Source organism: Ricinus communis, chromosome 7, assembly GCF_019578655.1.
Source record: "Ricinus communis isolate WT05 ecotype wild-type chromosome 7, ASM1957865v1, whole genome shotgun sequence".
NCBI classification, from domain to species: Eukaryota; Viridiplantae; Streptophyta; class Magnoliopsida; order Malpighiales; family Euphorbiaceae; genus Ricinus; species Ricinus communis.
The window spans coordinates 8,022,086-8,087,889 of NC_063262.1; the positions used below are offsets into that span (position 1 = coordinate 8,022,086).

A 65,804-nucleotide genomic window follows, 5' to 3' on the forward strand; every position below is an offset into this window, starting at 1 on the left:
TGTACAATAATTTTTCTTTTTCATGACCATTAAAAAAGGGTCTACATATTGAAAAAAGTTTAGATTGTTCATTTTAAAAATACAAGTTATTAATGTTTAGAGTGAGCTTAATTACTATCGAGAGTCTTTTTTACTTCGGCTACAAAAGGTGATGGAGCTTCCAATTTTAAGAAAACTTTATCAATCAATTGTCCTTTGTTATTTTGCACACCACTGTTATTCTAATTGTTCCACATGCATAGTTATACCACCATGTCACTATCGAACTTCAAGAAAACCTATGCTCGGGTGAAGCAATTTTCTAGGTCCTCCGTTACTAGGTTTAGATCTAATTACCACTTAGGGTGGTAGCCTAGTGGTAAGATGTGCTTTCATCAAATTAAAGGACTTAGATTCAATTTATGGGGAAGATGGTTCTTGAGGCATTTGTTTCACCTATAAGACCACTCACGTCTCGTTTTAGTTGGATCTCTTTCATTTAGCCTTTGAGGTCAGTCCTACAGTGACGGACTTGGATTCCATCTCAAATTAGATATAACTCTACAAATATTTCATAATGAAGAAGAGCATGTATAGTTGTAATATCCTAAATTTTAATTTTAATTAAAATTATCTTTTATGAATATTTTAATAATTTAATATTTTTCGAACTACTAAATATTTCGAGGTATTGTTTAGACGTAATAATTTATTCATCATTAATCATATTTGAATTTTCATATTTTCTTAAATTATTTTATTTTATTGTATTTCTATTTTAAATTTAATTTTGATGTAAATTAATTTAATTTTTAAATATATTATTTTATAACTATTTCAAAGTTAAAAATATATATTTTTAATGGCCTAAGTATTGAAAGTTAATAATTTTTTGTTTAATTAAATAAAATTATGAATTACCATTTTAACTCCCAATCAATAAATTATATGTATATATATATATATAAGAAATAAGGTTACTTTAGCCTGTTTTTCTTATAAGGAAAGACCAAACTGACATTTGAAAAAAGAAAAACTTTCGGTTTGACCCCTCCCCCTACCTCACTCCTTCTCTCTCGTCATACACCATTGCCACCGCCCATTTCTTCACCCATTCACCACCAATCAGCCCCCTTTCACCATCTAATACCTATTTCAGTCCGTCATTGCCTCACTCCACCCTTCGTCGGCGCCAAGCAATATCAAGAGTCACCATTTCGCATGCTTGGAAGAGAGAGAAAATGTCTCTCACCGCTGCCATTGTTGGTTCAACATCTTGCCGACCTCTTTTGGCCGATCACACCTCGGGAATGAGTTCCTCATGTCGAAAAACTTTAGGACAGTGAAGCTCAAACCCAATCTCCTCCATTTCACTGTTGATCAAGCTCGCCGGCATTAAAATTTTAAATGACCATCTAGAATTTTTCGGCCACTTTTTGGAAAAAATATTTATACATCTGGACTCCTCAGATTTTGGCTGCTCAGATCAAATTTTCGTCACTGTTAAAAAAAAATTAGCGACCGATCCGTTAACCTTGGGACGCATGCCTGTATCCGAATGTCTGTATCACTATTCCGTCTAATTTTCTTTAGCTTGGTTAGTAAATTTCAACCTCCAACTTATTTATTTAATTATTTGCATTTCAAATAGTTTTTATAGTTAAATAGTAATTAAAAACTGTTATGTATTTGAGATAAATCGTGAATAATTAGTGATAAATTGATAAATTAAGGTCGATTAAGAATTAATTACAAAAATTAGATTTATTAATTTAATTATTATAGTTAGAAAATTTTATTATCTAGTTTATTTATTTCAAAAGTATTAATTTAATTATCATTATCATCATTAGGAATAATTATAATAATAGTGTATAAACTTATTAAGATTTGACAATTAAGTGTCTAAATTTTTTAAAAGTTACAATCTAGTGTATGAAACTGGAAATATTAACATTTAAGTGTATGGAACCGACAACCTATATAAAAGAAGATAGATAATTACAAAAATAGCATGTAAATTTATTGAAATTTATCAATTAAGTATTTAAACTCTTAAAAGTTACAATTTAATATGTGAACTTAGTAAGTATTTACAATTGAGTATATTTAGCATATCAATAGCAATTACGCACTTGAATTTCAAAATAAGTATTATTAGCTTAATTAGATTAAAAAAAAAATATGATGAGAAAATCTTTAAAAGGTATTTATTCTTAATAGATTAATACGTCGCTCTCATTATCACCATCATTACACTATTATATTTCATCAATTTTTCTAAAGAAATCTCTATTCAATATTGAGCAATACATTGTCTGCTTCCACTCATCATTACAAACATCTAAAACAAATTTGGTTATTATTAAAGATGATAACCTTAACTATATTGTTAATTATTAATACATCTCATTATGAAATTTATAGTATTTTTTTATATATTTTTATTTATCTTTGTAATTTTTATTGTTTACATTAAAAAAATTTCCTTCTTCATATAAATATTATCTTTAGTTATGAAAATATAATAGTTTGATTTGTCTATTTTGAATTTTTCTTTATATATATAATGATTGGTTTTATATACTCAAATATTACTAATTTTTAATTTAACACACTAAATTGTTATTTTTAAAAGCTTAAACACTTCATTATTAAATTTTAAAAAGTTGGCACATTCTCTTGTAAAAATTTAATATGGATAAGATATAACTTGTTATTGACTTGTTATATACACTCAATCATAAATATTTACTAGATTCATACACCAAATTGTAACTTTTAAAAGTTTAAACATTTAATTGTCAAATCTTAACAAGTTCAAATACTTTTTTTGTATTATTCCTTATTATCATTATTATTATTATTATATACAAAAGAAGAAAATTGATGATACTAATATGGGAATAATAATTTAAGATATTAATTGATAATTATGGTATTATGTTAGAGGGTCCTGCCTCATAATTATGGTAAAATTCTGCTAACACCAATGAAGCTATTAAGCAGAATCCCCGTAGGAATAACCCGTAATTTTTTAGAAGTTTAGAATTAGGTTGACTATTTTATATAGTATGAATATAAATATTAAGGCTACACCTATTTCCACGACCATTTTTGCTTGAGCCACGATTAAATTTGAAACGAATCTCAAAGTGACTCAAATACCTTTCAATTAATTCTTTTCTTAAAAAATTAAAATATAAATATATCTCCTTTTAGAATTCTTTCAAACTTTTAGCCTACTTTTTCTCTATATTTCCTATTTTATCACCCTATTGGTTTAAAAGAAAAAATTTACATAATTAATACAAAAAATGTATAGCTCATAATTTTACTGTATTATTTTAGTTCATGATTTAAATATTAGTCCTATTGCTGCCTAGGTGTTGGATAATCCCACATTTGCTATATAAAAAATAAAGAAATAATCTCCATAATTAATACAAAAATATTTACAATTAATAAATAAAAAAGAAAAATAAATCTCCATCATATTTTCTTATTCATTAAAAGAAATTCTCTTTGAAAAATCTTATTTTTTATCATATTATTGTTGAGGAAAATAAAGTCAATATCATATGCTTATAAAAAGTACATACATGAACATATATTCATGATAATACTCATGAGATTGAATGAAAAATTGATTAAGTTCTCTTCATTTGTTTAGGTCTGTAGTTATAGAGGTTTTTTGTTAAACTATGGATTTGCTATAATCAAACTTTGTTGATAAAAGAATCATTTTTTCTTTGGACGCATGCAAATTTGATACGAACTCGAACCGGATACGTTCAAACACCAAGATAAGTAATGGTGAGAAAATCAAACTGATAAACACTCTCCCTATTTAAGAGGAAGCACCCTTACCAATAAGTTCGAATTTGTCGCTCCAAAATCTAACTTGAAAGTTTGCAATTGATTATGGAGCTAACAAACTTAGCAATAGAACTACTAAGCCCTTTAGTTATAAATAGATGAAGAATGTTCAAACAACTCAAGAAACTAATAAAAAGTTAATTGATTGATCAAACATGTAGATGTGAAACTAAATCAAACAAGTTAATTTAATCTCAAGAAATTCAATAAGGAACACCTTAAGGAATAAGAGTTAACAACTCAAATAAAACTTCATTCAGAAATGTATATTGATCTTAAGTCCTTTAGCCAAAATACATAGCTCTATTTATAGAGTCTTGAAATGATTCTAACCCTAAAAAGGACTAAGAGATAAGCAATAAAGAATCAAACCCTAAAAGACTTCTAATGCGTACGCCTCCTTCTCTAAGCATAAGTGGTGTGAGACCTCCAATGCTTCTAGAAACCCTAATGTACGGCCCGATGCTTGGTGCGCCCAATGCTTCTAGAAACCCTAGGAAAGCCTGTTGACTTTGATCCCCGATCTTTGACCTTGACCTTGTTCCATGACCGGAAGTTTAAGCTTCATTAATAGCAATTAATGTCACTATCTTCAAGGCGTTGTTATCTTCATTAAAAGCACCATCATTAGCCATCTTCAAAACAGGGCTCCAAGTAAGAATTTAAGGCTTGCTTGAACTTTTTACTCCCTTGCTCGTGTCATTGGTCCTCCATAGGCCGTTGGATCCATGCTAGTTGACTTAGATGCATCCTTAGTTGCATCATTCCCCCCTCTTTGAAAGGATTCGACCTCGAATCAACGCCTTCATCAAAATCAAAAGGAGACAAATCAGCAACATTAAAAGTAGCACTAACATGTACTCACTGTAAGTCAACTTTGTATGCATTATCGTTGATGCTTCTATTACTTCAAATGGACCATCACCACGTGGCATCGACTTTGATTTTCTTTGATTGGGAAACCTATCCTTCCTGAAGTGCACCCAAACCCAATCACCAACTTCAAATACCATCCTTTTACTTATTGTGTTGTTTGGTGATTTGTTCATTGCGTCTTTCCAAATTTGCACGCACTTGCTCATGCAACTTCAACGCTTCTTTGCACCATCTAAATTCACTTGTTCACTCAAAGGTAAAGCAATCAAATTTAAAGGACTCAAAGGAATAAAGCCATAAACAATCTCAAATGGGCAAAATTGAGTAGAAGAATGCACACTACGATTATATGCAAATTCAACATGCGGCAAACAATCTTCCCATGTTCTCAAGTTTCGTTTAACCATGGCCCTAAGTAATTATGACAAAGTTCTATTTACTACCTCAGTTTGACCATCGGTTTGGGGATGACATGTAGTAGAAAAAAGTAATTTAGTTCCCAATTTACCCCATAAAGTCTTCCAAAATAGCTCAAAACTTGGTGTCCCTATCAACGACAATAGTTCTAGGCATACCATGTAAACGTACAATTTCTCTAAAGAACAATTCAGCAACATGTTGTGCATCATCGGTTTTCCTACATGCAATAAAGTGTGACATCTTTGAAAACCTATCCACCACAACAAAAATACTATCATGCTCATGCTTAGACCTAGGTAATCCAAGCACAAAATCCATAGATATGTCAATCCAAGGAGAATTAGGTATGGGCAAAGGCATGTATAACCCATTAGGTTGTGATTTAGACTTAGCTTGCTTGCATACAATCTGATTAGCACATAATCTATTCACATCGGATTTCATTTTAGGCCAATAGAAATGATCATGCAAAACATCTAAAGTCTTTTGAACACCAAAGTGTCCCATCAAACCACCTTCATGTGATTCTCTCACAAGCAATTCACGCATAGAACACATAGGAATGCATAGACGTTTTTCTTTGAACAAAAATCCATCATGTCTATAAAATTTATCAATAGCACCATGTTCACAAGCATAGAAAATAGAACCAAAATCGTGGTCATCAACATACAAGTCTTTGATATACTCAAAACCAAGCAATTTTGTTTCTAGAGAAGCAAGTAAAGCATACCTTCTAGATAGTGCATCGGCAACTATATTTTCTTTACCTTGCTTGTACTTAATGACATATGAATTAAATGCTTCAATGAATTCACTCCATTTAGCATGGCGCTTATTCAACTTGTTCTGTCCCTTCAAGTGCTTTAATGCTTCATGATCCGTGTGAATCACAAACTCCTTAGGTAGCAAATAATGTTGCCAAACATTGAGTGCACGCACAAGAGCATACAATTCCTTGTCATAAGTTGGATATTTCAAGCTAGCTCCATTCAATTTTTCACTAAAATAGGCTATTGGCTTCCCATCTTGCATTAAAACAGCTCCAATACCTACACCAGAAGCATCACAATCAATTTCAAAAGTTTTGGAAAAATCCGGAAGTGAAAGAATGGGAGATGAAGTAAGTTTGTCCTTTAGCATATTAAATGCGTTTTCTTGCTGTTCTCCCAAATGAAACTTCACGTTCTTCTTTACAAGCTCGTTAAGTGGTGCGGCAGAATCAAGTCCTTGACAAACCTCCTATAGAAGCTTGCAAGCCCATGAAAGCTCCTCACATCACTAACATTCTTTGGTGTTGGCCACTCCTTAATTGCTTTTACCTTATCTTTATCGACCTGAATTCCATTTTCACTAACAACAAAACCAAGAAACACAAGTTTGTTTGTGCAAAAATCACGCTTAGCAAGGTTAGCATATAAAGAATTCTCACGCAAAACCATCAACACCATCCGAACATGTTCAACATGCTCACTAAAGCTCTTACTATAAATCAAAATATCATCAAAGTATACTACCACAAATTTACCAATATACGCACGCAAAACATGGTTCATTAGTCTTATAAAAGTACTTGGTGCGTTAGTTAAGCCAAAAGGCATGACCAACCACTCATACAAACCAAATTTAGTTTTGAATGTTGTTTTCCACTCATCACCTATATTCATTCTAATTTGGTGATAGCCACTTCTCAAATCAATTTTAGTAAAGATAACACTTCCATGCAATTCATCTAACATATCATCTAACCTAGGAATAGGATGACGATATTTAATGGTAATCTTGTTAATTGCAAGACAATCAACACACATACGCCAAGACCCATCTTTCTTAGGGACTAACAAAACAGGAACAACACATGGGCTAAGACTTTCCCTAACATAACCTTTACTTAGTAGTTCCTCAACTTGGCGTTGCACCTCTTTGGTCTCCTCGGGATTGACTCTATAGGCTGGTCTATTTGGAATGGATGACCCCGGCACAAAGTCAATTTGGTGCTCTATTCCCCCTTAGTGGTGGTAACCCACTAGGTAACTCCTCGGGAAACACATCGTCATATTCTTGCAAAACACTTACAAACACACTTGGAAGAGAAGAGTTAAGATTATTAGTGTTAAATAAAGTCTCCTTGTACATAAGTACAAGTACTTGCCTATTTTCACTCAAAGCCTTTCTCATGTCTCCCTCTCTAACTAAGAAACTCACTTTTTTCTCGCTTGCCTCCCCTTTTTCTTGCGCCTTACTTGTTCTTTTGCTCGCATTCTTACGCAAACCCTCGCTAAACTCTCCTTTTACCACTCGTTGCTCTCGCCCCTCATTATTTTCCACACAACTCCCCTTTTGCTTGTGCACCTTTTCTTTTTCATATGCACTCTCACACTTTCTTTTTTCTTTCTCATATGCTTCCATTCGGTCCTTTACAACTTTTTGTAATTCACAAACTTCTTTAGGACTTAATGGTGCCAAAACATACGGTTTTCCATCCATTACAAGAGAATATGCATTGGTTCGACCATTATGAATTACAGATCTATCATATAACCATGGTCTACCTAGCAACATATGACATGCTTGCATGGGAACAACATCACATAATACCTCATCATTATACTTCTTTACACTAAATGCAATCCGTACTTGCTTAGTAACTCTAATCCCACTTTGATCATTAAGCCATTGCAAGGTGTATGGCTTAGGATGCTTAATAGTTGGAAATCTAAGTTTATCAACCATCATAGCACTGGCCACATTAGTACAACTACCCCCATCAATGATTAAACCACAATTAGCATCATGGTTTTATACTTTACATGTAGTATGGAATATGTTTTCCCTTTGAGCGTCATCATCAATAGGTTGTAAATTAAGAGCTCTAAAAGTTATAAGTACATTACTAACCTCACCCAATTGCACATCATCACATTCTTCCAACTCAGGCATGTATAGGTAATCCTCCTCACCTGGTTCAGATTCTTCATCACTCTTAAAGACCACTTCACCACCTCGAATTGCCATGGTTCGCTTGTTTGGACATTGGGAAGATATATGTCCATACCCCAAACACTTGAAGCATTGCACTTTCTTTGATTTGAGGTCACTTTGCGTCGTTGGTTTAGTGTTAACATCAAATTTAGGGGCTGGCTTGATGTCCTTTGATGCCTCACGACCCTTGTTAGGTTGCTCCCTTTCCATGCGTTACTCCATTTTGAGCTAGGGGCATCACTTCTGCTCTTGGTTTTTAATTGCTTTTCTACCTTTATGGCCATGTGCAACATATCCTCCATCTCTAGATAATGCTGCAATTCAATTATGTTAGCAATATCACGATTCAAACCATGCAAAAATCTTGCCATTGTGGCTTCCCTATCCTCATCTATATTGGCTCTAATCATAGCTATCTCCATAGATTGCCAATACTCCTCAACACTCTTACTACCTTGTACTAGATTTTGTAACTTGTTGTACAAATCACTTTGGTAGTGCGATGGCACAAACCTTTTACGCATAATGCGTTTAACCTCATCCCATGAACCAACTTCGTGTTCCCCATGACGCCTACGACCACTCACCAATTGATCCCACCAAATGGCAGCATAATCACAAAATTCAACAACAGCAAGTTTAACCTTTTTAGACTCGCTATAGTTATGACATTCAAAAACCCTTTCAACCTTCTTTTCCCACTCCAAATAAACTTCAGGGTTACTCTTACCATGAAAAGATGGTATTTTCATCTGAATGCTACCCAAATTAGTGTCAATTTTGGGTTGGAGATTATGTCTAGACTCTTTAGACTCACTTTCTTGGTCATTATCAGAACCATCCCCTTTAGACGTTTTAGGCATATCTTTCAATAACCTAGTTAATTTGTCATCTTATTTTTGAAATTGTTTTGTCATATGTTCTACTACGTCTCTCAATGTATAAGCTAAATTTTCCAAAGTCAATGATGGTTCAGATGACATGGTTAAACCAAAAGACTAGGAAAGAAAACAAAAAAAAAAGGACGTGATCAAGTGTTATACTTTGGAGGCTTCTTATAGTTAAAGGCAAAACAAGAAAAGATCACTCCCTCACGTGTTTCACTCACAAAGAATTGAATTCCTTAAAGAAATTAAATCAAATTGTTCTAGTAATCACAAGAACAAGTTTTTCACAACCTCTTAACGTTTTACTAATTCTGAAGTTCAATAGAACACTCGTGAATCAATAAAACGAATTATAAGCGTGTGAACAAAACAAGCTTACAACTAATCGAACAAGACTCAATTAACCCAAAAGAAAAGCTTTTTAAGAGAAAACAAAAAAAATTACCCAAATCAGAATTATAAGAATGAAGAACAACTCCAATTAATTAAAAGGAATTGCGGAATGAATCAATCAAGAGTCAATTCTTTGAGAACTACCCAACACATTTGTTAGGGTTAGTTTTCCGTTCCTTCCTTTTTTTTTTTTTGGAAATCTGCCTTGGTATGCGGTCAGCAATGAAAATAGTATACTTTCTTTTTTATTTATAATGATGCGAACAGAAATTGAGATGAAATAGAAGACAGACTCTTTAATTGAAAAAAATGAACCAACTAACAAGTTTGGCTCGATATCAGATAATCTGAACTCGTAGGATACGTTCAAATACCAAGATAAGTAATGGTGAGAAAATCAAACTGATAAACGTTCTCCCTATTTAAGAGGAAGCACCCTTACCAATAAGTTCGAATTTGTCGCCCCAAAATCTAACTTGAAAGTTTGCAATTGATTATGGAACTAACAAACTTAGCAATAGAACTACTAAGCCCTTTAGTTATAAATAGATGAAGAATGTTCAAACAACTCAAGAAACTAATAAAAAGTTAATTGATTGATCAAACATGTAGATATGAAACTAAATCAAACAAGTTAATTTAATCTCAAGAAATTCAATAAGGAACACCTTAAGGAATAAGAGTTAACAACTCAAATAAAACTTCATTCGGGAAATGTATATTGATCTTATGTCCTTTAAATGAAATACATAGCTCTATTTATAGAGTCTTGAAATGATTCTAACCCTAAAAAGGACTAAGAGATAAGCAATAAAGAATCAAACCCTAAAAGACTTCTAATGTGCCTCATACTGTAAGCATAAGTGGTGGCTGTCCTAGGGTTAGGTAAGACCTCCAATGCTTCTAGAAACCCTAATGTGCAGCCCAATGCTTAGGGTGCGGCCCAATGCTTCAAGAAACCCTAATGTGCAGCCCAATGCTTAGGGTGCGGCCCAATGCTTCAAGAAACCCTAATGTGCGGCCCAATGCTTCTAGAAACCCTAGGAAAGCCTGTTGACTTTGATCCCTGATCTTTGACCTTGACCTTGTTCCATGACCAGAAGTTTAAGCTTCATTAATAGCAATTAATGTCACTATCTTCAAGGCGTTGTTATCTTCATTAAAAGCACCATCATTAGCCATCTTCAAAACATGCTCCAAGTAAGAATTTAAGGCTTGCTTGAACTTTTTACTCCTTGCTCATGTCATTGGTCCTCCATAGGCTAGTGGATCCATGCTAGTTGACTTAGATGCATCCTTGGTTACATCAAAATTGTACTAGACTTCTCCATTGGGCTTCTTTTATATTAATAATTTTGCATGTATAATCAAACATATTATTGTTACTCAGGTTCTATTATTAACATTATCTTGTGACATGGGGCCTTTCTTTAGTTATTTAAGTTGTCTATCTTTTTTATAGTTATTGCTATGGAAACTTATGTTACTAAGAACATACGTAAAGAAAATATTTCATGTAATCCTGAATTACAAGTTTTTAGTCCTAAAGAACAAGAGGAATCCATTGTAGTATATAGTTCAATCGAATCTCTACAAACTACTTTTTAAAAGAAAAGTGATGGTTTATGGTCACTTTTAGTGTTCAATACTTCATATAATCATGAGCCTTATAGATATATGTCTGGTCATCCTTCTCGTTGTTGTCTTTCAGATTAAAAAAATAATACGTGTAAAAGAAATAACACAAGCCAAGATAAATCTCGAAAAATTCTTTCCTCTCTAAAAAAAGTAATCCTAATATGCTGGCTATTTCTAAAAAAGTTTACAATATGAAAGCTAAGATTTGGTGAGAATATTTAGCTGGTCGTACTATGATTCAAGCTTTATTGGAAGAACTTGGTAAGTGTGGATTTACATATAATGTGAACACATAATTCAAATGGTCATATGACACATTTATTTTTTGCTCATCCTAAATCTATATTGTTGACAAAGAACTATTCAACTGCTTTTATGATGGATTGCACATATAAAATGAATAGATACAAAATGCCATTACTTGACATTGTGGGGGTTTCTTGTTTCAACACTTCTTTTAATTCATGTTTTGCTTTTTTGCAAAAGGAGGAAGAAGAATATTATATTTAGACTTTGACAATGTCTGGTAATATCCTGGGTGTTGATTTTCATCCTTCAATTATTGTATCTGATAGAGAATTAGCACTCATGAATGTAATTGGAGTTGTGTTTCCAAGAACTGCCAATCTCTTATGTATATGTCACATCGAAAATAATATTTTGACTAAATGCAAATCTCAATTCAAAGAAGATAAAGAGTGAGATGTTTTTTTGTCTAATTGGTCTATGTTATCAAATTCCATTACTCAAATAGAGTTCGAAAAAGATTTATAAAATTTAAAGATCAATATAAGGAGAAGATGTGAAATCTTAATTATTTAAGAACAACATGGCTTCCTTTCAAAGAACGCTTTGTCATTGCATGGACAAATAAATATTTGCATTTTGAAAATTCTGTTACTTCAAGAGTTGAAGGTGCACACTCGACTTCTAAAAAGTACTTGCAAGTTTCAACATGTAATTTGGTAAAGGTAAAGAATAAGATATGTCTTGTTACTGAGAATCAATTTCAAGAAATCAAGGCTCAATTGTCAAGTGAAAAGATGAGAGTTCCTCATCATTTTTACATTCTATTTTTTGGGATCTTGTCACACACATTTCTGTGTTTGCATTGGGTGAACTTTTCAAGAAATATGATATAGCAAGAACAAGCATGGGGTTGCCAGCTTATAAACGACATCTTATGTCAAGTGTGCGTCTTCCATGTGCACGTGAGATGAAAAGAATAAATTATGTGGTGTTAAGACTTGAAGTGATTCATCCACAATGAAGACTTGATATAAGGTCATTTTTAGATAATGATATTATTCAAAGTAATGATGAAGAACAATTCAAAGGAATACTTCTTCGGTTGCAGCAAAACTACTTTGATTGGCTTATTTCAAAAAGAAAAGTTGTCTATATGCAAATCTCTCAACTTGTGAATATACACGATTCATTCTTGTATGAGCCAATAATTGCACCTCATAAAGATCGTCCATCAGGTTTGTTATAATTTTTTTGTTATTTGTTAAATAAGAAATTATTATTGTTTGGTTTGACGAGAATGTATGATGAAAATTGTATCATCGGGTTCAAGAATAAAAAAGAGAATAAATTCTACAAGACGAGATTCCTGAGCATATGAGATTGTTGAGAAGATAAGAAAATATAGTACGTGTAACAGCTTTGTTCACAATAGTTATACATGCCAACATAAAGTTGATATCCATGGATCAAATTCTCAATGAACTACTAGTGTGCATGAAATGAGAACATAATAACAAATTTGAATAAATCCTTTTATGATTGACAACTTTTAAGGTTAGATTTTCCTTTTCTATGTTTTTAATATTTCTTTTCACATATAATTAAATTGAAAAAGGTAAAAGATATCTTATAAACTTTTATTTAAGTTTTTGTACTTTTCTTAGTTATCTTTTTTTTTAGAGGATTTTTTTTATTATCTCTTGAGTTGAAGTAACGTGATCTTCTCAATTTACCTACATCAAGTAATAGGATTAATTTTTATTTTATTTTGTAAGTTGTTGATATTTTTCATTAATTGTCTTAATTTTTTTTAAATTCGGTAGAGTGATGAAATAGAAAATATAAAAAAAAAGTATGCTAAAAATTGGAAGAATTCTAAAATGAGATATATTGATATTTCAATTCTTTAAGAAAAGAATTAATTGAAGGGTACTTGAGTTACTTTTAAATTCGTTTCTAATTTAATTCTGGCCCTAGAAAAAATGGTTATGGAAATAGGGATAGTCAAATATTAATTATTATTTGTGAATTTTAGATTCCTCATCCCATCAACCAACTACACTGGACGCGTGGGCAGCACATAGGAGAACGTTATATTTGTAAATTAAATTTCATATAATTAATCAATTTCACGTCATGTCAATTATTTAATTTAATTATTATTATTATTATTATTATTATTATTATTATTATTATTATTATTATTATTATTATTATTATTATTATTATTATTATTATTATTATTGTTGTTGTTGTTGTTATTGCTATTGTTTTTAATATTATCTATATATATTATGGGATGAGGACGACAATACAACATGTCACCTGATGGGTTGCATCAGAATCGTGTGCGCACCTGTAATAATTAGAGACAAATAACAAATGAATGATTATGTGATGTGTCTTAGTCGAGCATAGCTCTCTACACTTACGAAATTGTAATTTGCTAGAGAAAAGGATCCTGGTCGAGCATTGCTTTCTAGGCACCGACTTTATTAATAATTAAATAACTAGATTGGTTATAAGGATATTGGTCGAACTTTGATCTTTTTAAGATCCAGTTTTATTGTAATAAGAAAGCCTATTAGATAGTAGATTTAAAGCCTAGAATCATACTAATGTTCTCGTCATGTTTTTAAATATTAAATTAAATAAATTTTCTACATTAATGACATAACGAGTGGATATTTATTTCCATAATTCATTTCATAGTAATATAATTGTATTTATGTGTATTTATATTTATTTTGATTATATGATTTTACCTTATTTTCGAGACTAACAGTTTCAAGTTATTTTTACCAAGTGGCAGATGTGATTTCCAATTACCCTCTTTTGTCAGCAATTTTTCCTTCATTGTGGGGCTTAAATGTAAAAAATTTATTTTATATTTGCAATCTAGATACTTTGTATCTAGCATCGGGTGTCTAGCAAACAATTTAAATTATATATGTATTAAGATGATATTGAATATTAATATTTGTGGTATGACACTGTTATAAATTATTATGAATTTAGTATGCATGACTGGGATACTATTAAGGCTAGACTTGTTATGGATTTTGGTGGCCTTACGCGTACCTATTCCCTAACATTAGTCATAGGCTCACAGGTCGGGTCATTGATCATAGTCACCCAATAGGGTTGCTACCACTGATCGCTCTTTCTACAATTAAGTGATAACTTGGATTTCTAAATTGCCTTTCACAATATATATATATATATATACACAAGTATTATTCATCATGTGCGTTGCATGCACAAATTAATATTAATAAAAATATTTGATAAATTAGTATATAAAATAATATTTATAAACATATTTAGCTATTTTATAAATATTTTTATTGCATAATAGAAACTAATGTATTATTATGTACACTACAAACTCAATAAATAATTAAACTTTAAATAAATTTATATAAAATTTATAAAATATTCTTTGTTTTGATTTAATGACTCATTATGGATCTAAATCACCATTTATAAAAAATTATTTATTTTAGTTAAATAATTATTTGTTATCTTCTTAAAATAGTTTAATTATATTATTTTAATATTATTTAATAAAATATATTAAATAAAATCTCCATGTTAATAAATAAAGAAATATGATAAAAATTCAACATTTTGGTTTAATATTTTTTTTAATTGTTAATTTTATAATATCATACTTTCAATAGTAATATTATTATAGTTAAAAGATATAATTTTTATTTTTAAAGAAAAGATAGTAAGAAAAAACATAAAAAGAGATGAATAATAATTTTTCTTCATAAAAATAAGCAAAACATTAATGGGTAAATATTAAATAGTAAATAAATATTAAAAATATGAATGATATTTTCTTTTATAGTGCTTGATATGTTGCAATGGATTCACAAACAATAAAGGAAGATTGAGTTATTTGAATTCAAACTATCTCAAAACTTTTGTTTACATTATATAAAAACTTAAATTTACAATACGTTAAAACAATAAAACTCAATTTCATAAGTTAAAACAATAAAAATTTATTGACTACATGAAATAATTCACTTGCAATAATCCTACTAATAAAGTATATTAATAATAATAATAATGAACATATGAATAAATATATTAATAAAATAAAATTAAAAGTATCATACCTTTTCTTTCTGAGTTATCTTCAATATTGGCAAAAAATTTATATTGAATCATCCAAAATCCACCATAGGTATATTTTATATGATATAATAATTCATAAATTTTTTATAGGATTAGAAGTGTATATGAAATTATGATAAAATTATATGATTGAATTAGACTAATCACTAACTAACTCTATTAAAATTAAAAAATTAAATTAATTATATATAAAATTAGAATAAAATTAGTTATTACTGATTAACACTAAAGATATCTTACTCATTTTCCCTTTTTCGTGCTTTCATATACACACATATATATCTATACACACTCTAAGTCGAACACTGTGGTGAATTATGCTTTTATATTAGTCATATTAGTCACTATAAAGAATTATTTTTATTTATTTTTAATCAGAGTGATCTAGAAGTCAAATATTATTTAATCTACTAAAAAATAATATATTCTTTAATAACTATTTATTTTAAATAATTTATCGTCTCAATTTTAAAATTATTATAATTATAAATTTAATATTTTTTATTTTAATATAAAATAATAACGAGTTTATTCATTATAATTCATGTAATATTATATATGCCTAGCAAATAACTTAAACCATTATTATTAATAATATTATATGATGTGATTTAACTTCTGACCTGTTTAGTTCAAGGACAGCAATAGAATCGTGAATGAGAATGAAAATAGAAATGAATGAGAATAGGAATGATTATCTTTTATATATCATTTGATTTGTATAGTGTAAGAATAAAATTATAGTTATTGTAAACACTAGTAATAATATTTAATTATTATAAAATAATATTATTTAATTTATTAATATAGCATGTAACAAATTTATCTAATTTTAAATAATAAGCTATTATTTGATTTATTTAACCATTTATAATTAGTTTGTCTTAATTCTCATAAAAATGAAAAATTTATTCCTTAAGGATGAGAAAGGAATGGGTGATTCTCGTTATTAAGTGAATCCATTCCAATTCTAAATTAATTTTTTACTAACAAAATACGTTTATTCTCATTCTCTTTCATACTCTATTTTTTCATCAACCAAAAGACCCTTTTATATCTAATAGGAATACAAAGAATAAAATAATAACTTGTAATATTTCTTAGATCTTCTATTTTAAAAAATTGCCTAAGCCATTATTATTAATAGTATTATATGATATTGTTGAACCTTGAGGATTCCAAGCCTAGTTTGATGGTTATAAACAATCATTCAATGTATTTAATAACTTGCCTCAAACTGTATTTTACAAGGTTTAAGCAAAAACTCTTAAAATCTTAAGTAATAGCAAAACATGACAACTTCATGTCTGTGAAGAATTCTTCATGCCCATGAAGAATAAAAATTCACACTTATGATTTTTTTGTTCCCACCCGTGAAACAATAAATACCAAAAAAAGCAAGAAAGAGATATAAAAACTTCACCTAGTTGTCCCAACCATGAAGATCAAGCTTTACGCTCGTGACAAAGAGTTCACGCTCGTGAAAAGCAAGATTCTCATCCATGTATAATTTCGTGCCAAGACTTCATGCTTGTGGAAGGAATGCTCGTAAAACTACATTTATTATAGTGGTTGAACTACTATTTACTCTCTTTATAAGCCATGACGATTCTTTTCTCCCATACGTATATAAAATTTATTTTTATTTATTCTAGAGATTCCAAGAATATTTATTTTGAGCTTCATAATGTATCAACTTTCAACAACCATAAAAAATCTTTCTAATTCCATCTTGTAAACAAGTTTTAAGTTTACGCTTGATTCTTAGGTAGTTGAGTGATCCAATTGTTGTATTCAAAACTCAAAAGTGAGTTTGAGTGAGTGGGTAAAAAATTAATTGTAGTTGCAACTAAAATTGAGTGTCTTTGGTTATAGGTTCGAGTATTAATCAATTAGGAAAAACACTTGGATATAAGTTTCTGTGTGAACTTGTAAAATATAAAAGTTTCATCTACACATAAAATAGATTGTTACTAAATTCAAACTCTCAATTGCAATTGAGAGGGCGCAGACTATAAGAGTCGAATCTCTATAAATCAAGTGTCTCTCCAGTCTCTCACTATCTTTAAATACTTAATTTTCATTTCTTGCAATTTCAACATTTTTGATTTTCCATCTTTTCTTTAAACCCACAATTCACACTCCTTTTATGTGCTTTTAGTATCTTAGACATGAATTAACTTACATACGGTAGAAATAAAAAAGAAAATATACTAAAATATAATTTATTTTTTATATACAATAAAAAATGTAGAAACATGAGTACCAAATATCGATTACTAGAAAAAATTGTAACCATAATATTTTTTTGAAAGATGATTATTTTAACTAAATATTAATCCACACCTAGTATAGCTTATAATAAATTATAAAATTTTAAGAAATTAAAAAATTGAAAATATGAGATTGTAAGGAAAGATAAAATTTAGATGAACCACTTATAATTTAAATCTTATATAATTTTTCTAAGACTAAAAATGTATTTCTTAAAATTTAGTAATTACCTTATCTTTTATTATGTGAAATAAATACAATTATTTCTATACAAACTTTCAAAAATAAATTGTTATATGTTTTTATGTCGAATGTAAATTTTCATTTTAAGAAAAACATATAATTTATTTATTGTTAGCTTATAAATGAATATGATTTTCATAAATCATAAACAATTTCATGTGTTGATATAAGAAAAGAAATCTAGATGAATCAATTATCTTTTAAAGGTTATGATGTTTTTAATATTAAAGTTGTTATAATTCTAATTTAGTAATTATTGTATTTTTTTTAGAAATAATAACGAATCCAATAATTAATATTTATATATAATATATGTAAATAAAAATTATTAAAATACAAAACAATTTAAATAAGATTAATTATATTGTAATGATGTTTCAAATTTAGTATTCACAAGTGTACGAATCGAATTATAATATGGGCAAGTTTACCACGAGGTCGATCTCACAAGAAACTGTAGAGTATATACTATAAGGACTAACTATCACAAAAAATCATTAAAAATAAATCTAACACTCTAAGCCAATATTTTGAGAATAGTTTAATGTTTAAATAAACTAGGAAGTGAAGATGCAAATGGAATAATTAATGAAAACTATATGATAAAATAGTATTTGGTCTAGCCAATACTTAGTAATCCCCTTATTTTTTTCTTAAGCCCAGATCTAATGAATGAGATGGTGATGTGCCTTTTTTCTAAGTCACTCAAACTAATGATGCAACTTAAGTTTCTTATACCAACATATATTAAAGTAAAGATGGTGTCTCTAATACATTTAACCTAAAGATTTTCATAACAAATATTATTATTAAACTGATATGATGGTCAACTAACAATAATAAATGAAACTAATAAAGTTATAAAGGTAAAAAAATCATTCATTAAACATATATAAATAAGGTTCATACATACGTAAAAAAGTTAAACTAAACACTCATAGAAATTAGCCTGACATATTTAATCCAATGGTGATTGTAATTAAATAGAAAGACATAAAAATAAAGCAGAAAATGAAAGCTCCTTCAAAATCTAGAAATTTTTCAAGATATGAAGATGATTGATCCTCACTCTCCACTTCTTGAAAAGCTTCTTAGATCTCCAAAGAGTAATGCAAAAACTAAAATTAAGTGTCTGTGGAAGATGAACTGTAGAGAATTACAGAGAGAAGAAATAATAGACAGATTCAGACTGAATGCTCTCCCCCTTTTTCTTGTTTAACTGCTCTTCACTACTTGTAGAGATTCCTTTTGCAGAGTCCCCCTCTAAGCACAATACCTCTAATAGTTATCACTTAACTATCCTAAATAAAAATAAATAACTTAAAAGTAGTTATCCATAATTACATGATAACTAATTAAAATTTTCTTATAGGTCTTGTATTTTTCGGCTAGGCCTGTGAAATTAGTAGTTCATGCGTCTTTAGTGTGAGCTTCAGCATCGACAGTCCAATTTAAACCTATTTATGTATATTTAGTTGATATTCTCCTTTTTTTAGCTATTAACACATGAAATTAGACAATAAAGCTAAAGTGAGATAATAAGCACATATTTTCACATATTATGTATACAAAACATACCAATAAATCACTAAAGCACCTTAAATATGAACCTATCATGTAATATATATGTATGATTCATAATAATAATTATCATCTTATTATAATATTACTTTCTAAAATTTTTTTATTCATTTAATTCCCCATGGGCTAGTCGCCCTACAACTAAAGCATAAATGAAAAGTGATAAGATTTGGGCTAATTTGTTGCAAATTAAAATTGACTAATATAGCCAAGCCTCAATGATAAAATTGGCCTTCATTACTCTTGATAAGAAATACAAATATCATCTAAATTTATTATTTAAAGCAAAATATTAAGGACATGAATGCAATTTATCATAACATGATAGATTTAACTAGAGATAAAAAAAGTCTAACTCAAATTTAGAAATTATATTGGACTCACCCATAATTGACCGATTCAAATTAAAATTTTAATAAAAAGTTAAGAATCTGAATCTAAAATAAATTGAAGTAGGAATTGTCCAAACCCAAAATAACTCAAACCTAAAGCGACTCCAGATTGAAATGATTTAGACTCGAGTGATTTAGATTTTGAATCATGAAGCAATAAAAAGCAAAAAATAACTCAAATCAAGACTGAACGACTCGAGACTCAATATAGCTTAATTCAAAATTCGTAATGACCCGAAATATTTTTTTTATTAAAGTAGATTTATATTTTTATGTGAGTAGATTTACATTTTTATATGTATGTTTTTGTGCGCTTTTTAATTATCATATATATAATAATAAATTATGATACTAATTTCTTTTAATGTGTTTTATTTTCAGTTAGAATTTTAAGAAATTTTGTTTTATAATCTCTTCTCTAAGTTTATAATCTTTTAATAAATTATTATTTATAAACTATTAATTATGTAATAAAATAATTAGTTTGATATATTAAAAAATAAAAATTATAATAAGTAATAAAAAAAATTAAATTGGAAAATAACATTTTTGTTTGTTTGTTATCTTGCAATTTAGTCTAGTCTCTATTTTAATTTGTATAAAAAAAAAGAAAAAAAAATGAAATTTCTAATACTGTATGCATGAGGAAAAAAAGTTTAAAACTGAAAATGAAATTAATTTAGGTTAGAATCAAATTAATAATTTTAAAGTGGTTTTTCAATAAAAGTCAAAAAACTTAATTATAATAAACAATTAATTAACTTTTAGATGTTGAAATTATTTTAAAATTAATTTTTTTAATATATTGACCTAATGAGCATGTGCCTTTTGACAAGAGCCTACACGAGAGTGTATCAAAAAGGGCCTCATACTAAAACCCAACGATTTGTTTTGGTGAGGATGTTAATAGGGCAAATTTGGTGTTTGGGGCCCACACTCTGTTTGCTACCCAGCCTCTTGGGTCATAAGCCCATGGCCTGCTCAGGCTGGCCCATCCCAACCTAAACTTAGGGTCACGTCTCACTCTTCTGATAGATGCAAGCAATAAAAGAAATATTATTTCATTAATTTATTCTAATCAGTAAAAGAATAGTTTTTTTTTTAGCTAAATACGTCTCTTTCGAACAATCACTCCACTTATCGCTTCAAAATAAGTCATTTCCAACTAATAATAGAGAACTATTTGAATATTAATTATTTTTAAAACTAATAATAAATTTTAATTTCATATGTATCTTTATATTTATTTTTTAGAATTCTAAATTAGGAAAATATTACTTTGCAACGATTATATTGGTATAAGACTAAAATATTTGTTTTTAATGTATCATCAATTTAATATTTTTTATTTGTTCTAACTTAACAAATGAACTAATTTAACAAATAAAATTAACGTACAAAATAATAGGTAATAAATTCCTTAAAAGTTTAAATTATGCCATACTAAAAGTATAAATAATTTGGTAATATTAAATACATATTTTACATTCACTGGTGATATTTTAATTATCTTATACTACATGATTCCTTTAATTAGTACATTGAATTTATATTAACAATCAATTGATTAAATATATAATTCTATTAGATTGTAAGTAGTAAATATAATAAATTTTAAGAAAAATTTTATTAAACTACCTTGTGATCTAACTTATTTTTATTTTAAGATTTGTGGTTAATTTTTTGTCACTTTAGTATCATGTATTTAATTAATAATGACTAAATTGCATAATATTATTAAGAGATTTTGATGTGGCATGCAATGACTATAGTTTTTTTAATTGTTACATCATTACTTGCTAACGGTGTTGTGCAAATTAAATCGTTTTTTGCTAACAACCATATTTATAGAATATCAAAGTGATAGAAAACAAACCACGGTCCTAAAATAAAAATATGGTACAACACATGATAGTTTAGAGAAATTAAATTTTATACATAATATAGTTTTATTTAATTAAATATTTACAAGCAAAGTAATTAAAAATTCATTGAATTTATATTGATAGTTAAATATATTCATAATTTTATTAAATATTAAGTTTAAAAATTATATGTTAATAAATAAATAAATAAATAAATAACTAAATTAATAAATTTATTTCTTTCAGTCAAGTTTAAGAACAAAATTAGAAAGTAAAATTAAATAAATTAACCTAAAAATTTCAATTGAAGAAATTTAAAACGATAGGAACTAGATTTTATTTAAATCCAACCTGAACTAAAAAGGACCAAAGAGACCCAAATCCACCCCAATGCGCATCCAAAATTGGCCGAATCGAAAAGATCCAAAACCCGAAATAGTGTTTTCTGAACCCGATTCCATCTGCCGGTTTGCCATCTATAGACGCAGCAGCTCCATGTCATAGCCATACGGCGACGTTTTCTTCTCATGCTTTTTCTTCGTCTCCTTCCTCTTTCTTCGTGCGCCTCTGCTGGAATCCGCATAAACCTTAGCGCAATTAATTTGTGCGTAAGTTTAATCTCTTTGTAAATTATTCTACTTAACATTTCTCTATCTCATAACTTATTAGAGTTGAAATTGAATTTTCTTAACCCCTGTTTCAAGTATGGCAGATATCAAGTGAATTTACCTAATTGGTACATGCAATGCATGTATTTAGCACTCAGCCTTAAAATCTCAGATGGTATGACCTCAAACTCTTTTAATTATTTTGTTTATATCTAATTTATTTTGTTTCCCAACTTTAGTAAAAGATTGTGTTTTGCTTGTAGGATCAGTGGATTGATGCACTCGCACTGTATGAACATATTCAACAAAATGATTTTTCATATAGAAAGTAAGACGCCCCTTTCTCTTTTTTAATTACTTTCTTACAAAATAAGGAGTTTTAATTCTTTCGTTTTATTTTTGACAAATTGTAAATTTTTTACTCCAGCTTGAAATCTTTGATTTGTTTATTTTGGTAAATTATTTTAGGCACAGGAAGCAAAAGGAAGAGGACATTGCTATCTGTGAATGCAGATTTGATGCGAGTGATCCTGAGAGTGCATGTGGAGAAAGGTGCTTGAATGTTCTGACTAGCACAGAGTGTACCCCTGGTTATTGCCGTTGTGGTATTTTTTGTAAGAATCAGGTTAGTTAATAATGCTCCACCAACATTCTTTCATGTTTTCATGTGTTTTAATTTTGCAGGCCTAAGATTATTACTTTCAGTAATTCAGTTACTATGTGAGAGTTAACAGTGTGCGCGTGTGTGCATGTGGCATTTGAGCATTTATGTTTTTGTATTTTGTTTAATTAATTACATGATTTTTAAGTCAGGTGGAACTAAATAATGTGTTTGCACACATTCTTTAGGATTTTGTTTAATTAATTGTGACCGAGATGCATACTGTCTCTCAACTTATATAGTTTGCTTGCTTTCTCCTTCTGAAAATGTTTTGTTTAACTTTGACAAGTTTCTAATGTTTTCTTTTTCTGTATAACAGAGAATTGTAACTTTAGGATTTTAAAGTTATGCAGGCCCTTGAGGTTTCTGTTTAAGACTACTGGAATTTCATTTTTTTTTAATGTTATCTGTCATGTGATATATTAACAGAGATTCCAGAAATGCGAGTATTTTAAAACAAGGTTATTTAAAACTGAAGGCCGTGGATGGGGTCTTCTTGCTGATGAGGACATCAAGGTAACAGTTAAACCTTTTGTGCACAGTTTCCAATCAGAAAGAGAAAATTCATTAGTTTATTGGAAACTCTGGTAGTGTTGTTGTAGGTTAGCCTTTTCAAGTACGAGACAAGAAACTGTATATACTTAATATCTTGCAGATGCAATGTATTTGAAATAGGGACTTATATTGTGGGGGTTTCATCTGGCGATAAATTTTTGTTCTAAATGATGCAGGCTGGACAGTTTATTATTGAGTATTGTGGAGAAGTAATATCATGGAAAGAAGCAAAGCGAAGATCCCAAGCATATGAACGTCAAGGCAATATTAAATTTGATGCTTATTCTCTTTTATGGAAAGAGGTTTTATCTTTTTCATGTGGCTTGATACAGGTCTCAAAGATGCATTTATCATTTCACTCAACTCCTCTGAATCCATTGATGCGACTAGAAAGGGCAGCCTAGCTAGATTTATTAATCATTCATGGTGAGCGTCTTTAGTTAGATGTTATGTGAAAAGTAGATCCCTATGGAGTATAAACTTCTGCATGTATTTATTGAGTTTTGACATTGACAATTTCATACATATATAAACTTATAGCCAGCCTAATTGTGAGACGAGAAAGTGGAATGTTTTGGGAGAAATAAGAGTTGGAATATTTGCGAAGCAGGATATTTCCATTGGAACTGAACTGGCATATGATTATAATTTCGAATGGTATGGTGGTGCTAAGGTTCGCTGCCTCTGTGGTTCAGCCAGCTGTTCCGGTTTTCTGGGGGCAAAATCTCGTGGTTTCCAGGTAACATATTGAACAACATGATAGTTCTTAATCTAAATACTTACTTCAAATTTATAATTCCGGAAAGATAACAATTGATTCTTTGCAACATAAGTTGATAGAGGATATGCTACTATTACTTGAATCAACTTTCCATTGTCTTTTATCCTCATTTCATTTTTTTTTCCTTATTTGTTTTGCTTTTATCCATTTATCTTGATAATGAGAATCAATATTGATGTGGTTAAAACTGTCTGATTCTTTATCAATATGTTCAACAGGAGGATACTTACCTATGGGAAGATGATGATGACAGGTAATGTTAGTCCGTTATCTTATATACATTGGTCAATACTACAAGAAACTTGAAACTTTCATTAAGAGAACTGAATTTAAAAAAGAAAAAAAAAAAGAAGCAAGAAGGAAAGTTTATCTAATTGCACTATAATTTATGTCATTAAGGTCATGAAAAGACAATTCAAGTGTTTTATCTTTATGTTACATGCAATGGATTTGCCTAGGTTCATAGCTTTTTTTCCCTCCTATTAAGGACCCGTTTAGTTCAAGGTCAGGAATGGAAATGAGAATGGGAATGGGAATGGAGAGAAATAGAAATAGGAATTATTATCTTTTATATGTTGACTGGTCTACTTTAGAATGAGAATCAAGTTCTATTTGTTTTCGACGCTAATAATAGTAATATTTGATTATTATAAAAATAAAAATATTTAATTTATTATTATAGTATGCAATAAATATTTAAAAATAATGTAAATATAAATAATTAAGTATTATTTCACTTATTTGACAATTTGTAATTGGTTAGATTTGATTCCCATGGAAATGAAGAGTTCATTCCCTAAGGGGGAGGGGGGAATGGGTGATGCCCATTGATGGGAGAATCACATTCTGATTCCAGAGTAATTTTGACTAACGAAACACCAAAAATAGAATCATTCATTCCCATTCCTGGTTTTACCATATTTTTTCACCAACCAACGACCCCTAAGTGAAATGTACGATAGCCAATGGGCTTACAACCTTCAAGCTTACACGTAATTTGAACACATTTATTGTATGCGTTAAGAAGTATATACAGCAAAACTTGAGGCACTTCTCGGCTTCTAAACACCATTATATAGATATTTGTTTGTTAATATCGTGTATTTCTTTACTGCTTTTATTGTTTTGCTGTTGCTTGTTATTTTCATTGGGTAATATCTTTTTATTTGTTGTTTTACTGCTTGGTCTATTAACAAAACTGCTCTTCCTTTAATTTTATTAGTAGAAATGAATTGAGTCTTCCAGAAAGCTCAGCATTAGAGGAATTTGGATGAAATAAAAATGTTTATGTATGTGATCTTGATTGCTCGACTCACAGCAAATTTGTACTGTTTGCTGTGTTGCGAGCGTGTATCTTTGTGATGTCTGTTTTCTCAAGTGATATTCTTTTGCTACACTATTTGTCTCAAACAGCGTTCATGATACAGATATTCTGTCGAAAAAATTCCACTGTATGATTCTGCAGAAGATGAGCCTTCTTCCAAGCTCCTAAAAACTATGAACTCCAATTTTGAGGATGAAATTGGCAGGAGTGCTGAATACCCTACAATGATGAATTTTAGTGTGGGACCTGAACACCATGTGGAATGTGCTGCTCTTACAATAAAGCCAGTTGATTCAATTCCAATAGAAGGTGCTGCTATGAATCCAGTAAAAACTGAGGCAAGTGAAGAGATTAGTTTGTATTCTCAAGATTCTGAACAGAACTTTGTTCAAAAGAGCACAGTAATCTCTCTAATTGAAGGTAGTAGTGGTTGTGGAAATTGTCACACAGGACGAGGCCCTGTGTCAAAGAAACTTTCAAAGCATTCTTCTAATGGAAAATTAAAACATCTACCCCAAAAGCAAGTTGATGTAAAACATTTTGCGAATCTCTTAGCAGTAAAAGAAGCACAGGATGAAGTGCTCACATATGAGGTACAGACCGCCTATATTTGTGTGTTCAATCTGTAGTTAAAATAATTTTTGCAAATTAGCTGGTTATTATGCCTAGTTTTGCATTCATCATTCTTCCTGAAGACCTTGACTAGATTAGCTTGAACCAACTGTCACAGGTGTTAATGTTGAAAGGAAAAGAGAAGGAGAAAGGGAAAAGAAATACATGCATGTGTGCAGGATTATTTGTGAAATTTTTCATTTGATATCTAATATGGGGTCCAAATTTCCAATTCGGTTCCCCCTCCCCTCCCTACCCCCACCCTTCGCCATAGTGTTAATTATAATACCATTACAATCTTTCTAAGTTGTAGTTTTAAGTAAAGTGCAGCTTTTGCTTGCTGTGCATTTATCTTTTGTTTTATCTGCCAAAGCGGAAGCCTAACTGTGGCTACTAAAGCAGCATTAGTTTGAGAATAATACTATGGACCTAAGATGACCATACTGAGGGTGATCCACACATTTTGATGTTGCCCATTGGAAAGCCTAAAGTTTGCTAAAAGGAGAAAAGCAGAGAAGACAGGAGTCCTTTGTATATGAAAATCTTTGCTAATTTAAAGCAGTTCATGGTGTTTTGTGAATCTGATGATGATTGTGCCCTATATGTTTCATTTCTTGCATTGCTTAGATGACACTGAATGACCATAATGATAATATGGACTATCCAACTACGGTGAAGAAAGCAATCCCTTGCTTATTTTTCTTCATTTTTGGTGGAAGATCATCCACATGCTTTATGTCACAGCTCGCTCACTCTTGTTTTAGCATCTGAACAGAATGTACTTTTTCAGCTTATGCTGATAATTGAGTTGCTGTGCAGGAAAGGAAGAATGAGGCAGCCTCCCAGCTTTCTTCCTTGTACAATCAAATACGGCCTGCAATTGAGGAGCATGAGAGGGATAACCAGGATAGTGTAGCTACCAGTGTAGCTGAGAAATGGATAGAAGTATGCTGTCTAAAGTTGAAGGCAGAATTTGACCTTTATTCATCCATTATTAAAAATGTTGCATGCACTCCTCGCCGAGCACCTGAACTGCCACAACCTCCTGAAATAGGGGAAAATGATAATGAGGTGAAGTACCTAGGACTTTAAATATTTGGAGTCATATGATTAGTTGAAGAGAGAAGATTCTCTTCACTCTCTCTATGGTCTTGCTCTGCAAAAACTTTGATATACTAACATTCAATTTTTTTTTCAACCTTATTTTTAATTATTATTATAATTATATGAGCCAAAGTTACTTGAGTCAAGTGTTTGATCAATTTCAGCTATTCTTAAGGGCTGAGATAAAATTTGAAAATTGCTGACAAATTGAGATAACAAATGACTTGACACTTTCTTGCTCGTCAGGTTTCAATCTGAGAAATATAATAGTAAAAAGAACAAAAGAAAAAAATCTTGTTTGTTGGATATGCACATAAATATATAGAATTCAATGACTGGTCCCAATTGTACTTGAAGAGCTGGGAGTTCTACAGCAGACCTAGTCAGAAGAAGAAAAGAAAGTTTGCAGAGACTGGCAAGTGGGTTTCACCATCTACATGTTTTCGATGCCAATTTAGATCAGAAAATAAGTTATGATTCTTCCTTCTGTTTGATGTCTTCAATCAGCTTTAGTTAGGACAAATAGTTGGTCTCTGCCCATGCGCATCTGCTGCTTTACGTTCTTACCATCTCAACTTCAGTCTGATAGTAGGGCCTTTCTTTTTTTCTTTTTCATGCATTGGTTAGTTCCCTAGCTGTCTTTCCTCCTTGGTGGACCGTCAAGTCCTTTCCCAAGTTGATTCTGATGAGCTGTCTAAGCTTTTACACTTGAGCACTGCGAACAAATTCTGGGGAAATAGAAGCCTTAGTTCAATCTATGCTGCCTTGTCAATTCCTTTTTTGCTCTGCTGCTATTATGAGGAGAAATGTGAATAGGCCTGCTCATTGCGATTGGATAGCTAAGCATGTTGGAAGAAACAATTGTTTTGCTAATTGGGTATCTGACCCCAACCCCACCTGATCAACTGATCAACCTTCTTTTATTGAGTGAATATGACTGGAATTTAGAATAAAATAATAAAAAAGAAAGAACTCATCTTTCACCCTACAAGAACTCTTTTTCCATAATGCTTATGTTCTTGTGATCTGACTCTAATTTTAACTGAAGTGGGGATTTAGGCTTTCCAAAATGGTACTTCCTATCCAATATAAACCTAGTTATGTTTGGTGATCAACTCTTGAGCATATTATTAAACAGGAAATTCTCAAGTCATTCTATATGAATACTAGATTTAGTCAAAAATCTGTGACATTCGGATACAACCAAGCAGAATCAAAATACTATATATATATATACAGTGACGGTGCCGAAAAGAACTTTTAATATGCATGATATTTTAATAATGTTATTATTTTAATTTTTAAATTGTGATTAAACTACTATTATTTTCATTTACTGCATACTTACAAATTTTAAAACTTCATTTTTAGTGTTATTAATAATTAATTTTGTAATTTTAATATTTAATTTATTTAATTTTATTATAATTATAATATTTTAATATAATATTTAATTATTTAGTTGTATTAGAATTAAAACATTCAATTATATAATTAGTATTATTTTTTTATATAATCATTTAATAAGATTTTAATTTAATAAATAATAAAAATTAAATAAAATATTTGTTACTTACCTATAATTTATTAGACAATTTTAGACTATTAATAGGGTCATTATCATCCGATCAGAATATTCAAATGAAATTTAGTTTGGCAGGCTTGAATACTCGTACAAAAACATGACCATCTTTAATTTTAATATTTGTTTGAGAAACATATAGTATTAATTCAAATGATAAAGAAGTATGTCCAAATCAATAAGTGGCTTATAACCTATTTAAAACACTAATCTCGTCCAATGAAGCTCTATGTAATAAGTTTCATTTACTTACAATTATTTCGAATGGCGTGAATTAATCCTTTTTTTTTTTAAAAATACATCTTAAAAAAATAATTTATAAAAATTAAAATAACTAATATATTAAATAAAAAAATCATTATCACTGCTTATCATTACTCAATATTCAAATGTCATTTAAGTAACCCTTTCTAAAAGTTACTCACACAAATTAAAACTGCTTAACGAACTCCCCTATCTACAAACTTCACAAACAAGTTATTGTTGAAAGAACATTCAGTAGCACCCATGATAAGAGAAGAAGCACCTAACCTTCTTGTCTCGTACTGTGCTGTGGACAAAGTCTGTCCAGAATTCTCAATCAAGAATATTTGGATATTGTCTTCATCTTTTCTATAATTTGATTAGATGGGTTCTAATCATTTAATATTATAAGAAAATAACAAAGCATGCCATTATGTCTAAAAAAGTTATGAAGGGTGAAGTGTAGGACTCCCCAATACTCCTCACCTCACCAAACCAAACTATAAAAAGTAAAACCAAAATGATTTAGTCTTTGACTTCTTTCTTTCTTTTTATCTTTTCTTTCAAAACCCTTTTCTTCTCTGTAAATGCACGTGAGATTTTCCTCTAAAGTTGGTCATATCATTGTGCCAATAGGTTAATTTTTATATTTTATATATATTATTAGTTTTTATATTGTATTTGGTTGAAGTGAATCTTTTTATAATATTTTATAAAATTTATCTGTAACTTTTAAATTTATATATTTGGTAAAAATAAAAATTAATTTAAATTTTTAAATTATTAAAGCAATAAAAATTGAATATAATTGAATTTTAGTAAAATAAACAAAATTTTTGAATAAAATTTTGCATTACCAATCCAATAAGTTTTATAAAAATAAATTCTAGCAAATTATATAAAATTTATAAATAGAATTTTACATTAATCAATAAGTATTATAAAATTAAATTTCTAAATGTAAAATTAATATATTTCATAAGATTATGTCCAGATTTTATATGTTCGTATAAATTTAAGTTTTAATAAAGATAATTATGACTATTTTTAAGAAATAAGAGATATTTGGTTAATTTTTTTTCTATAGATGATAGTTTTTAAAAAACAGTGCTAATTATTTTTTTAAAAAAGGGAGAAAAATAAAAGAAAAAAAAGAATAGAAAGATGAAGAAAAAATAAAATGGAGAACAAAAACAGGAGGAGAAAAGAAAGAAAAAGAATAAGCAAAAAGAAGGATATATTTATCCTTTTGTGTAAAAAGTAAACCGTATAAATATTTTAATATGAAATTCAGTTAAAGTCGCTATATTGAAAAATATTTATTGATTTAAATATTTAACTGAAAGAAGAAATTATTTAAATATGAAAATAATAAAAATTATAAAATAAAGACATTATTAATACAATTTTTTTTAAACTTTAAACTGTTACTTACCTTTTTCTTCAAGACAAACTCAAAATTATATGACATCATTCTTTTGTACTTTTCTAATTATAAATTTTGGTTGATAGATTATCATTAAATATTATCAACAAAATAGAAAAAAATGACAAAGCTTGTTATAGGCAATTCAGTTTAAATATTCTTTCTCTCAAAAGTTTCCTTTGTCTAACATTGGCTTAATTATGAGATGTGTGTCTACTACCTCTTATTCAATTCTTGTTAATGGCCAATCCGAGTCATCTTTTAAACCTACCAAAGGCCTCAGGCAAGGAGATCCTTTTGTCAAGGTTGAAAAAAGAAAATGCATCTATTGTATATTAAAATAAGATGTACATCAGTATATATATACTATCATAGCTGAGATGGCTGATGAGAAACAAGATAGAGAGAAGTGGTTACAACAAGATAACTATATATAAAACTAAAATACAACTAATGTTTATCGCTTAACACCCCACTTCAAACTGAAGGCGCATGAGCAAGAAGCTGAAGTTTGCTTCGATGGCGTTCAAATAGGACTCGATCAAGCGGTTTAGTTAGTATGTCTGCAATTTGGTCATCACTGGAAATGAATTTAACCCGAACTTTGCCTAGTTGAATCTATTCTTGAATAAAGTGGTAGTCTAATTCAATATGCTTAGTGCGAGCATGAAAAACAGGATTAACACTAAGGTAGATGGTACCCACATTATGACACTAAAAAGTTACAGGAGTAAACATGGAGCAACCAAGTTCATTCAATAAAGATTGCATCCACATAATCTTAGCAGTAACATTAGCCATGGATTTGTATTCACTCTCGGTGGAGGATCTTGCAATTGTAGGTTGTTTCTTGGCAACCCAAGACACAAGATTAGTGCCTAAGTAAAGAGCATAACTATTAGATGATTTAGAGAAGAATAATCCATACTTCTTAGAATGTTGAAGATAACGAAGGACTCCTTTTAAGGCTTGTCGGTGAGAAGTGATATGCGAGTGCTATACTAGCAAAGCTTATTTACACTATAAGCAATGTCAAGTCGAGTGATGGTGACATATTGTAGTCCTCCAATTAATTAGCGATAGAGTTCTTCGTCTTCAAATGGATCACTCGAATGTCTAGTGAGTAGTGGATATGTAGCCATAGGTGTTAAGACATGGTTTGCAATATGCAATTTGAAATTTGTGAAGGAGATCATTAACATACTTACATTGAGATAGTAATATACCATTCAACAGGTGAAGGATTTCCATGCCTAAGAAATAGTTAACTCGCCCAAGTCCAGAATTGGAAAGGTTAAATGAATTTGATCCATGAACCAATCAACAAGAGTGGAAGAAGTGCCTGTCACAAGTATGTCATCAACATACATAAGAACAATAACTTGGAATTACCATTATGCTGAATGAATAAAGATGCATTAGCCTTAGAATATTGAAATCCCAAATGAGCAAAAATTCAGACAAACGATGAAACTAAGCACGAGGTGCTTGTTTCAACCCATATAGTGATCTATGTAAATGACAAACATGGTTAGAAAATTCAAATTTACAAAACCCAAAGGTTGGTCCACATATATTTTCTATTGTAAGTTCCTATGAAGAAATGCATTTGAAATATCAAGCTGTCTAATGCACCATCCATTTATAGTTGCCAATGAGAGAAGAGTTTGGATAGTAATGTATTTTATGACTGGACTGGAAGTTTCAGAGTAATCAACCCCCTGGTCTTGTGTGTATCCTTTTACTACAAGACGAGCCTTGTAGCGGTCTATACTTCCGTCAGCTTTGCATTTGATATGAAACAACCGTTTATTGCCAACAATATTTTTATCAAGAGGTCGAGGTACCAAGGACCAAGTGTAGTGGTCATGAGAGCATCAACTTCTTGAGTCATGGCATCTCTCCATTCTACATAATGTTTAGCTTGATTATATGTGTTCAGTTCTATAGTTAAAAAATTATGTGTTGGTCGATTAGAAAGAAAAGGATGGCGTTTGAAGGTGGTAGTGGAGCGCAGGTGCATGGATTGTGTGCGTTAAGGCTGAGATGGAGGTGGGGGATCAAGTTGTTGGTAAATATCATGTAAAGATTTGGTACGGTGAGGTGAGGATTAGGATGAGGATGAGGGAGAAGTATTTGTATTTCGTTGATGGTTGGGTGAGGATAAATTGGGATTGGAGGTAGAATGTGATATCGATTGGGCATTAGAGTTATTAAGAAAGGTGTGGTTTTGGTGGTTAGTGAGTAGGGTAGGCAGAGATAAAGGGGAAATAGATAAGAGTAAAGGAGATAAACTATGAGAAGAAGTAGAGTGAAAATCAAATATACCTAAAGATGCACCATATCCCAGTGAGAGAGGTTGGTCATAACATGAAGCCAAGGGTAGGAATTAGCTGAATAAGAGGGAGTGAAACGTGATTTGCATGGGAAATATGACTCAATAAATTTAGCATGGCGTGCTAAATAGATGCGTCCAGTTTGAATGTCCAAGCAATTGTAGGCATAATGAGTGGTACCTTGACCAAGATAGACACAAGGTATTGAGTGAAAGGCAAATCTATTTTTATTATATGGTTTGATAAAGGGAAAAATGGCACATCTAAAAGGTTTCATACTTCAGTAGTTAGGATCTTTGCCATATAGAAGTTGGAATGGTGATTTATAATGTAATATTGGACTCGGTGTTTGATTGATAGACATTATGCACATAGTGAAACCAAAATTCTAATATTTGAAAAGTACATATCCATAAGCTAAAAGAGTAAGACTGTTATTAACTAAATGATGAATTTTTCGCTCTGAGGTGCCATTTTATTCATGAGTATAAGGATAAGCTATACGATGAATAATGCCTACTGATTGAAAATATTTATTAAGTCTTTGATGCTTACCACCCCAATTTGAATGAGATGATTTAATTTGAGCATTAAACTGACGATGAATAAGAGCTTGACAATTAAGAAAGCAAGAATACACTTCACTTTTATTTTTAAAAAAGTAAATCCAAGTGAATTGGGTGTAATCGTCAATGAATAAAATAACATAACGATGGCCTAAACTAGATAGAATGGGAGCAGGGCCCCAAATATAAGAAAAGATGATTTTAAAAGGAGCAGTACTTTTATGATCAACACTAGCTAACGGTAACCTAGACATTTTTCCTAAATGATAAGATGAGCATGGTTGTGAAGTAAAAGTAGAGCATGGCAAACTAAAATTTTCAATAATATGACATGTGGTGTGCATATTCAGATGGCCAAGTTGTTCATGCCATTACTGGAGGGAAGGAACTTCAGAGCTGAAAGTAAATTTCATGGATGGACGAAGGAGATAGAGACTATTCTCACTGAGCCATTAGAGGAGCACCTTCTTGGCGTATCAATCCTTAATAAGAAAATAGGTAGGGTGAAATTCAAAGAAGAAATGGTTATCATATGTAAATTTTTGAACAGACAACAAATTTTTTAACTATTTTAGGAATATGTAATACATTTTTAAGAACAAGGTTATCACTTATAGAGGGGAGAGAGGCAATATCTGTGTTGGCAATTGGAAGTCCTATGTCATTACCAGCATGAAGTTAGTCATTACCTTTATAGGCATAAGTTATTTGCAGATTAAAGAGGTCTAGTGTAATTTGGTTGGTAGCTCCGGTGTCATGTACCAAATTGGTGATTGATAACTACCATAGATGAGATTTTCATAAACTAGATGGAAGGAGGAACTCTTAGTAAAGTAGTGAGCTTGTGGTTGGAACGTTGGTATGGCTGATGAAGGTTGGCAAGAGTACCTCCTTCAGCACTTATCAGTAGTGTGGTTGCGCCACCACATATTTGACATTGAGCATGCCAGTTGTGTTGCGATATCCAATAGTGGAGAAGGAGTGTGGCAGACGTTGAGGAGTGGGCAGTAAAGGGGTTGAAGGTCCTCTAACAGCAACATGAGCAAGAGGAGGGTCTTGAGAGGCTTTGAGCAAGATTTCATGCGCCATAAGTTGGCTATGAAGTTCATAAAAGGGGATAGGATCAAGTATGAGATTCAATGCAGTAATAATACTGTGAAAATCACTCTTAGTATTACGATATACTATGGCATTAAACTCAGCTAAGGTGAGTTGTCTTCCTGCAGAACCAAGTTAATAGATAAAGCCTTGGCTTTTTGCAAATATTCAAAGATGGAAAGGTCATTTTTCTTGAATTCTTGCAGCTCAATATGAAGTTGGAGCTGTCTATTCTGAGATACAGAGCTAAAGGCTCGAACTAATGCATCCCAAACATCATATGAAGAAGAGAGATTAATGATGTAGGCAAACATAGGTTCTTTGAAAGATGATAAAATCCAAGAGAGAAGAAGTTGATCTTTTTTTAACCAAAGAACATATGCAGGATTTGGTATTTGAACAAGAAGATTGGTAGTGGAGGGAACAGTTTTTGGAGGAGCGATAGAGGTACCACCATCAATGAATCCATGTAAATCTTGAAAGTGGAGGAAAGGAATAAATTGATCTTTCCATGCGAGGTAATTTTTGTTGTTGAGTTTGATAGTAAAAGTAAAGGTAAAGGAGGATGAGAGAGCATGTGTTGATGTATTAGAGATGGGAACAAGTTATTGATCGACAATTGATGGAGATTGAGTGCTGTTTTTTTACTGTTGCTGCGTAAAGAGAAAGAAGAAAAAAATTGATGTTTAAGAGCTAATGCTCTGATACCATGTCAAGATTAAGAGAAGAAAATGAATCTATTGTATATTAAAATGAGATGTACATCAATATATATATACTATCATAGTTGAGATAGCTGATGAGAATCAAGATAGAGAGAAGTAATTACAATAAGACAACTATATTTAAAACTAAAATACAGTTAATGTTTATCGCTTAACACCCTGGTCTCCTTACTTATTTCTGATACACATAATTTTTATTTTATGCCTTAAGATGCAAATTCTAATAAATTCATTCATGGCGCTAAGGTTTGTAAACAAGTTCCACTAGTTTCTCACCTTTTTGCATATAATACCATTCTCTTTGAAAGAGCTTTCTTAGCTGATACAAGAAAATTTTCAGAAATTATTAACCATTCTGAGCTTTATTCAGGTCAAACACTTAATTTAAAGAAATTTAAGATTGCTTTCAGCAGTAATGTTTTGGAGGTTCTCAAAGGCTCTATCACTACATCTATTAGTGTTAGGCCGATTCAACATCATGCAAAATATTTGGGCTTGCTGACAATTATTGGTAAATATTATCAAACTATTTTTTAATCTATTAGAGTTAAGGATCAAAGCAAAGTTAAATGGATAGAAAGAGAGATGCCTTTTAAAAGTGGAAAGAGGTAATGATTAAGTCGGTTATATAATCCATACCAACATACATGATGAGCTGCTTCCAAATTCCAATTTGGATACATGATAATATTAACTCTCTTATTTCTAGTTTCTGATAGGGGAGCCAAGAAGGGGAACTGAGGATTTATTGGGTGGCTTCGCATAATACTAAACAAGAAGAATGAAGGTATGAGATTTTGAGACATTCATTTGTTTAATCTTGCATTGCTTGCAAAACAATGTTGGCACTTATTGTTTGATGATGCTTCTCTCTGAGCTAAAACTTTAAAAGCTAGATATTATCCTAGAATTTCAATGTTGAATGCCAATATGGGTAATTATCTTAGCTATACTTGGAGAAACATTCGAGCAAGCAGGTATATTATTGACCAAGGTAGCAGGTGGATGGTGGGCAATGGAGAATCCATTCGAATATGGCAGGATGCATGGCTTCCAAATCAGAATAACTTCAAGATTCAGTCTCCTCATAGAATTCTTTCCAACGATGCTTCAGTGGACTGCCTTTTCTCGGAGAATGGACTATCTTAGAATGAAGACCTCATTTGGGAAATATTTTTCCCATCTGAGGTATCTTATATTCTTAGCATTCCAATTACTTTTCTAAACCATGTGATCTTTTGGTATGGTACTACTCCAAGAATGGCCTATACTATGTTAAAAGTGGTTAACAATTTGCACTTCAGTTGATGAACCCATCGGTGAACCAACTGGTTGGGGATTCTTCTCCTACCTCCAACGATCTTTGGTGGATAATTTAGAATCTAAAAGTTTCACCAAAGTGTTGTAATTTTCTACAGCAGCTTTGTAAATTAGTTTTTCCTACTCGAGATAAGCTTAAGAGGCATGGTGTTTATGTCCCTATGGACTGTCCTTGTTGCAATGCATATTCAGAAACTCTTGAACATGTGTTTAAAGATTATAATTAGGCAAGGGAGGTTTGGGCTTTGGCAAAGATGGTGTGGTTCCATCTCGTGAAACTTTTGTAGATGTTAAATCTTGGATCTTGACAAGATTGCAGAATCATAATTCTGATTTAGTTGCCAACTTTATTATGACCCTGTGGTGTATTTGGTATGCTAGGAATCAATTGTGTTTTAATGACAAAGTTTTAGGTCCTACTGAAGCTCTAATGATAGCAAGCTCAGTCCTTCATGATTATAAAGTGGCAACGATAATGGAAAGCAGTAAACAACCTTGTAATAAAAGTTCCTACCAATGGCCGGTACCTGTGTCGAGTATGTTTAAAATTAATGTTGATGCAGTGGTGAGAAGTGATAGAGGGACGGAATTGGGAGCTGTAGCTAGGGTATCTAATGGTCTAGTTATTGCTTCAAGCTGCACATTTTTATCGTTTATTTTTTTATCATGGATTATGAGTTCTATGCTATTAAATTTGGGATTAGATTTGCTCAAGACCTGTCAATGCATGCTTTCATAGTGGAATCATATTGTTTTCCTGCAGTGGAGCTATGCAAGGCTGCCTCATTTCCACAATCTTATCCAAGCCTTGTTGCTCAAGATATCAAGCTCGTTATGAATTTAATGCCTTCTATTTCTCTTTCTCTTTGACTTCTAGAAACAACAACAAAATTGCTCATGCGTCGGCGTCCTTAAGCTTTGATTATGTTTCAGATTTTTTTCTCATTGAGGATGTTCCTCATTCTATTTTTTCTCTCCTTCATCAAGATGGTTGTAGGATTGATTCTTTTTCGTTCTTAATACATTCTTTTTATTCTAAAATAAAATGTACAGGCTTAATTGTAAAATAAATGATGTAATTTGATTTATTTTGAAATTTAGGCTGTCATTTTTAATTTTTGAATTTTGCTAATGTATTTTATATAAATTTCAAATTTATCTTCTAACAAAATTATCAGTCAAGATTTATTAATGTGACTGTAATTCTAGTAATAATTATAATTATAATAATAATAAAAAATTTTATATTAGCATTACAGTTGTTGACTTATCTCGTAACAAAAAAAGATATTATTTAAGTGAATAAATAGATGATCTAACATCAAATGTTCTTCTCTTATATATACTTATCTTTATTAAGATTTAGAAGAAGATCTAACAATCTAATTTTTTATTCATCTATTTTTTTTTCTTTTTTGTTTATTGCAATAGTAAAAAGCATTTCAAGCCTTAGACTTCTAGGATTTCATATATAGTAAAAGAAAATTTATCTAAAGTGTCTAGAGATAAGTTAGTATAATTCTAATGTTGACCAATTTCTTTTGTATCACTCGAATTTAACTATATTAGCAAATTCTTGGTTGATAATGTCGCTGGAGGCTAAAATTAAGATCAATATGAGAATACATTACTAATATTGGAAAAATAAAAATGACATGCTAGATTTGAAAATAAGTGCAAAGCGATGGATCTATTTACCAATTAAGTCTCTACGATTAATAGATTATGATTTCAAAAGCCACTAAAAACTAACCTTAGAACTTTGTTTTTGCTTTCACTTTCTTTGCTATATATTTTTATGTGTTATTATTATTGGCCTAGTTTAGCTAGTTGGTGTTTCTTTCGAATTGTGTTTTATTTGTGTTGTTGATGATATTTTGCAATGCTTTTCCTCAGTTTCGGTCTTGTCTGACGATGTATGATACTCTAATCAATTGTAATCCTTTGAATAGTATCAATTAAGTGTAGTTATGGAAGTGAGAGAAGGATGCTAGCAATGTGGAAGAAGTTGGGGTGGTGGAGGTTATGAAAGTTTGTCATTAATCTTATATATGTTTTACCACTTGTGACGAGAGTTACATGACTCATCAGAGAAGGATTTTTAACTTTGGAGGCTAGATGAAAATCCATCCATTCTATTAATTATGCTTCGTAATGAAAATAATGTGATTTAGTGGAATAGGCTATAGATCCACCAGTATGACATATTTATAACAAGTCTAGTATATTGGGGCTGATCTCAACAATGATGGTTATTACTATGATGGTGAGAAGCCCTAGACAAATAACAAATAGTTCTTAAAAGCATTTTAGTAATCTTAAAAAATATATGTGCCTATAGACCAATTTAAACTCCGACTTTAAGCTAATTGCAAGAGTAGTATACCTATTTACTTAATCAATTAGGGGTATATGAGATTTGAGCTTTAGACCCATTTTAAATTTCTTTGAATGGTCTTTTTGTTAGGGTACACTTTAAATATATCGTGTTATGTTGGGTCACTTGACTTTATTACTATTGTTTATCTTTCTACTAAAAAGGGCAATTACTATTTTTCCCCTGCATTATTACATATTAACGACTTATTCTTTAATATGTAGATATTATACCGTTTTATTCTTCAATTTTGTAATTTTATATGAAGACTTTTTTCTGTTAGAATTTTTGTTTAATCTCCTTCTTCAAGTATTACAGTATCTCTTTATCTATTTATGTTGTAATGCTAATATGATACTAGCTTTTCTACAAATTTCATATATTCAAAAGTACAAGTTGTATTTTTAACTATATAAGATTATAAAACCTAAGGGGAAAGGTGAAATCGAAAACCTCCTCAACTTTGCTAGTGTCTTATTCATAAGACTTACTTGTTTTGTATGGAGTGCCCCATGATACCTCAAGCACTAGCTGCATAGAGGAATGCCAGCAACTAAAGGGTTATTAGCCACTAACCACTTACTCACGACCTCTTAGGCTTCGCATTTCAAGTATGTTATTTTAACCGTCTCATATGCTTTATCGGGAGCTTAGCCCTATAAGATTTTTTTCCTTACTTGTTATCGATTCAAGAAATGCCAGCTATGCTTTTTCATTTTTCTATAACAATAACATCTAAGATTCCCCCTTTCAAACATCCTTCTATCCTGATCTCGAAAAACAAGGCATTTGAAACATCAATTTTCTTTATACTATCTACTATTTATTCAGGAGTTAAAAATGAGAGCAAAATGATGGAAGCTAATGTATTGAATACCAAACGAAATAGCAAGTTTTGTTCCTATTGAATCAGATTTGGCATTAGTTGAAAAATATGATACTAGAGATTCCGACTACAAGAGAAAAAGTACCAGATAAGTCTCCAAGACTAGCACCAGATTTAAAACTGTTAAATGAATTGTATTTATTATACTAGAATTTCTTTACATTTTAATAAAATTAAAGGTCAGTTTGGTTCAGTTGATCAGTGTAACTGATAGTTGGTAGTTGATTGATACAAGTGTTTAGTAAATGTTTATGAATTGTTGCTGTTAATATATAAAATGACCAATATGGATATAAGTTATATTTAAACTATAATGTATTTTATCTTATATAAATAAAAAAGTATAAAATATTAAGTAAAATAATAATAATGATTTATAAATTATTTATAAAAAAAATAGCAGCAATATGCCTAAATGAAAAGACCCTAAATCAAATGCTACTTAATATTTACAAGAATACACCCTAATTGCATGCACTTTAATCGTATGTTGTGAATAATAAATCTAGTTATAAGCACTTTTGTTTATAAGTGAGATTTGAAAAAGAATAATAAGAGTGTAGTGATATAGTTTAAAGAGAACGGTTTTAAGAATTAATAAAGATGACACTTTAGTTTTATATAAAAATATTTATTAGTTGTTGGCCAAAACTCTTATCAACTATTGTTTGAGTTTGAATCATCTATTAACAACCGATAATAAAATTTCACTAAACAAATTTTATTCAATTATTATATGTAAATCAACTATCAACTAGTCCGAAAAACTGAACTAAACCCTCCCTAATTATAATTACCTTTCATCTAAAATCAATATATTTAATGGAGTACAGTGATAAAAAAAATTATTTAATCCTTTAATTTATATTGAATATCAAACTTATTAAAAATTATTTTTAGGATAACTTAGCAAAATTTAATTATTTTAATATACTTGTAATTTAGTAATATTATTAACTTGCTATGAAATTTACTTTTAAATTGTTAAAGTATAACACCTTTACTTGAAAATATTAATTTTATCATTATATGTAGAAATAAACTATACTAAAAGTAAAAAAAGATTATTCTAATTTGATAAAAAAAATATTTAAATATTGAATGACTTTTAAAAAATTAAAAATTAAATTGTATTTTTTAATTAATTTAGTTCTTTACTGTGTAGGTCTTAAATTAAGAGGTACTACTAGCTTTTTCAAATATAAAGGGATTTTTAATTTATAAAATAAAATATTATAGACAGTTTCTATATTGAACTAAAAATTAGAAAATCCATTAATTAAAATCCTCATATAAGGAGTTTATGTAAGAATAAAAAAATATAATTTTTAGATACTGAAGTTTAAGTAGAATATAAGAAAATAAAAACTCAAAAATATAAATTTATTGCAACAGAATGTTAGATAAGGCCCACCTCTAAAGAATTTCTGTATTTCACGTTTTTCATTGTGCAAAAAATAAAATAAAATTATACTATCATAGAATCATTTCAAAGATGCGATGTCCTAAAGTCGGTCCCTACTACACTTTTTATATGAAGCCTCTTGTCGTTTTGAGATTGCCACGTGGTATCTTCTAGAACCAATCACGTCTTCAATCTCCACGTGGGAATCTTCTTTAATTCGGAGCCACGTGTTGAAAATCTAGCGCGAGTATACGTCGAAAAAGATCGTTAGGCCAGCGCGTGCAAGCATCCCGTGAGTGAGACGTTTGACGCACAAGTGGCAGACGAACCGCGAACGGTAGCCACCGGTAGAGGACGCACCGTGCGCAGTGCGCACTTTAGGTGATAGATAGACCGGGCATCTGAAAAAAGAGGGGTATCGTTATAAAAGGCATAAAATGCGCATCCAAGTGCACTGTAGCGTGTTGCCTTGTTGTATACGGCTTTTTTTATTAGAACAAGTTACCTTCTTGGGATTTACTTGTATGAATCTGCTTAGATAATTTGCTTGTGAGTGCATGAGAATTTATTTTATATATAACAAATATTTGTAATTGTAATTATATAAAATCATTTACTTTAGTGGTCACGTGAATTTGAATATGTTTATCAAATGTATATATATATTTTTATTTAGTATAGAACTTGTTAAAGAAATTATTTAATAATACATTTTAAGAATTTTAGTACATCTTTATATTAATGTTCAAATTCGAAATTTACTTAATATATTATATGCTTACAATCCTTCAAATTCTCACATATTAAATTTTGCCTATATATGTGTGACATTAATTATGAAAAATAGATCATGAGTTATTAATTTGGATTATGATTAATGAGCTTTTACAGTATTTTCCAATGATAAAAAAATAGTTACTATATTTTTATAACTTGTGTTTTGGGGAGTTTTACATTTATTAGCCTTCAAATTTGATTTTAGTTAAATAATATTTCATCCAATGATTTTATTCACCATTGTTAAATAATTTTGTTTAGCAAATACAAAAGTATTTATATTTTTTACTTCCGATTACAAAATAAAGAGATTTATCTTTTATCTTTACATAAAATACTCATAATATGTGATCATTCGTTTAACACTTTTTATGACGGGATGTAATAACCGATAATAGTGATAAACTTTCCATTTATGAGAATAAAAATTGAATTCCGAAATTAAAATTTGGAGTCCAATTAAGCATTATGCCAACTTGCATAGGCAAGCTGCAATTTAGATTGCTAATGACTTCAATTATTTTCGCTGATAGTGATGGATTTTTACTGAAGGCATGCGGAGATCAAATTGAGTATGACGAGAGTTGAATTTTGGAAATTATGATAAGGTGATGTTACTTTAATTTGCTGCGTCAACTTTAACATATGTTTATGGCATTTTCAATTAGACCATCTTTTGCAAATTTGCTTAAAATATAAAATCTGAAACCTATAAATATTAGAAAGTCAATGAGAAACCCTCAAAATTATGGCAATAAAGATGATGCTGGACTAGAATCTGAACTTTCTTTTTAGTAATCCCACGTCTCTACTGTTAATTATTATGTTTTTTGAAAACGTCTCAATGTTATTAATAATATTAATTATTATTTCTTTATTAATATTTATTATAGTTTTACATTATCAAAATGCAACGCTTATGATTCCTAAGAGACGTTTAATAAAAAATAAGAATATGAAAAGGTCACTAATGATATTGGATTTAATTTTATTAATTGGATATTTAGAAAATATATATTTGCAAATTGGTTTTAAACCGAATTAAAATCTTAAATTATTACTTTTATTTTTCACTGGAAGTTCGCAAATGCGAGTCTTTTTCTTATAGCTCAAAAATACTTATGGTTGACTACCTTTATATATAATGGAGACTTTAAAATTTATATTGTCATATTATAAAAAGACAATAAGGATAAAATTAAATAAAAAATACCATGTTGAAGGATAGTTTTATACTTGAAGGATAAATATATTTTATATTACTGTGCATTTTACTTTTTTAACAGTTGTCAAATACGTACTATATTTTATATATGGTAAATAGTAATATATAATATATTTTTTAATAAAATAAATATTTTTAAGGTGATTTAACATTTGAATAGACACTTTTGATCACAATAAATTACTAAAAATATAATTTTTAGCAAAATATGATAAATTTATAAACTGTAAAATGCATTATTAAATGACACATTAATTATAGAATTATATTTTAATAATAGTTCATATTACATATATCTAAAATCATATTAAAAGATGAGAAAAGTGTGAAAAATAAAATACATTTCTTCTATAAAGAATTAGATTTTGTTAATGCTAAATTTGCCGGAAAGAACTTACATTTGAATTATAACTACCATTAACTGAAAGGCTAATCCCATTATACCCGAATAGATCCTAAAGCAACTCAAATATAAGAAAGAATCCCAAAGATACATCAAATAACAACAAAGTAACTTTAAAGTTGTAAAATTAATCGAACAAGATACTACTGGAACAATCAATCATAGTTCTCCAGGCGAAAATGAGAAAGGCCAAGGTGTTGGAAGCATCATCGGATAAAACACGAGTTGTATAAGGCATACCAATTAACTTCCAAACTTACTTATGGCAAATCCTATTTTTTCGCGTAATAGATCCCAAACTTCAACATACGTTATTGACTAAGTGAAGATGACTTAAAAGTTGTCAGCACAATAGGAAAGACACATGTATTAGAAGGGAAAATAGCCAGGTGAAGATGTCATAATAGCAATTATAGCCAAGCAACAAAGTCCATATTTCTTGATAGAGTATTTTTTTGCCATGATATCAACAGTCTGATTAGTTTCACTGAGTGTATGAATGACAAAGAATGCTGTAATTGTTGCTAAGACCTAATTTTGAACAAAATGTCTCAGTGTTTCCAAGGGTCTGCACACACTCACCATTAACCCATCCAACAACAATTTTTGAATCTGATTCCATATAAATATTACTAGAAAAAAGGTTACCATTTTGGACAGTGAGCTCAAACGCTTTACAAATTGCATGTACTTCAACATTGTTAGTCCTTGATACCGATAGGACAAGAATTCATCCGCATTCCTTAATACTCCTCCTCCAATACTTGCTATGCCTGGCTTACTAAGTGAAGAGCCGTCAACGTTCCATTTTAACTCGTTAGCTAAAAGGGGCAACCATTGCAAGGCATGCCTGATTGAACAAACGGAGCACCATCTCTTTAAAGAAAGTGAAGAGGTCATTATTTCATTAACCAATAATGAAAAATAAAATACATGCAACTATCTCGATAAAAGAAAATCTATATTTTAAGTGTAAAAAAAGTCAAAACACATGGTAGCTTTTTTTTTTTTTTTAACTTTGTTGTATAAATAAACAGAACTAATAATTTTTTCTTTTAATTTTATGGTATAAATAATAACATTTGATTTATAGAATCTCTAGAAATCAATAATATATTTTACTTCCGTCCTATATATATAATGTTTTAGTATTTTTTAATACATAAAATACAAGCTACACTATAATTGTTGCTCTTTAATAACCAGTAAATTAATATTTCGATATACTTGTAGCCTAGCTCAAGTGGTAAGTGCATTTGTTATTCGGAGTGAGAAGTAAGTGGCAAGAGCGTTTGCTCTTAAGTTTGAAAGGTCTTAGATTTGAGTCCTCTCAGCTGCATTAGATGAGTTTTCATCTTTTGTGGCGAGTGTAAGAAATTGACTATTCTATGTTGTATAGTCCATGACCCATTGGTCTCTTTTTTTGGGGCTTTCCCCTCCATGATATAAAAAAAAAATTAATCTTTTGATAAAGTAATATTACCATCATGCATGCTATTCATGATTGTAAGTTTGCCTAACAGATTTGGCGCCAGTCTATCCCTTCTTCTTAGTTATGCAATTTCCATAAGCAGGAAGGTAAAGCTTGGATTATTAGAGATCTTTCCAATAACACAATTATTTTGTAATGGCAAGTTTAAATGGAGCTTGCTTTTTGGAGTGGTGGCTTGACAACTGTGGTTTTGGCGAAAAAGTTGATAGTTAATACTATCATCGAGGATCCTATTCAAATAATCCTCACAAGTTATGGAGAGATTAAATTGTCGCATGAGAAGTGCAGATTACTGAGGTATAGAGGTATTCAACCTAATCGTGTTTTTAGTTAGTGCCCTCCCTGTGAAGGCAAAGTAAAATTGAATATTGATGGTTGCTTATATTAGGATTAAAAGGTGAGCAGTTGCAAGGAGGGTGCTTCGAGATTGGAGAGAAAATTGGCTTATGGGATTCACGAATTTTATTGAGAGCTATTCTCCCCTTGATGCTGAGTTATGGGGTATCTTGTTAGGGCTTAATATGGCTTGGTGTAATGGTCATAGAAGAATTTTTCTTAAGATCGACTCTCCATTAAGTATGGAGTTTATGTATGATAGTAGAGCTATTTATGGTTCAACTAGAGAGATTGTGTGAAGGGATCCAAAAACTTCTTTCACAGGAATGGGATGTCGGTTGCGTTATATCCATCGTGAAGCTAATGAATGTGGACATTTGATGACAAAATCTGTTATGGGTCATGATGTTGGTTTCAGATTATATTTAAGCCCCCTAGAGAGCTTCTGCTATTAGGATTTTAATTTCTGCTAGGTGAGCTTACATATTTAATAACAGTTATAATAACATCTGCATTATTTAGTTCGTGATTTCTTCAAGGATAAGTGTGCTAATCTCGTTTTTTTTCTTAGTTTTTCTTCTTGTGCCTGCCCCTTTCCTAAAAAAAAAGAACTAATTATAAAGGAGAAAGGCCATAACTAAAAACTACAGGAGGATCCTGATGATGCATTTTGCACGCCTATCCATTAAATTATAAAAAAACTATTTTTTATTTTTTAAATTAAAATACGTGTATGTTCTATAATACATTTTATCTTTCTTTATATTTAACTTTTATTATAGAAAAAGAAAAAATATAACTTTTAAAAAAATAATAAAATAGTTTCAAGAGTTAATTTTTTATTTATTTTTTTAATATATATTTTAATTTTTTACACGTGAGATTTTTATTTTGACATAAATATTTGAATTTAACACATATAATTCAAACTTAAATTGTAATTTTATAATTTATTTATCAATAAATAAATATTTTCATTAAATATTAATTTTAATCTTAAAAGTAATATATTAATAATATATCAACTAATAAATAATTTTCTAATTAGATAATGATACTAATTTTATTTTAAAAAATAACATATTAATTATATTTTAATATCATATTAACCAATAAATTAATTTCTAAATTAACTAATAATTCTAATTCTAAAAAATAACATCTTAAATTATATTTTTAATATTATATTTATTAATAAATTAATTTTTAATTACATAATAATGTTTTAAGCTAAAAATGGTTATATGAATTATATTTAGTATTAATTTATATAATACTAAAATTAAATAATAAATATTAATAATTTTTAATATAATAATATTAATATTTAATTTTAATATTTTAATAATTAATATAGTATTAAATTTATTAAATTCTTAATTTTATGTTATTGCATAATAAAAACTTTAAAACATATTTAAAGATTTACTATTATTTTTTAAATATTATAATTAATATTAAATTATATTATCAATTTAATTTTATAATCAAAATAATAATTACATGCGTGCAATACATAAATAAATAAGTAGTTAAATTTAAAAAATAAAATCATAATTTTTAAGAAATTTTAGAAGTAATAATGAATTAAGAAATCTCTTTAAATTCTAATATTTTAGATATATTTCATATAATGTAATAAAAAAACATATGATTTAAAAGCTTGTTTGTAACGCTCTCTACTTAAAATATTTTTTCAGGTATAACATATTTGTACCGTATCTAACGGTCTAAGCGTAACACACATGAACAGAATTCCACACGCTTGACCAATTTATAACCAACAAACGCTAGTTCATAGAGAACAATTGTCAACCAACATACAAGGGTGCAATCCCAAACGGCGGCTCAAAGACTCCTCCTGTACACTGTAAGCGCACAATAGCACAGTCCGCCAGGTCAGCAAACCGGTTTAATCCTTACTCTTCTGACACGTGTCAGTTGACCGAACCCATCTTATTGTGGCTCGCTCGAGCCTAGCAGGTCCTCGGTGCACCACACGGTTCAGGTTCGCTCTCTTCCTCGTCTTTTGGAAAATTAATAAAAAGGGGAAAAGAAAAAAAATTAAAAAGAAAACAAAACGAAGTTGGAATTGTCCAATTGAGTCCACACTCCTTCTCCCCCCCTCTCTCTCCCTCTAAAATTTACATTTCTAAAAAAGAACACCTTCTCTCTCTAAAAAGAGCTCTCTTTTAATAAATGGCATTTAAAACAACCCTAATATCAGCTCGCCGCCTTTCTTATTTCGAGTAAAAAGACCTTAACTGCTGAATCACCTGTAAGGTTTCACTTCTTTTTCTTTTCCTAATTTGGTGATTGCACCATTTATTTATATACGCGCATAATTTTTTTTTTCGAGACTTCATTCTGATTTTGTGTTTTAGATTGATTTTGAAGTCAATTGCTTCTCTTTATTTGGTCGCTCAGAAATTTGAGGAAGTGTGTGGAAATTTCAAGTCCTTTCTAATTCCCAAGTAATAGAAGAATTTGAGATTTTAGCTTTGATTGTGGGTTATGGACTTTGATTAAATATTTGCTTTGGAAATTAATGAATGAAAATTGGGGATTTATGTAGTTTATTATGGAACTGTTATTGTTTTGTACGTTCCTTATGAATAAATGGTTTGTGTAGATTGCTATTGAATTCAAGTTGTGAGTATTGCAAAAAACTTTGAAGTTATCAAGAGTAAGGAAGGATGTGGGATGGCTTGGGGTTTCAGAGTTTAGCAAGTATTTATTATCATCATTTTTCTAACTAAAATCATACTTTGGAGGGATTACTAAAGGATTTGAATTTTCAAAATTTTTTAGTGGGTTTGTCTTTTATTGGGCGTGTTCTGGTGTGTCTCCTTAGTGGAAATGGCAGATGATGGTATCAGGGTTGGTGGTGGAATTTCAGCTGGTTTGGCTGTTATATTGAATGGTGAGGATGGGAAGGAGAGTTCGTCTAAAACCCGTCTTGTTTCGTATTGTGATGATTTTGGTAACCAGCCTGTGGAGCGAGCTCTTGAGTATGTTTTTGGTCTACCCAATAAATTGCTCAGTCCATTGACTGCTTCTGTTGACAATAATTTAGTTCGATCTATCATTAAGAATGAGTTCCAGAAGGTTCATGTGAAATCTGATACTTTGGGTAGTGATAGGGATGGAATTTGTATTTTCGATAATGGCTGTCGACCTCATAAAGTTGGGCTTGAAGAATTAAGCATTTGTGGTGATATTAGAATCATTAAGCCACCTTTTGTTCTAGAGAGTTTAGCAATGTTCAGCAGTACCAGGGCTAATGTTTGCGTTTGGGAAGGCAAATGGATGTATGAAGTTATATTAGCAACTTCTGGTGTGCAACAGCTTGGATGGGCAACTGTTTCTTGCCCTTTCACTGACCATAAGGGTGTAGGTGATGCTGATGATTCTTATGCATTTGATGGGAAGAGAGTTAGAAAGTGGAACAAGGACGCTGAGCCATATGGCCAATCATGGGTTGTTGGTGATGTCATTGGGTGTTGTATTGATCTGGATCAGGATAAGATATTGTTCTATAGAAATGGTGTATCTCTTGGAGTTGCTTTTTGTGGTATACGCAAGATGGGACCTGGATTTGGGTATCACCCTGCAATATCTCTCTCTCAAGGCGAAAGGTGCGAATTAAATTTCGGAGGTCGGCCCTTTAAATACCCCATTCAGGGCTTTCTTCCGCTTCAAGAACCTCCTGCTGTAAATCTTTTGGCTACTGAGTTGCTCCGAGCCTTGTCTAGGTTGTCAGAGATGTATTGTATGGAGAGGGCTGATAGTTCTATAGTTGGGAAGTTTAGAAGATTGAAGAGATTTGTTTCACTTGAGGAACTGTTTTATCCTGTTTGTCGGGGGATATGTGAGGAATTATTCTTTCTACTTGACTCAGATGCAGGGCGGACTGAGTATGTAGCATGGGGTCCGCTTCTTTCATTCATGATGGAGATCTTCAGAGTTCAACCACCACATGGCTATTCGAGTTTGGATAGATTTATTGATATCCTTCTAGAGTTTCAGGAATCGCATCTGATGTTTGAGTGTGTCATTAATGCCCTTTCATGTGGCTGCAAAACAACATCCTTGGTGTTAACTGAATGCCCATACTCAGGTTCTTATACTTATCTTGCGTTGGCATGCTATATTTTAAGACGTGAAGAATTAATGGGTCTCTGGTGGAAGTTGCCAGATTTTGAATTCTTGTTTGAAGGTTTTCTATCACAAAAGAGCCTTAACAAGCAGGATCTTCACTGCTTGATGCCTTCTGTTTGGTGGCCTGGTTCATGCGAAGATATTTCCTATGAATCTAGCATGTTGTTGACGACTACAGCTTTATCTGAAGCTGTCAGCAAGGTACACACTATTGCGGATCAATGATATTTGCAGTCAGGTCTCTACATCTTGATTCTTTTGCTGTTGCATTTTTGAAGATTGTAATATGATGATTATAAAGAATCTCATTCAGAGTGAAGTCACAGGGACATTTATCAAAACTATATGGTTAGTGGGGATTTATATGGGTGAAAATCTTTCACAAGCCATTTGACAAGCTAGTCTGATATTGTTCTTTCATTGCTGTAATGTTTTTAATTGCATGTCTAATTATCTTCTATCAGAATGTAAGAGTTGACCCATTCATTTAAACTATACATATTGTTGGATAGAGGCACAGCAAAAGAGAAGTCTTTTAGTCTAATTGAAATGTTCTTAGTTTGACCTCGCGTTAAGATTTACTTTGCTTAAATGAATGAAATATTAATGAATAAGCTTATGGCTATTTACTAATGAAACCTTATTTTACATTTCTTGGGCGATGTGTTCTTTTTTTACTTTTTTCTTTTCTTTTCTTTTCTTTTTTTACTTTTCTCATAATGTACAATTGTTAATTTTATGTCTTCATTAAATTAGTACCTGTTGATACTTAAGCATAGTACTCATTCTCTCCCATTCGTCTTTCTTGAATTATTTAATCGTGGGACTTGGTTGAAGAGGGAACTTCTGGAATGTGATGTGACCTTTATGGTTAAACATTTGTGCATGTAATACACATTTAGATGGGAACTCATGGTTAACAGTTCTTCCATCTGTTTTAGCAAATATACATTGTTTTTATCAACTTGAAAGTGCTTCATCTTTTCTAGTGATTCATTCTGTTGTAAAGTTATTATAACTATTTTGCTCAAGAATTTCCTGAATTTCTAGTCCTGTATTGTTATTGCTGTGGGCAATATTATTTGAACTTAATTTTTTCCATTAGATGCTGAATTTTTGTTTGTATACTGATCAATGCCCGATAATACCTTCTCTCTTTCTTGTAGATTGAGGAGAAGCATAGGGACCTGTGTCTTCTGGTCATACAGTTTGTACCACCTACGACACCTCCTCAGTTACCTGGTTCAGTTTTTAGGACATTTCTACAAAATCTTCTATTGAAGAAGAGAGGTGCAGATCGCAATGTACCACCTCCTGGAGTTTCAAGCAACTCTGTTCTTGTTTCTTTGTACACAGTCATACTTCATTTTCTGTCGGAAGGATTTGCTATGAGGGACATTTGTGGCTGGTTGAAGAGCTGTGAAACAAATAATTATGATGTTGGATTTCTTCATAGAGGTGGTGAGCAGAGTTTCCCTGTAGATTTGTTTCTGAAAAATGATTCATATCGAACTGACATTTCTAGGCTCGGGGGATCATTTAGTCATCTATCGAAATCTCATCCTGTATATGATCAGGAAGTTGAAGCAGTCCGGTGGGAAGAAGGCTGTATGGATGATGAAGAAATCCGAGTAACTCATAAAACTATACAGAAACCCTGTTGTTGCTCAAGTTATGATGTTGAATTGTCAAAAATGTCGAAGCATCAAACTAGATACATATCCAAAGGTTCTCGTGTCCATTGTACCCCTATTCCAGAGAGGTCTACTCATGTTGCTGCAGAATGCAGCGCAGGAAGTTTGAATGATGAGATTGCTGACAAGCCTAGTACTAGTGATCAATCAGAATCGGAGTTCGGATATCACCCAATGAGGGATATGAGAATTGTGCCAAGAGAGAGTAATATGTCTTCAGATACGCTTAGAGAAGAAGAACTTTTAGATACTTTGCTATTGCTGTATCACATAGGTGTTGCACCGAATTTTAAACAGGTAAGAGAAGCTTTGAACAGATATATATCTCTGAAAAGAAAGTAAGAATTTGTTTTAAAAGAAAGCATAGGTTGTTTTTGCTATTTATTTTCTTTATATTGTTGGTTTATTTACCTAGTATCTGCTTTGGTTTATACTATTAGTAATAATTTAGTCATATATCAAGATCACACTATCTATTTTTTTATTGTGTCGATCATCTTTTACTATAATTGAGTGTGCTGCTAAGTTATGAATCTTATTTACTGTTTAACTTTGACTTTTCCTCATAGTAATGTATATTCTGAAGTGACTACTGGTTAAGCTAGACCTAAGACATGAATGATGTTCGTTGAAGTAGCAGAAAAACTCCTATTTTCTAGGCACATGCTGTTTATAGGGTATTAATTTGAGAATAAGATGGAAAAAAATTGTGTAGGTAGCCTTTACTAATTTTCCAGTAAGATTCAACTTTGAGTCAATGTGAATTAGAGTTTCAACTTATCCTAGAAATTTGCTGTCAAATAAATTGCATTCTTACTGAATAGTTCAATGATTTAGTGTCGCCGCATCTATTAGTTTAATGATTTGATGTCACTGCACCTGTCTTTCTCTCTATGTTGTTTTATTTTTTCTTTTTTAATATTGTAAGGATCTAAAATAATTATTTGATTGTAGGCATCGTACTACATGTCTCATCAGTCACAATCTATATCACTTCTGGATGAAACTGATAAGCAAATAAGAGAAAGAGGCTGTAGTGAACAATTACGGCGTTTGAAGGAAGTTCGTAATGATTATCGAGAAGAAGTAATTGATTGTGTCAGACATTGTGCATGGTATGGGATTCGGAAGATAGCTTTTGAAGTCCTATTTCTCTTTGATTTCTTGGTCTTGATCTGCACATGATACTAACTACTAACTCTTTTTATGCCTTGATGCCTTTCTCTCCTTTTCTTTTTTGTTTTCATCAAAGCAAGAAATAGTATTTTCATGTATTATCATGATATGTATTATTTTGGCACATTTTCTATATTTTATGAATGCTCTTTGATTCCTTGCAATTCGTACGCACTTCTAGTTTCTCTGCTATCTCTTTGAATTCTAATTCTGATATTTGTGTGCTCCTGAAATTTATAATTACTTCTGTCATTCTTTTTATCTGCTGCATTACCTTTTTTGTGTTTGCAACTTTTTCTTTTAATTTTTTTTCAATTGAGGGCTGCTATAAAAATTTCTTCTATTACTGATTATTGATATAGTAGAGTACTTTATCTGTTCTGCATAATTAATTAGATTGAAGTTATTCATGTTAGCTGTTTTCATTGCAAACATGACCTTAGTTGGTTCTTCCTTACATTTTGTTGATCATTGTGTTATGTGTTACAGGTATCGTATCTCCCTATTCTCTCGTTGGAAGCAAAGAGGGATGTATGCGACGTGCATGTGGATAGTCCAACTGGTTCTCGTTCTTAGCAAAGTGGATTCTTTATTCATTTATATTCCCGAATTTTATCTTGAAACTCTGGTAAATAATTGTTTCTTGAAACCACTGGCTATGATAATAATGTATTAGTGAACATAACAGCACTTGCCTATCTCAAGTAGCTTTATTATTTATAGATATAAGTTGCCTATGTGATATATTGTAGCCTTAGCTTTTAGTGTGTTTTATTTTACTTGCATCGCATTTGTTGATAGTCTCTTTCAATATCATTGTAATATTTTCTATTATTTCGTGGTGTTGCTGCTAATAGTTTTACATCTGTGCTCGGCTTAATTTCTATAGTCAAAAGTACTATTTTTATCTTTATTTTTTTTTGTCTTTAAAATATCATGGTTTTTCTTACTGAAGCTGCAGGCTTGTATTTAATCCTAGTATGAAATGTCAGAACTTTTTCTTTTGGTCGATACCTTTAAAGTATCTGTGCTATTTGTGAGCTTTAAACATTATTCTTTATATTCTAGTTAACTATTCTATCCATTTGTGACAGAAGATTTGTAACTTATACAATTGTTGCTGATTTCTTTTAAGTATGAGATAGAGATTCTCTCTCTATAGCTCTAGTTGTTCTATGGTAATTGGTGCTGTTTTGACACATAGCCACATTTTAAAATTCCAGTGCCGTGCTCTTGTGTGGATCGCTTATGAATGTCCCTTCTCTGCCCCATCCCCCTCTTCACTGCAATATTAACTTACAATTTCAGCTGTTATTCAATTCATTTTTTATGCTGTCACAGGTTGACTGTTTCCATGTGTTAAGAAAGAGTGATCCTCCATTTGTTCCTCCGGCAATATTTATCAAGCAAGGACTTGCTTCATTTGTAAGTCGTCCTTGCAAATCTTCTTTTTATTGTTTTTTTTTTCCATTCACCTTACTATTTATCTAATATAATTTTATTTTATTTCGTCACAAAAAAAAAGTTCTACTGAAGTGTCTGTAATTAGTCTAAATGTTTAGCACAGCTGAATAACCTGTTATTTTAATTTATTTTTTTTACCTATGTTATTCTCCTACTATTGCATGAGAAACAGAAGGGTAAAATGAAGGCAAATCTGAAACATATTAATGTGGAAGTAGATCTATTCCTGGAACATCAATTCAAACTTGCAGCTTTAGCTAATTGACTCAGGAATTTTTCAGTTATTCAACTGTTTCTCTTACACCAGGGAGCTTATTAAACAATTGGTACTCCTGAATAATCATGCCTCCTAAGTCTCCTTTACACTATGTTTGGTGCACTAAATGTGCGAAGGAAAAGAAAGGAAATTAAAAGAGGGAAACGAAGAGGAAAGAAAAGAAATGAGATGGAAATTCCTTTCTATTGTTTGGATGTGTTATTAAGAAGGAAGGGAACTTAATTTTTACTATTAACACCCTTTTAGATGACTTTTGTCTTTTCCTACAAAAGGATAAAATTATAAATTTGAGTTTGGTTAAATCTATTTTCCTTATTTTCCTCCCAAAATGAGAGGAATAAGAAGTGGCTTTAATTGAATTTGGGAATTCTAATTTCCTTTGGTTTCCTTTCCATTTCTTTCCCTTTCTTAACATTCAAACAAAGGAAAGCAAAGCATTATAGAGTGACATTTGAGCCACTGTCAATGTCCTCTTCCCTTTTAATTTTCATTGGACAATAATTTAATAACAGTTATTGTATTTTATATAACTCCAGAATGTTTATGCAATTTGACAATTGTTAGTAGAAAATAGGCATGTCATTCTGAAATTCAATAGTTGTTGTCTAACATGTATGTGATCTGGTAATTTCTGCCCACCTGAAAGTAAGCTTTGATCAGAAAGTAGAATGCAGCCAATGGATTAAAATCATTGATTTATTTTCTTACTTGTTGATTAGGTCACTTTTGTAGTTAGCCACTTCAATGATCCAAGGATATTAAGTGCAGATCTCAGGGATCTTCTTCTCCAATCTATTTCAGTCCTAGTACAGTATAAGGAATATTTGGCTGCTTTTGAGAGCAATGAAGCAGCTATACAGAGAATGCCAAAAGCATTACTGTCAGCATTTGATAACAGATCTTGGATTCCAGTCACCAACATCCTTTTGCGGTTGTGCAAAGGTTCTCGCTTTGGTTCTTCAAAACATGGAGAATCATCATCATCATCCTCTGTTGTTTTCCAGGTGAAATGAAATTTTTTTTTTTTTTTTTTACTTAATTTTCTTCTCAGTAACTTGGGACTATAAATTTTAACTTGTTTGGGCCTTTTAATTTATGTAGAACTTGTTACGGGAAGCTTGCATTAATGATGGTGAATTGTTCTCAGCCTTCCTGAATCGCCTATTTAATACACTTAGCTGGACAATGACTGAATTCTCCGTTTCAATTCGAGAGATGCAAGAAAAATACCAGGTACTAATGATGTTGTCCCTTCTTGAACATAATTTTGCTAACTAAACAGTCAATTTATAAATCCTTTTTTTGTGGGAAAAAGTTTTTTTTATTGTTAATTGGTGTTTTATGTGATAACCATGGTGTAATTAGAAAGTTTGTTCATGTGCATGTTCTTTTTGCATTTCATGAGGTATGTGCTGAACATAGTTATTGAAGGCGCAAGGTGCACAAAGGCGCAAAGGATTCTTGAGCTTAGGCGCAAGGAGCAAGGCGCAGGCACAAGCGCGCACCTTACACACACAAGGCACAAAAATAAAAAAGACATTAAGAAAAAAAGAAAGTACTAGTACTCAAAACACACAGTGATGGCAAAAAGCACACATAAAACTTGACAATAAAGGTTTCTAGATCAAAAACACATAAGCTTCCTAATCCTAGAAATACTGAAGTAGAAGTTCTTAAAACACTTGTCAAAGTGCAATTTATCCTCATCGACATCAATATTGTCTTTGTCGGCATCATCAAATACAAGTTGACCACTTCCAATTTTCTCGTCTAATATTCTCCATCATCTTCTTCAAAATCAATTTCTTCCTCATCTCTAAGCCTAAAGAGTTTGACAGAGTAACAACTTATTTTTTCTCTATAATATATGAAATAAGTAAAAACAGCTTATGTAGAGAAAGGAGAAGAAGAAAAGAAGATTAACAAAGAGAGAGAGGATTCAAGAAGATGAGAAAAAATGATTACATACGTTGAGTTTTGGAAGAGATCAGTTCTTTGTCTTGAGCAGTTGGAGATGGGCTTCTTTGTATTCACACTTGAGCAGGTGGAAATTGGAAGAGATCTTGTCTTGAGCAGTTTGTCGAAGTAGAATACTTTGTTTTAAACGGCTGCCCTAAATCTTTTTTTTTTTACCTTCTTTTCTTTTTCTTTTATTTGTTTTCTTTTAATCATTTTTGTCACATTGCCTGCCTTTGTCTGGCTAAGGTGCAAGGGCATGCGCCTGGTGTGCCTTACGCCTCAGGCGCGCCTTTAATAACTATGGTGTTGAACTGCAAAGAAGTTTCTTTTGCATGGTGGAAAAGGATTACTGTGCGAGGACGTGAACGCATCCAGTTGTTGGAATATAGAAGAGGGTTTTAATTTTTTTTTCTTAGACCAGCTAGGCTTTGTAGTTAAACAATTCTCCTTAGTAAAGAAAAAGGCTTGACATCTAACATCCTGATGGTTTTTCCATGATGCTTATGGACTTAGTTCACTCGTCAGCTTTTGTTTCATTCTTTATGTCTATGGTTATAATGCTTAACTGATTCAGATTTTCAAGATCATCAAAGCTATTGGAGGGAAAAAATAATAATCTAATGACAAATCAGACTTAAAAGTGGGGATAGAATCTGAAAATCTCTATTCTGTATTGTATAGTGTGTGTACGGGGGAGAGCTCTAAAAGTTCTTACATATTGACTGGTGTGGAAATGTAAATAGGAACCTTACCTGGTATATTATGTATATATTCATGCAAGCTTGCATTTTTGTATGTGACATTGGTTACTTTTCTTGGTTATCTTGACTGCATATTGATGGAAGTTGCTTGTCTCACTTCTGTGCGTTATATGTGTGGTTGACTCAGTATTATTGGAAATGCAGACTCAATTATGGCAGTTAATAACCATCTAATTGGGTAGAACCTTTTTTTCTGGGTCTTTTCTTCTCTCCTTTTTGACTTAATTTTGATCTTTTCCTTATTGATCATTTTCTGTAGGTACTGGAGTTCCAACAAAGAAAATGCTGTGTCATATTCGATCTCTCATGCAACCTTGCAAGGCTTTTGGAGTTTTGTACTCGTGAGATTCCTCAAGCATTCCTATCAGGGGCTGATACAAACCTCCGGAGGTTAACTGAATTAATTGTCTTCATTCTTAGTCACATAACTTCGGCAGCAGATTCTGAATTTTTTGACTTGTGAGTTCCTGTGCTAATGAACTGAACTAATGTTTGTCCTTTCCTCATGTCCGTTTCTCTTTTTCTGTATTGCCATTTCATTATATAGGATACAATGCATAAGTGAAGATGAAACTTTGTACTTGACTTCCTGCGGAAGTTGCATATAAGGAGATTGGTGTTAACAGTAGTCTTACATTTTCAAGTCATTTCTGGTTTATTTGTCACATGGCGTAATTTTTATCTTCCAGAGATGTTTGTAATGTGGGAGATTGGCATTTGCAGCAGTACTGTTGTTGGGAAATGTCATACTCTTCTTTTGTGTATATTCTGAAGGCTAATGGCACTTGTACATCTGAAATTTCTAAAATTTAATTAACTAAAGCTTTATGTATGCTATAAATGTAGCAATTAAGTTGTCATTATCATATGTTTCAACTTGTATCCTTCCTTACAGTATGACACTGAATTTACAGGTCACTTAGACGACATGGTCAATCATTGGAAAAAGTAAATCGTGGTATGATATTAGCACCTCTTGTGGGAGTCATTTTGAATTTGTTGGATGCAAGTGTGGAGATGGAATGTGGAGAGCAGAATGATGTTGTGGGTGTTTTTGCAAGCATGGACTGTCCTGATACAATGCACTGTGGATTCCAGTATCTCTTGGAATACAACTGGGTTAGTTTTCTTGGCTTTGTTCTCTTTTTTATGTCCATGCTCATGCATATAGAACTATATATACTGTAGATAACCATCGACTTAAACTTCATACTTTGTGCTGTGGGGTGCATGATTGGCCAGCAGCTTGAAGTGGATTCCATCTCATTTCAAGTCCTTTTTGCTTAGGGGACATTTCTAGTTCTCTTTTCTTAGTCTTTTGTTCTTATCTTGAAACATAAATAATGCAGTTCATATGCTTTAACTTCTGTGGTCTATTGAGTTAAGGTTTACTAGACGCGTTCGCGCAATATTATGTGTATGATTTCTTATTCCTGATTCCATTTTGACTCAAAAATTTGATGACGATGGGATATTGTTATTCTGGCTAGTAGATGTGTGATTTGCAAAACTATGGAAATTTCTCTATATTATTGGATTCCTTACCAGCTGAATAGGATTTTTGGGTCTTGGATTTTGGTTGTTCTGGTATCAATTCGGTGCTGTCCCATTGGAGGAGGTACCTGAAGGATCACAGTATAGCTATTCAGAGGTGGTGAAGGAACTTGGGAGAATGATTGTCTGATATAGTTCACTTAGGGTGAGGGGCAGAGTATTTTATTGACATGGAAAGAATCCTAGGTATAAGTTGAGAGGTTTTGTTTTCTCTTGTTTAGCACTTGTTTACAGGAAGCTCTGCTTTCACTATCTTTGTGGCACTAATATGAATGGTATGTCATCTTGCTGATAAAACGAGAAAGAAAAATGCAATTATTTCATGAATTTGAAGAGCACAAGGATGATCCTCGTGGATGAGAATTGAACAGTACTGGGAAGAGGCATCTGCTACCTTTACCTTCTGCGTACTTGTTAAAGATCTCCATTTCTGTCCTGTTGGCCCTTTAACTGAAGAAGCGACCTTAGCCCAGCAGTACGCTGACATCCTTGATCACATCATGCTGGCTGTTGGAGATATGTAGGTTGATTATCGGCCAAGATGGGGTAAGAGTGGGTGATCAAACAACAAATTATAATTTAAGCGGGGGAAAACATGTGTAAATGAAAAGTTTTCACCTTTCAACTCAAGTTTCTCTCTAGCCTTGAATTTTGAACTTTTTACTTTTTGTTAATGCATGTTTTACTAGATGCAAGCCCTAATCTTGGATTTTGCTTTTTTTATTGTTTCTGTAATGCATGTAAATCAGCTTGTTAGATTAGATCCTATTGTTTATGGCTGTGACCAGTCTTTTTTTTTTTTTTTTTGCCGTGTCACCATTTTACCAGGCAGGATCCTTCAGGGGGGAAGCTTATCTTGGAAAGCTGGTTCAGCTTGAGAATTTCTTGAGCCTCCTTGTCAGCAGAATTGAGTTGGAACAAACTGAAATGATGAGATGCGGAGGAGAAACAGATGGTGATGATAGCATCTGCTGCATTTGTTATACTTGTGAAGCGGATGCACAGTTTGCCCCTTGTTCCCATAGGTCTTGCTATGGTTGCATAACAAGACATCTCTTAAATTGCCATAGATGTTTCTTTTGCAATGCAACAGTCTTGGAGGTTATCAAGGTTGGCGAAAAAAGCACATAAGATTTGTTTTCTCCTATTCTTGGTTGCCTGGAATTTCTTGCTTTCAGGCGGTTTTAACGTGAGCTGTTGAATGCTCTGACATTCTGGTCTTCTGGTCTGTGTCATGGAACCTGAGCTGATCACTAACTTGTCAATGCTTGTGGGTGGGCTCATATATCCTTTAGCTTCGTGAACAAATGGAGCAGAAGCTGAAAAGAAAATGGAAAACAAAAAACAAGAAAGGAAAAAAAGAAAAGAAAAGAGGTGATAATATTAATTACTAATTAATGAAGGATACTGCAATAAGAAGTATTGTTATATGTCTGCTATGTATAGGGGGGGTTTGGAAGGTGAAGGTGAAGTTCGGATGGGAGTTAGAAAAGAGTACGATTCTCATAGGGCTAATTAAGAATTTTGTAGGGTAAAATTGAGGGCATTATTCTGTAAATATGAGATGTAAATGGCATTACAAATCTGTTGGACTCTCTTTCTCTTTCTAATGTATTATTCATGGTATTAATTTTGAGCAAAGCTAAAATTTCTGTGTATTTTCTCTAGTTAACTAGCTAGTCCAATTTGCCAGATAGCCAGGTGCATTGAAAATGTATGCCCATGGAATGCAACACGCTTAGGTGTAGTTTACTTTTGCAATTTTATGTGTAATTATTCTTTCCAACAGGAATGATATGAAATATCATTAAGATTGAGAATCAGTTACGTCTCATTACTTTTGCAATTTTTATATATTTCAATGTGTATAATTTTATTTATTTTTTGTTTTTTGCTTAAAATTCGAATCTGATTAAGTGGGAAAACTATAAATTTTAATGTTTATTTTTAAGTAGTCTTATTTTATAAAGTTGCAGTAAAATATAGGCTAAATATATAAGCAGCATTGTACTTATTATGTTTTTGCAATTGGCTCTTAAACTAAATTTTGATTCAATTGAATTCTTCAACTCCAACGTATATTTTGTAAAATGGTTGAAAAACGCGTTATGGGATTATTTTATTATTATTTGTAATAATTTATTAATAAAAAAATTAAATACATCAATTTTGTGAAAAGAAAGAATAAAAGAAATTACTCAACTTACTCAAACGCATTGTTTCAGTAATAGGGATATCAGAAAATCAAATTCAATGAAATTGAGCCCTAATTTCACTTTCTCCCAAAATGGATTGTAACAGCAGTTACAGGAGGACTGTTGTAACTATCTATAGTCCGCGATACCGTTCTTACAATGACAGAGCAAGAATATCCAAGTTGAAAATAGTGTTATTATTGTCTTCAGTGTTGCATTTGTAGTGTGGGGGAGCTGCATTACTATCTGTGGTCCCTAGTGTCGGGTGCTGCTACAAAAAAGGTTAGTTTCTTTATTTTAGAGTAATGTTTCTTTATTCAATGTGGTCTCAAATGCTTGATAATTACTATTAGGGTTAGGGTTCCATATTCTATTTTGTAATATAAGATGGTTTGAGTGCTTTCTTCAATGTAAATATAAATATTTATTTAATCCTACTTTTTCGGATTTAGTGATGTTTGTTAACATATTGTTTACTTATTCAGGATGGCTAATGTATTTATTAGGTTGTTATATCACCACAACGGTTCATTTTCTAGGAATAGTTATGTTGGTGGTGTAGTTAGTTGTGTGGAAGAGATGTTTGTTATTAATAATATGTCTTATCCTAATTTAACATCTTATGTGAAGGAGTTATGATACACCTGCATTGCTGGTATCTACTATAGGTCTATTGATAGTGAATAATTTGTATTAATACATGATGACAAAGGTGTTATAGAGTTAGTGAAGAACATGAGTGATGGCTCTCAGTTACATATATATATATATATATACATATATATATATATATATACATATATATATATATATATATATAGTGAGAAAAGAGAGTGTGGTTAAGAGAAACTATTTTCCTCTTGTATTCATCAACTCTTGTAAGTTATATTTCTTTTGTTAAAAACTTTCATTTTAAAGCCTTTATTTCAAAGTTTGTATATTTGTTCATCCATTAATAAAATTTTATCATCTTTCCTTCCATTTTTATTTAAGATTTAACAAGTGTATGCTCTGTGCTTGCCTTGTTTGATGATCCTGCACACCAGAAACTTGTTAGTCTCTCTCTCTCATATTGGTATCAGATCCTACTGAGTTCCAGGAAAGAAACATCATCTGCATAAAAGAGATTTTAGAATCATTTTAAACTGTATCATATCACTGATAAACAAACTTGTTCATTTATGCACAGTAGTAAGTCTCGTCTGGTGTAAGGGCAGCAAATCTGGTGGCTTGGTTCATGTTTGTTTAGAAAGTTATCTTGATTTATTTTAAGATGAATTTAGAACCTTTTTTTCTGTAGATCTTCTTCTTTTTCAAACTCTTCTACCTCTGAGTCCTCAAGGTTTAAAGGTTTAGTAAATAGTGAGAAAATCACTATTGAAGATTTTTCAAAGCATATTGATGATTGGAAAATACCCAAGGTTCAAAAGAAGCAAATTTATGAGTTTTCAAAGTTTCCTTTCTTCAAAACTGATTTTACTATCAAAACTAAAGAAAGAGATATTCAAATTTCAAAGCCTTTTGAAGAAATTTATCTTTTGATCCAAAGACCCTCCAGAAGCATAAAGAAAAAGACTATAAATATATTCATATAGGCCTTGTCCAGGTAGGAATGCCCCTTACCAGAGAAGGTTTAGATACTTCCATCTTAGTAGTCCTTAGGGATGCTAGGTTTATAAATTTCTATGACTCTTTGTTAGGTACTGTTGAGTCAAGCCTTAATAAAATACCAATTTCTTTCAATTGTTTTTCAAACATTACAATTTCTTTAAATGATAAAAATATTTTAAAGAGCATTGTACTTCAAATAAAAACACATAATTACAAAATGCTTGAAGGATCTATTCCGATAGCATTGATTTTTAAAATACATTACAAAGCCATGATTTCTGCTTTTGGTTCGAAACACAAACTCCATTCACCAAAAGGAGAAACCTTATTCCTACAAACATATCTTTCCAAATCCAATGCAACCATTTCAAAAACCATTCAATGGAAGGATATCATACTTCCAGAAGAATGGATCCTTGAAGGTGCAACCCAACCTGAATCACCAAAGCAAACAGAGCCAAATACAAATCTCAGAAACATAACCCAGTTTCCAGATGGAAAAGTAAAGCTTACATTCAATAGGAAATCAACCTCTTCTAGATTTTCTGATGATGACTCTTCAACTTCCACCATAGATATTGGAAGGGTATCAAAAATACCTTCTGTTATTGATGCCCCTTACAAAGAACCAACTCCATCACAAACACAACCAAGATTTTCAACATCTGATATACCAAGCTCAAACACTATATTACAGAATGTTGATTACCAAAGCAATATCCCTATACCCGTCTACAATGAACCAAAGAAAGATGATGATGATATAGAGACAGTCTCTACCCCCTCTTCACCATCACCATCTGCAATAACACAAAATCTAGAAGCAGAAATCGACATGATTTCAAAAGATTTTCAAATCAATAAAAAGCTTTTACATGAAGATTTCTATTCAAAGAAAAATCATTCTAAAAAACTTTAGTTTTTTAAGTATTTTTCACAAGAAAAAGACAGTATTCAAGAGAGATACTATCAATTTTGCATAAAAAAAATAAGATCCAAATCAAATTTTTTGATTGGTTTCAGATTTATTGCAAAGAAAATAGTATTCTTTATCCTTTCAAAGAAAAGCTTATTAGTCCTGTTACTGTAAGAAACAAGACTCCAGAATGGAAGGTCGGGGAAAACCAAACCATCCAGTCTGAACATCCTCCCCTTAGGAAAATAACCATTCCTTATGGAGAGAATGAAATAGAGGCTACACCTTACATATTAATAGGAGAAGATCTCGAGAAAAATGTCAAGAATATTGTTCAGCAGAATAATTTCTCGAATACCTATCTTAACACAATTGGGAAGCAGCTTATTAGGACAGAAAGCCAGATCCAAAAACCTCCTATAGTCTTCACCTCTCCAATCCCCAACACTGATCATCCAAAAGAGATAAGCCAATCAGAAAAGCTCAAAAATCCAGTCTTCAAATCCTACCAAATCTCAAAGCCTAGCCAAGATCAATTTCAGAAGCAAACTGAGTTTGCTAGAGCAGTCAGGGAACAACTTAGCAAATTAGCCACTTTTGAGTCCTTCAAAAACCTAATGCCAGATACTCCTCAAAGCAGTAGGAATATCAGTGGTATAGATCAAGCCCAATGCGATGGATCCAATGATTCAGAGCTTGAAAGTGTCACTGAAAAACCTTCCAACATCAACAGATTAGGATGACAAGCCCTTAAATTGACCTGGCATACTTCTAGGAATACTGCTCCAGATCTAGGAATAGAAAATAGGAATAATATCCTGACCCAATCTAGATTCAATGCCTCTTCTGTCTATGAATGGAATATAGATGGAATGTCAGAATACAACATCCTTGGTCTCTTACAATAGATGACCATGGCAGCCAATGCTTATAAAACCCAAAGCGGTACCTCTGATAGAGCCATTGTTGAACTCCTTATAGCTAGATTTTCTGGCTAGCTTAAAGGATGGTGGGATTACCCTAAGATACTAGCTCGCATTTTTAGTCCTGTTTTTGAAGAAACTCTCTGGTTAGAAAGTCTGGAATTGAATTCGAATCTCCTCTTATGTATTCTATTTCAAAGTAAAAAACAGAAAGAATGGCTTGCCATTTGGCAAAAATTTGTTTTGAAGCTATGTTTTGAACATCTTTTTGCAGAACTTCTTTAGCAGATTTACAATCAATCCTTAAAAGAAATTTTTGGTTTAAAAGATCGCTTTGAAATTTTGAAATGCACAAAACTATCGAAAGAATTTCTTTTTTGATAGTTGAATAGTTTTTTTATGTATCATTCCAGTGTGCAGAAGTAAACTGGACAATACATTCTTTGTTGTTTTGGACTTGCTTAAGAATCCCACCATATCCTAGATTTGATGCATTAGTTTCAACAATTTTGAATGCAGATGGATCAGCTAGGTGTAAACATTGTATTTCAAAAACTTGCTTTTTTATGCTTTGGACAATCTTTGTATGCTCATCGGTCCATGCAGAGGGGTTTTTCTTTAACCTATCATGTAGGGGCTTTGCTAGACAGTTCAAATTTGGATAAAAATCCATCACATAATTTAAACTACCAAGGAATCTTTGTAATTGTGTTTTTTCTAAAATATTGTCTGGAAACTTTGAAGTAAAGACTAGAGACCTTTTAATTGGGATGATAGTTCCCCGGGAGATATAGTGACCAAGAAACCTAATTTTTGTTTGGAATAAAGATATCTTAGATTTTGAAACCACTAAGCCATTTTTCTTGACAACATAGAAAAATGTCTCCAAGTGTTTGAAATGTTGCTCTAGAGAATTTGAAAATATCAACACATCATCAATGTAGACAATGTAAAACTTTGAATAAGGATTGAAAATGTCATTCATGATTTTTTGAAATTCAGAAGGAGCATTTTTTAATCTAAAGGGCATTACATTCCATTCGTACTGGCCAAATGGAACTGTAAAAGCAGTTTTGTACTTGTCTTTTGGATGAATCTGGATTTGCCAAAATCCTGATTTCATATCAAACTTTGAAAAAATAAAAGCAGAATGAAGCTTTTGAAGAAGATCCTTTTTGTTTGGAATTGGGTATCTAATCAATTTTAGGGCTTTATTCAAAGATTTGTAATTAATCACCAACCTAGGTGTTCCTCTTTCTATCTCACTATTTTTGTTGACATAGAAAGCTGCACATGACCAGGGGGATCTAGATTTGGTAATCAAACTTTTTTGCTCTAAATCTTTTATTTCTATTCTACAATGGCTTTCTAGGGTTTCATTCATTTGGATGGGTCTTGCTTTGGTAGGGATTTGTTTATCAGAAAAATCTGTTTCATATGGTAAATCTACCATATGTTGTTTTC

The 65,804-nt window shown here is 31.2% G+C and overlaps 2 protein-coding genes across 8 annotated transcripts; both read left to right on the top strand.

Moving 5' to 3' along the window:
- The first annotated feature begins 22,193 nt into the window (after positions 1–22,193).
- On the top strand, positions 22,194–27,593 carry LOC8274914 (histone-lysine N-methyltransferase ASHH1). Of its 4 annotated transcripts, none has more exons than XM_002528623.4 (11): positions 22,194–22,415; positions 22,512–22,590; positions 22,679–22,743; positions 22,884–23,040; positions 23,506–23,592; positions 23,808–23,892; positions 23,964–24,057; positions 24,172–24,370; positions 24,631–24,665; positions 25,840–26,329; positions 27,168–27,593. In XM_002528623.4, exons 2-11 carry the CDS (start codon positions 22,588–22,590, stop codon positions 27,438–27,440), a joined length of 1,488 nt encoding a protein of 495 aa, XP_002528669.1. In that variant the 5' UTR covers positions 22,194–22,415; positions 22,512–22,587; the 3' UTR covers positions 27,441–27,593. The 4 variants fall into 4 exon arrangements, with proteins under 4 accessions (XP_002528669.1, XP_015580551.1, XP_015580549.1 ...); XM_015725065.3 differs by having other exon boundaries at positions 22,520–22,590; XM_015725063.3 differs by having other exon boundaries at positions 22,194–22,411.
- A 19,890-nt stretch (positions 27,594–47,483) lies between these two features.
- On the top strand, positions 47,484–60,529 carry LOC8274917 (E3 ubiquitin-protein ligase RKP). 4 transcript variants are annotated; one of them, XM_015725061.3, is made up of 11 exons: positions 47,501–47,927; positions 48,034–50,011; positions 50,977–51,801; positions 52,459–52,619; positions 53,170–53,308; positions 54,022–54,105; positions 55,141–55,425; positions 55,523–55,654; positions 57,401–57,600; positions 58,056–58,260; positions 59,524–60,529. In XM_015725061.3, the coding sequence occupies exons 2-11, from the start codon at positions 48,509–48,511 to the stop codon at positions 59,824–59,826; spliced, it is 3,837 nt and encodes a 1,278-aa protein (XP_015580547.2). In that variant the 5' UTR covers positions 47,501–47,927; positions 48,034–48,508; the 3' UTR covers positions 59,827–60,529. The 4 variants fall into 4 exon arrangements, with proteins under 4 accessions (XP_048233422.1, XP_015580547.2, XP_015580548.2 ...); XM_015725062.3 differs by having other exon boundaries at positions 48,282–50,011; XM_048377463.1 differs by having other exon boundaries at positions 47,501–50,011.
- Positions 60,530–65,804: the final 5,275 nt, after the last annotated feature.

Bases quoted from the DNA above. Each gene is read 5' to 3' on its own strand.
- LOC8274914 (XM_002528623.4), top strand. The intron at 22,744-22,883 runs GTAAGACGCCCC...AAATTATTTTAG, and splicing joins AATGATTTTTCATATAGAAA to GCACAGGAAGCAAAAGGAAG. The intron at 26,330-27,167 runs GTACAGACCGCC...GTTGCTGTGCAG, and splicing joins ATGAAGTGCTCACATATGAG to GAAAGGAAGAATGAGGCAGC.
- LOC8274917 (XM_048377463.1), top strand. From the start codon at position 48,509: ATGGCAGATGATGGTATCAGGGTTGGTGGTGGAATTTCAGCTGGTTTG. The intron at 53,309-54,021 runs GTAAATAATTGT...ATGCTGTCACAG, and splicing joins AATTTTATCTTGAAACTCTG to GTTGACTGTTTCCATGTGTT. The intron at 57,601-58,055 runs GTGAGTTCCTGT...CTGAATTTACAG, and splicing joins GATTCTGAATTTTTTGACTT to GTCACTTAGACGACATGGTC.